At 45.1% G+C, this 72,089-nt stretch overlaps 1 protein-coding gene across 1 annotated transcript; it reads right to left on the minus strand.

The window, feature by feature from the left end:
* Window positions 1-1,924: 1,924 nt before the first annotated feature.
* DIPK2B (divergent protein kinase domain 2B) lies at window positions 1,925-43,950 on the minus strand. The gene is made up of 5 exons (XM_032426781.1): window positions 43,613-43,950; window positions 35,785-36,049; window positions 9,717-9,890; window positions 6,631-6,919; window positions 1,925-5,430 (listed from the first exon to the last, which is right to left on the minus strand). The coding sequence occupies exons 1-5, from the start codon at window positions 43,843-43,845 to the stop codon at window positions 5,090-5,092; spliced, it is 1,302 nt and encodes a 433-aa protein (XP_032282672.1). The 5' UTR covers window positions 43,846-43,950; the 3' UTR covers window positions 1,925-5,089.
* Between the last annotated feature and the right edge of the window lie 28,139 nt (window positions 43,951-72,089).

Below are 72,089 nucleotides of genomic sequence, written 5' to 3' on the forward strand. Positions count from 1 at the left end.
CATTACCCACAATATATTTACTTACCTGCTCAACACAAAATAATTTTGGAACAGCCAACCCACATCCCCATGGGAAAAATTTTACTAACTAGAGCACAATTTTTTGTGCATGGTTCTTTGTCTCCTTTCTCTTTCTTCTAAATCGAGGTGAAATTCACATAACACAAAATGAACCATTTTAAATTGTGTGCGTGGTTCTTTTTGTCTTTAGCCTTATACTGTTGTAGTCGAAATGCTTACTTTTCAAGTTACTTAGGCTAGTTCTTCGGTGTTGTTATCCTAGTCATGTGTAACACAGTTAGGTCCACTGGCTATGGTTTGTATTACATCTTAGTGCAACCCACATCCTGGGGGATCTTAATTATTTATTTGTGGGTTGTGTGAGGCATTCCCGTGGTTCTAAGAGTCAGATTTATACAAAAAGTTATACTCAGAGAAGGTTGACTCTCTCTTCGTCCCTACCTCCATTCCCATTCCTCCCTTCTTTCCACCCCATTCCCACCACCCCCTGTAGGTAACCAATCTCGTTAGCTTCTGGTTTATTCTCTCTCTCTATATATATCTATATATCTATATATCTATATATATCTGTGTGTGTATATGTATTATATAATATCTTATATATAATATATATTTTCATATAATATATATTTGTATCACAAGTGAGCTGATACATAAATGTTTGCTTATACTCTTTCTTTCTTACATGAAAGGTTGCATCCTCTAAATACTCTTGGTGCTTTGCTTTTATGTTGTTCTCGTTTAGCTGTGTATCTTGCAGATCTTTCCGTATCAGTTCATAGAGATCATCCGCATTCGTTTTCAAAGCTGCATGGCACTCCATGGTGTGGAGGTATCATGGTTTATTCAACTACTCTCCCATGTACGGGCACTTAGGTTGTTTCCAGTATTTTCGATTATAAGCAACACCACAATAAATAACTTTGACGTGCTGACTTTTGCAAGAGGGGCTGGTGCAGGATCTGACACCCTAGTGGGACGGGGTTGCTCTCTCTCCTTGTCTGCTCCTACAAAGAGCTACACGGGGCAGGCCACTTGAACTGGTTGCCCAGCTCCCCTTTGCTGGCCTGTTCCTCTCAGTTGCCTTTTGGAGGGTCATTATATCTGCAAATTCACCGCCCCCTGCCTGGGCGTTGACCCTCCCACATGTCTTGCAACTGCAACTGTTCTTAAACAGTGCCCTGAAGAGCTGCAGACAGACCAGGAGCACACCTGTGCACACGTGAGCCCAGCTGCACCAGTATACGCGGCCAACAGGCCTGGGGTGGGCAGAAAAGCCACATCTCCGCAGCCAGGCTTTCAACTGGCCAAGATGGCTTCCGCATTTCTCTTCAGTACTGAGCGCGGATGGACTTCCCAAGGCTCCCAACATTACCTGCTTGAGGAGAATTCCCTTCTGAGCCTGGGGGAGGGCTGAGCTGAGGAGGTGAGGACAGTGGCTGCCCAGCTGTCATTCATGATCAAGCCAGAGTCTGGTTAGCAGGAAGCCATAACAATGGCCCCAGTCAGACTGTCTACCAGCCTGCGGCATCCTGGCTTCCTTACGGGTCCTCTGGGCTGGAGCAGAGCCTTGGGGCTGGGATCAGGGGGCCTCCCAGAGCCTGCCACACTCTCCTTGGCTCTGTGAGGAGCCCTTTTGTGCTGGGAGACCCTCTGTTCTTGCCCTACATCTGCCTTCAGATACAGAATGCCTATATGTGCCAGGCTCTTGAGAGACACTGTATTATTGAAATAGGACAGTAACCCTGCGAGGGCAGAGCCTTTCCTCCCCATCTTATGCAGGCTCAGAGAGGTTAAACAACTTGCCCAAGGTTACCCAGGAACCAGCCGAATCATTACTTGAAACCAGCTCTGTCTGATTCCAGGGCTGTAGATCTTTCCCCAAAGAATACAAGTCGAGCAAAGTATTGATTTATTTAGCAAACTCTTTATCTTTTAACCCTAGAGGAAACTTTCAGGCTCACGGAATCACTGGCGGGCAGAAGTCAGATGCTACAGGAGAGGACTGGAAAAATGGTCACTTTGAATGAATCGCTTGAACCCGTTTCCTCCTTCGAAGAGTCGGACTTGCCCGCCAGGCTGTGGTTCTGCCCACGTCAGGCTGCGGCAGGTGGAATGCATTCTCGTAGCTCAGTTCCTTTGCCATGGTGGTTGTTCTGTATTTCATATATGGCCTCTGGTCCCACACCTAGTTCCCTTGGTGGTGGAGGTCAAAGGAGATGCCAGTGAACCCCAGGGACGTTCTCTGCCGAGGTGAACGGTTCATATTCTCAGGCACCCAGGGCCAGCTTCACGGGCACGCAAGCTCTGCAGTCTCATGGGGCCTGCGCTTGGTTTCATGCTCTGTTGTCTGGCCAGTCTTAATAACAGGAGGCCCCACTTTTTCATTTTGCATGAGGCCCCGCAAATTAGGGAGCTGGTCCTGCAGGCCAAAAAGGCAGTAGCTAAAAACTCTCAGGGAAGCCGCTCTGTCCTGCGTATGGCCGGCAACGTGTCTCCGTCTGTTTGGGTGGCTTTAACAAAATACCATAGACCCGGGGGCGGGGGGGCTGACAAGCAACAGACATTTATTTCTCACAGTTCTGGAGGGCTGGGAAGTCTGAGATCAAGGCGCTGGCAGGTTCTGTGTCTGGAGAGAGCCCTCTTGCTGGTGCATAGATGGCCATCTCCTTCCTGCGTCCTCATGTGGCAGGAGGGGCAAGGGGGCTCCGTGGGGTCTCTTTTAGAAGGGCACTGATCCCATCCATGAGGGTTCCATCCTCATGAGCCAATCACCTCCCCAAGGCCCCAGCACCTAATACCATCACACTGGGGGTTAGGATTTCTAGAGAGGAATTCTGGGGAGACACATGAGTCTAGAGAACATAGTATGTGACAAACGCCAAGCAAAAGGGCCTAAAGAGTGTACTGTTTTTCGAGCACCTGCTCTGTGCCCGGCCGGCTTGCTACGGAGAACACAAAGCGCCCTCACCACCGCCATCTGCCATCCGCCATCCGGAGGCTGCTCTCAGCCGGATGGGAGGGTGGGACACAGATCTCTCCGGAATACCCTTCGGATTAGCTTCACATGGGCACAGACCTATGGTTCAGGGGTACAGAGAGGGGATTCAAAAAGGGCTCCCTGGGGTCCGGGCTGTCAGGAAAAGCACTGGGTCAAGGTAGGACTCAGACAGGATCTTACATGATGTGTGGGACTTGGTAAGTGGAGAAATGGAACCGTCTGAACCTCAGCCCTGGGTACAGATGCACACGACCCACTCCCTCACGGTCGGGCCTGGCCTTTGAACCCATCACTGTAGACTGGACTTGGGGAATATTGCAGGTTGGGTCAATCCTCTCCCCTCCAGACCGAGCCAGAAGGCCACCGTCTCCAACACTCTCAGGCAGCCCAGGCCTGCCCTTCCAGAAGCTTGGCCTGCCATCCTCGCTATCATGGTTGCCCCGGGGATTAGTGCCTGGAGCTGTCAAAAGGCAAACCCCCCCAAGGCAAGCAATCTGGTGGACAATGAAATAAGACGTTTCTTGGCCCATCTTTAAATGTGAGTGAAGGGGCCAAAACTGGGTAGGACAGGGTGCGAATCAGCAGCCGAAGGGGAAGGCAAGAGGAGCATGGACCATCTCAACAAGTTGCTCTTCCTCCTGGGCCTCAGTTTCCCCGTCTGTATTATGATACCTATTAAGTCAGGCATTCTGACCTAAAGGTGGTGATTTAGAGGGAGACGAGAGGAGGCCGACTGGGAGGTCCCTAAGGGTAGAGGGCTGACAGGGAGGCTGGACAAAGGGTCAAAGAGCCCCCCACTAAGGCTTGAGGGGCCAGGGTAAGAATCCACATGGAAGCCCACATACCATGTGACTAAATATTTCAAAGGTATAAAGCAAACTAACACACTATTGAATAGAATACGTTCTGTTGGCTGACCTTGAAAAAATACTGTTGCAACGACCCATAAGGCCGAGTTCAAGAAAAATTCTCAGACTCCTTCGACTGCTACACTGGAGGCCGCAGTGAGGACAGAGCTGGCCTGGGGCCCCGGCTGTGGCTGGCGTGTCCTGCTCAGGCCTCCGGCTCCAGGGAGCAGAGCTGGCCGCCGGCCCTGCACTGTGCTCTCAACGCCATCTCTGCGGGGAGGCCAAGGTCACGCTTCCCACAGGCTCTTCCCTGCCAACGACTGAGGGCAGCAGGGCCCTGTGGAACCTTCCTTTAGATATAGCACCAATGCCACTCTTAGAATGCCTCTGCTGACCTTCTCTGCCTCACTTGGGCTCAGACTGGCAACACCGCCTTCTTCCCTCCTATGCAGCGATCTTCTTTAATACGATCCTTGCCCGAATGACCCTCGTCCTGACACCTGCTTCTCAGAGGTCCCGGATGAACACATTGGCCCCCCACCCACCGCTCATCTGTTCTCAGCCGGGTCTCCTTCTCACGCCACGAGGTGCCTCACAGGAGCACCTGGGACCCTAGGCACCCAGACTGTGCACCTGTCCATGCGTTTCCTTGGCCTGTCGTCTCCTCACTCCATGGCAGTGTGGGCAGCACGGCGGGAGGGCTAGTGCGAGCGCCCGGGGAGCAAGAAGGGGGCCCCTCATGTTTGAGCCTGACACGGTCCTGGCCAGGGGCCTCACCTTCCCCCTGCCTTCCCTCCATGTCAGCCTCCACCTCCACGGCTCTGTCCCATGTGTCCTGCCTGCGCATGTTTCCGGAACACTCTCTGTAACCACCTGCCCGTGTCCCTGGCCCTTCACATCCCTGTCTTCTTTCAGTAACTCAAGAGTCTGGTGGAGAACAGAGGACACTGAGGCTCAGCGAGATCCAGTGAGTGTCTGCGGTCGGGTCTTCTCCGGCCCAGCCCGGGGCTTCTCCGTGACGCTGTAGCCAGCAGGGGCAACCGTGCTGTGCGGCACGACTCCCCTCTGGTCGTCAGAGTGTTCCTTCGTTCCCGGGAAATGAAGGTGCCTCTCTCTGAATGTCCCAGGACGGAGCTGCTTCTTTCAACCTTGCAGCGACCCACCTGGGCAAGGGAGGACCAGGGACGTTGTCCCCGGAGGCCGGCAAGGCTCCAGCCGCTCAGAACTTATCATTATACTTGCAGTCTGGGTAGCGGTAGGCAAATCTGGGGTCACAGGTTCTCAGGGGCCTCAAGATGTCCTTCAGCCGGCTGGCGGCCCCGAGCACTTCGGGGTCGGGGTGGGCACCCTCCCCACACTGGGCAAGTGCCCTGTCTATCTCCTCCTGCACCGGGGAGGGGAACTTCCCCAGGAGGAGTCGAGGTAGCAGCTGCCGACACACGAGCACCAAGCTCTGCTTCTCCGGGATGGCGTAGCAGGAGGGCAGCTCGGCCTGGCAACCCGAAAGCAGGCAGCTGAAGATGTCTTTACTCTCTCCTGCCCCGGCGGCTGCCGGGCTGCCTAGAAGAGAGATGCACAATATTACACACCCTACGACCTGCGCTCCTTGCAGGGGAGTGGAGCGGGGCGGGAGTGGGGGGAGCGCCACTAATTAGAATGTTTAGTGTCCTAGCATCTCCTGTCACCAGGAGATTTAGAGCTTGGGGACACAGTGGTCCCTGCTGAGGACAACACGGGAGGGACTCTCTGTGCTATGGCAGGAGGAGGCCACGGCATGGAAAAATGCGCTGATCCCCGCCAGAGTTTGGGCTTCTAATTGTAGGGCTCACCCCCACACTGTGATTCTCCCGTTATTATTGTGGAAGGAGTGAATGCAGGAAATGCCTAGGACCCGTCTCATCCGCCCGTGTGGAGTACAACGTTGGGAGAAAGAGCAGGAAGAGCAGGTGATGAAGAATACGCATGCAGTGGGGGCCGGTGGGACTGCCCAGCACAGTGGTTTCCGTCGCCCCAATATTCTGCCATCAGCCTCATTTCTTCTGACTCGATTCTTCTTAAGAAAGGCAACTCAGGAAATGAGTCAGTGCGGTTTCACTGGTCAGTCTTCGGAGGCCTTCTCATATCAGCAAAATCAGAGATCAGAGAAGAAAAGCCTCCGTCCTGTGACTGGGCTCAGAAAATGTGGTCACCGCTCAGGACTGGGATGTTCAAAGAGTTCTAGAACGCTCGCTGAGCCTGTGCCGGCGGGGAGAAACCCGATTCACTCATATACCACATTTGATGCCATGCTCTTTCATTGGGAAAGTTTAGAAAAAGCAAAGGTGCCCAGATGGATGGCACCGTGGACCAGGGCATCAGCCGGATAGGGACGTTTCAGATAAAGGCTAGAAGTATCAGAGAGAGAGGCTCCGAGGAGGCGGATCCGGAGGTGCGGCCTGTGTGAAGGCGGGCAGGGCAGGCGGCCCGTGTGCCACACAGATGGCCTGGGACACCAGCAGCGCCCTGAGGGTGTAGGCGGGGCCGCGGGGCAGAAGGCCCCCGTGGACAAGGTCAAGTCCGGTTCCCCTTTGGAGAGGGAGTTGGAGCCCAGACTCAAAAGGAGAAGAGGGACATTTTACGAACTGGGGCTGCTCTTACGGTGACACACGGAGACCGGAACGGCCCCAGGGTGCGACCGCCTCCACCCCAGTCACCCCTCCCTGGCCCCTGTCACCCTGACTTCCCCTCTACCAGCTGCTCAGTGAGGCCCATGCTGGGTACCTTCCTGCTTGTCGATGACGCCCAAGGCGCTGGCATCCCGGATGAACAGATGCCCGTTGTTAAAGATGCCAAACGTGCCCGCGTCGACGTGGGTGAAGTAGAAGAAGTAGTTCAAGTCATTGCTCCTCAGGGACTCGAGGACACCGAGGAGCTGGTAGGCCAGGTCGGCCGCCTGGTCCGGGGCCGCGCCGTAGAAGTCCCGCAGCGGGCTGGTGCTGGTGCTGACCGCCAGTCGGCCGCAGGAGCCCAGGTACTTGGGCAGCGGCCAGCCCTCGGCGCCCGGGAAGATCTGCCGAGCGGGAAGGGGGAGGTATTCGAGGATGAGAGACAACAACTCGCCCCCGCCTCTCACCAGGAGCCTCCAGAGGGATGAGCCTCACCGGGCCCCCTCCGTCTCCGGATGCCTCGGCCGTGTGTCCCTCAGCCTATTCTGACCTCTTGGACCAGGGACCCCCCCACCCTTTCGTTCCATTGTCGATGGATGAAGGCATTCAGAAAAGTCAGTCCCTATGTCCATGCAGCGGATGCATTTCAACAGGTTCCCCAAGCGAGGGCCGATTTTCCATGGGCTTCCAGATTCAGGGGACTATGTTTATTTTAAGAGCTGAAGAGTCGAAAAAAATGCGACTCGTTTTTGGGATTTCACGGGCAGCCCTGCCTAGGAAGAGGCCATGGGGTGAAACAAGAGGGTCAAGTTCAGGCCGATGTAAAGGAAAATATTTTCAAAAATAGCAGTGCAGGCACACGTTCTGGGAAAGAACAAAAATCACGACAGTGGCCCTTGGTGGCTCGAGTCCGGGGAACCATGGTGCTGGCTCTGGGTGAATCTGCCTGGCCGGGGTAACTACCTACTCACAGATGCTGCACCTGCCCCCGCCCCCCGACTGACTGGAACCTTCTGACTGCTTAACACTGATCTCCGGAAGCACACAGCCCTGGTGGGTCTCCTTGGTGTCCTGGTAAGAGCACCACATTCGTGGATTTCTGAGATGAAAAAGGAAGGAGGGAATCCTGGCTGCTCTTTTCTTGACTATTTATTGAAGCAGCTGTATCTGGAATGGTGTTTCTTTAAACGAGGGAGAAATGACAGAAACTATAAATACCACTTTTTTTTTCTTCTTTTCCTTCTTTAAAAAAAAAAAAAAAGTTATCCCCCTCTCGGACAATTTTCTGTAGTCTTCTGTCCATTTTAACCCACCCGCTGGTTGTGAAGAACCTTTTCTTGCTTCCCCTGCCCACCCGGGACCTCTCCCACTAAGTGCTGTGGAGGGAGGTCCCGGGCCCCCTGGCGAAGTCTAACTACGCAGCTGCGGGGTCATCCTGGGGTTGGACAAGGGTGACAAGATCCAGGCTCTTCCCAGGTGGGGCCAGGGGTGGATGGAGGGACCTGGCCCAGGCCTCTCAGGAGTCCGCTGCCACCACTGAGGTTAGGATGCTGGGAAAAGGAGACCCCCAAGAGGGACAACCAGCAGTTCCTTCTCCTTCTCTAGGATTTAAAATGCCAATGTTACTAGGCAGGTTTTAGCATATGGACCTTGCAGTCAGACAGCTCTGGGTTTGGGTCCCATTGCTGACATTAGCTAAGTGACTGTGGTTAAGTCACCTCACATCTCTGAGCACCCCCTACCTCATCTGGAAAAGGGGACAATAATAATATTTCAGTGGGGTTGTGGAGTTGTGATGTAAAACATTCAACACAAAACCCTGTACACAGTAGGTGCTTAATAACTAAGAGCACCTCATTGATTATATATCAATATATATTAATTATTCATATATTAATAAATATGCATTAGACAGTAAGTTATATATTAATATATTAATAATTATATATCACATTATATTATGATTATTAATATATTATATTGTCTGTTATTATATAATCATATATAATTATATAAACTATATATAATATATAAACTATATAATATATTAATAATCATATAGATTATTAATAACCATATAGATTATTAATGTATTATCACATATGTTATATATGATAATATATTATATAATTATTATATATTATGCATTATATAATCTATATTATAATATATATAATATTATATAATTATATTAATAATATATTATATTAATCATATTAATCATATATAATGTATATGATTATTATAGAATATATGTCATATATTATATATATTATAACTTATATGATTATTATATATCATTTTATATATTATATATTACATATTATGCTATATATAATAATGATTATATATTAGTTATATATATAATTATATATAACAAATAATATATAATAATAAACATCATATAATTAGATGTATCATAAATAATAAATGAAATAATTATATATAAATATATTTATATCCATTAGTTAATATAGACTAAAATATGTAATATAACAATATAACAATGATTACTGATTATGTATAATTAATAACTATATATAATTATATTTAAAATTGAATTGACATGATGAAATTAATAATTATGTAATATTATGTGATAATAAACATTAAGTGTTTTTGTTGTGGCATCTTCCTTCTCTACTTGCACCTTCTCCCTCTCCTTTCCTTCTCTTTTCTTTCCCCTCCCTCTCCTTTCTCTCCTCCTTCCCTCATTCTTCTTCCTCCTTCTGCTCCTCCTCTCCCTCCTCTTTCTCCCTCCTCTCTCTAGCCCTCCTCCTTTTTCCGTTCCTTCCTCCCACTTCCTAGTTTCCTTTGTGCCCACACCGTGAGCGTCCTGACCCTTGGGATTTGGGGGAAATCGGTATGATTGGGCTCCACATGCTCTGCGGATGCTTGCTGACTTGCTAAGTGTCTGTCTCCACCTCTGGACTGGAAACTGCACGGAAATCGGGGCCACCATGACTGCCTCGTTGACCAGTGTATCCCCGGGTTCTAGTGCACCCTCATTTACTTGACCATTCCCCTACTGATGGGCATCTACCCTACTTCCATTTTTCTCTCCTTTCCAGGTATGACTGCAGGGCATATCTCCCGGTGGTGGCCCCAAGGCTCTGGGTAAAGGGGAAGAGAGCTCAACCCAGGGCTGGCCCCCTTGGAGCCCGACATGAAGCCCCTCCCTGGGCGGGGGTCACTGCATACCTGCAGGAGGATGGGATGAGCATTGACAGCCAGGGTGTAGAGCAGACGCAGCTTGTCGCGGTCAGTGAAGTGGTCCATGAAGATGCTGCCGGCGTCGGCCACCTCAGCATAGCGCCGGACCACACGGTCCAGGAGTCGCTGCGACGGGCAGCGCAGGAAGGGGCTGGGCAGGCCCTGCAGGGGGTGGGTGGGAGAGACCCCAGGAGGGGGGGGAAAGGTGCTGAGCTCTCGTGGAGAGCCATCAGGATGGGACATAAGCAGGCTCTGCTGGTGGGGGAGACACCAGGGTTGGGGGACAAGATGGGCCTTGTCGGGGAGAGACCCTAGGTCAGGAAGGGGGCGTCTGAACACTATTGGAGGGTGGGGTGTAAGGGGCTGTGCGGGCGCGGGCTGGGGTCCTGGGGAGAGACCCCGAGGGCCAAGGAGAACGGACTGAGCCATCCTAGGGGCAGGGCAGGCGGGCACTGGGCAGGTGGCACACCCCAGCACGCACTCAACACGTTGGAGCACCTGCATCTCCACCACCATCGCACCCCCACTCCGCCTCTCCACAGAGAGCCAGTCTCAGGCTGGATTAATCAGATCAGCCCTCTGCCAATGACCTTTAGATTCCTTCCACCATTTCATGACGATGTCACTGCAGTTGTGACACTAACACACCTGAGCGTCTTCCCATGTGCCACTTTGTTCTTTTTTTTTTTTTTTTTGTGGTGGTAGAGGTCATACTTGTGTCATTCCAGATTTTTTTTTAAGATTTTATTTACCCACCTGAGAGAGAGAGCGAGAGCGAGAGAGTGAGAGAGAGAGCACGACCAGTGGGAGGAAGGGCAGAGGGAGAGGGAGAAGCAGACCCCCTACTGAGCAGGGAGCCCGACGTGGGGCTCAATCCCGGGCCTCCAGAATCATGACCTGAGCCGAAGGCAGCCTCTCAACAGACTGAGCCACCCAAGTGCCCCTACTTTGTTCTTCTTGGGCTAAAATTGGGAGGCACGGACCTCTGTTTATTTTCCACGACCTTCCACCCCACCCCTGTACCTTTTTCTTCACATTGAACAAACACAATGAACCCAACCTATGAATAAAAGGAAACAAACAGTTAAAACTAGGGGCCTGGGGCCCAGTTGGCCAGAAATCAGCTCCGGGGCCACACCAAGCAGCTAGCTGTGTGACCTTGGACAAGTTCCTTACACGTCTCTCTGTACTATGGGTTACAGTGTAAGGAGAGGGTGCCGGTAACAGCACACTAAGAGATCGTGAGGATCAAAAAAAAAGCTAACAGGTGTAAAATACTAGAACAGTGCCTGGCCAGCAGTAAGCACTCAATAAATGCTATCTGCTCTTATTAAATGGAAAAAGTTTAAACTCGGGGCTCCTGGGTGGCTCATTTGGTTAAGTGTCTGCCTTCGGCTCAGGTCATGATCCCGGGGTCCTGGGATCGAGCCCCGCATCGGGCTCCCTGATCAGTGGGGAGCCTGCATTTCCCTCTCCCACTCACCCTGCTTGTGTTCCCTCTCTCGCTGTCTCTCTCTTTGTCAAATAAATAAATAAATCTTAAAAAAAGTTTAAATCATCGAACATTATATCAAAAACTAATGATGTACTATACCTTGGCTAATTGAATTTAAAAAAAAAGTTTAAACTCCCAGCACAGAGAATAGCGGTGATAGCCAATGATAGCAGTGATAGCAAGAGTCCGGCTTTGCGGGTAAGAGGATTTTCAAGTTCTAAGAGCCTGGCTTCCAAGATGAAAGATCGAGGGCAGAAAAGTGTGCCCCCAGGTGTCTGTAGATGGTGTTTGCAGGCTGCCTGCCTAGTGGAGGTGCTGACCGAGTGAGCCGTGGGGGTAGGTGGCGAGGGGCAGTCTCCAGAGCCCTGGACACCCGGGCACTTGGCAGGGCCAGCAGCCTGGAGCCCTCCCTCTCCCCAGCCAGAACCCAGGAGGGTTGGAAGCACCACTGGGAGCCGGGAGAAGTCTCGAGAGTCTTGGAGGTTGATGAGGGCATGGGCAGGCTCACAGGGTAGGATGCTCAACCATCCCTGTCTGCTTGGGACTGAGGGTTTCCTGGAACGTGGAGCTTTCAGAGCTAAAACTGGGAACCCGAGACAGTTGCTTGCTCACTCTACCACAGGGTCGCAGCTGGACTGTGGCTTCTGCTCCCAGACAAGGACCGGAACCGACTGGCAGAAGCCAGCGTGGATGCTTGTTGAACTACCATGATCTGGGTACCCAGTGAACCCCTGGGCTCCCCAGGGACGGAGGGGGCTGGTCCAAATCCTGAACTGACTGGGCATGATGAAATGTGACTGGGGTTACCCGACAGTGTTTAGATGCCACTTCCTACTGCCTGGGGGGGGTGGTGGGTGAGAGCACAGGAGTTGAGCTCAGGGAGAGAAAATTAAAGAACATTCCATGTTGGCACCTCTGAGTCTGTGAGTGTCCAATTCATGTGCACTCCAGCCTTCGGGAACGTGTATAGATGGGAGGAGAGGGGACAAACCCACCACATGCCAGGCAGCGGGCTGCGGATTTCCCATGTGATTTCTCATTTAATCCTCCCAGGCACCCACGAGGCAGGTGCCATTATGAGCCTCCTTTTGCAACCGAGGAATTGGAAGTCTGCCGATTGTAGGTAAGGGGTGGATTCAGGATTTGAACCTGGTGTGGACCGCATGTTTGCTCCCCTGCCCCTCCTCAACACCTCACCCCCTCCAACGCAATTCATATATTGAAACCCTAATCCCCAGTGCGATGGCATCAGGAGGTGGGGCCTTTGGGAATTAACTAGGCCAGGAGGGCAGAGCCCTCCTGATGGGATTAGTGCCCTTTTAAGAAGAGCCGTGAGAGCACCATGTGAGGATACAATGAGAAGGCAGCTGTCTGCAAACCCGGAAGAGAGCTTCCCCTGGGAGCCAATTGGCTGGCACCTTGATCTTGAACTTCCCAGCCTCCAGAAGTGTGAGAAATAGTCTTCTGTTCTTTAACCCACCTAGTCTATGGTACTCTGTTATAGTAGCCCGAGCCAAGATAGGACCCAGTTGTTTCGACTTCAATGTCCATGCAGTTTCCCCTGTAATAGGACCTGCCCCCAACCCCCCCCTCCCTCCAGCCCCATAAGCTACCCAGGTGGAGACCAGAGAAGATGATTTAAAGCTAGGAGAACATCTCTTTGCTTTTCTTTTTTCTCTTTTCTTTTTAAAGATTTTATTTATTTATTTGACAGAGAGAGAGAGAGAGACAGCACAAGCAGGGGGAGCAGCAGAGGGAGAGGGACTCCCCTCTGGCAGGGAACCCCATGCAGGCTTGATCCAAGGACCCCGGGATCACGACCCAAGCTGAAGGCAGACGCTTAACTGACTGAGCCACCCAGGCACCCCCATCTCTTTGCTTCTGATAGTCTTTCCAAGGCAGCCTGAAATTCCACCATTACAGATAATCGTTGGGGACTGGGGGAGGTAAGTAATCTCTTCTCTCCTGCGAGAGCCAGCTCTCAAGTGAAAAAACCTCTGGGAGAGGTAGGACACTAATTGGCCATAACGGCAGCAATAATAATAGGTGATCATTATTGAGAGCTTTCTATACGACAGGATGTTCTAAGCCCCTCACATGTAGTGTATTCTTTCATTTACTCCTTACAAGACCCTAGTGAGGGAGGTACTATTAATATTGATGAATTCAAACATTTCCTTGGACCTAAGAGTTCATTTTTTCCTTCTGATTCTAAAAGAAATGAAAACATGTCCATGGGCCCCTCCGAATCTTCTTGGAGGACAGTGACGTCCAGGCTGAGGCCTGAAGTGTGGGTAGAGTGAACCTGTAGAGAGGGTGGGAGAGGATTCTATGCAGAGGGAACACCTTGCATTACCTTGAGATAAGAAAGAATATGCTGGACTGCAAGTAGGTTAGTATCTTTGAAGGTGAAGTATCGCTAGTAACGGTTGACAGAAAAGAAGCCCAGATAGCAGGAACATCGGAGTCATTTTAAGGAATTTTAATTTTATCCAGAAGCGATGGGGAGCCACTGAAGGCCTTGAGCAGGGGAGGGATATACTCAGATATGCATTTTAGGGAAAAGATTCTGGGTGTAGCATGAAGTGTGGATTCAGAGGTGTCCAAGACTGCTATTTATGGACTCCTGGATGTTAGTGAGGCATACGGCTGCCCAGAATGAAGATTACATTCTCAGCTTCTTTTGCAGCTAAGTGTGGTAGTGTGACTAGGTACTGGTCAATGAAATATAAGTAGAAATTTCTGGGAAGGATCTTTTAAGGGAGAGGGTGTATCCTTCTTCATTCTTTTTTTTTTTTTCCCCTGGCTGGAATGTGGAAGTGATGGCTGGTGCTTAGGCAGCCATCTTGGATCAGGGCTTTGTAGAGGAGCAAAATGAAAGTAGCCCAGATCCCTGAGAATCACAGAGCCACTACATCAGCCCTGGATAGCTATGTATTAGTTTCTTTTATGTAAAAGAGAAGAATATTTTGATCTTGTTTAAGCCACTGTTATTTGGATTTTTTGTCATACGCAAATGAACCTAATCCTAAATATCACAGGAAGAAAGAGTGGAGGCAGGAAAGTCAGGAAGATGCAGGGCTCCAGGTGTGAGATGAGAGAATGAAAAGATTTGAAGATATTTGTTGGTGGTAGAATTTATAAACCTTGGTGACTGGCTGGATGGGGGAGGAGGGGCAAGAAAGAGGGAGGTGTCAGAGGAAGTACCACCAGAGGTATCATTTGCTAAGGTGGTTTTATTTTTTAAAAATTTTTTAAAGATTTTATTTATTTATTTGAGAGAGAGAGCAAGCACCAGCAAAGGGGGGGGGGGGGGTGGAAGGGCAGAGGGAGAGAGAGAAGCAGACTCCCTGCTGAGCAGGAAGCCCAACTCAGGGTTTGATCCCAGGACCCTGAGATCATGACCTGAGCTGAAGGCAGACGCTTAACCAACTGAGCCACCCAGATGCCCCATAAGGTGGTTTTAAAACATGTTCACAAAGTCTTTGACACTCCTCCCATCAAGGGGTGAAGTCTAATTCCCCTACCTGGAATATGGACTGGCCTTGGTGACTCAAGTCTAGTGACTGGCACACTTATAGGAGTGATGCTACATGACTTCTGAGCCTTGGCCATGAAAGGTGACTCAGCTTCTCCTTGGCTCTCTCCTGTCCCCAGCCACCATGCGGTAAGGAAGCCCAGGCCACATGGAGAGAAAACAAGATCCCCAGCCTTCACCCCAGGGGAGTGCCTAGCTGACAGCCAGCCCCGACTTGCCAGCCACGTGAATGAGCCATCTTGGAAATGGCTCCTCTTGTGCTGGATTGAGCCACGTCAGCAGATGCCACGTGGAGCTTGGTGAGCCTTCCCTTCTAAGCCCTGCCCAAATTGCATATTTATGAGCAAAACTGATGATTGTTGTTGTTTTAAGCCACCAAGTTTTGAAGTGGTTTGTTACACAGCAATGAGTAACTGATATATTTGCAGAGAAGATTCTGGGCCACCTCTTGAACTACAGCCAGAAAAGGCTTGAAAACTGTCTTGTACCCCAACTCCCTTTACAGTGGCGGCAGCTGCTGCTCAGAGTCCCCCTCAGAGAGTGGGGCTCCATCTAGTTCTGTTTAGTGTGTGCTGGCCACGCGCAAGCCCACAATTATATTGGCTAATGGCAAACAGAATTGGGAAATCAAACATTTTTCAATAAAATCAAGACTCATTCCAAAGCAAAATACAGCATTTTTGGGGATGCGCCACTGCTCCGGAGTTTCCAAATCACTCCTCCCTTCCACATACATGGGCCACAAGGCTAAATCAGCACCTTCCAATGAGAGGCAAAAGGACAACCAAACCTTGGTCCACTGTTGCCCTTCCCCTCCCATTCTTGCCTGGATTCCTCATCCTTCTCTTTCTGGTCTGGTGCCATCCCTTAGGGAACCAGCCAGCCTGTCAAAGTCTTCACAGTGTGGGGCTAGTGACTGGGCTTTTGCTCTGCTCTATGGTCACCTAACAGGGGCCTTCTGTGCAGCGGAGTACAGAGATTGATAGTCACACTTCTCTTCCACAATCCTTAATGTCTGTACATCAGTCAATAAAATTTACTGGGTATGTCCCTGTGATGGTGTTTCATGAGTTAACTATGGTGCCCAGTTATTCCATCAAACACCAATCCAGGGGTTGCCATGACAATATTCTGTAGATGCGGTTAACGTCTACAGTCAGTTGACTTAAAGGAAGGGAGATTGTCCTCGATAAAGTGGGTGGGCCTGATCCAATCAGTTGAAGGACCTTAAGAGCAAAATGAAGGTTTCCCTGAGGAAGAAATTCTGCCTGTGGATTGTAGCATCAGTTCCTGCCCAGGGGACTCGACTTACTGGCCCGCCCTGTGGATCTGGGACTTGCCAGCCCCCATAATTGCATCAGCCAATTCCTTGACATAAATCTGCTTATATGTATGCTTATGCTTAAGCATACATATGCTTATATGTATGTATATATATACACACATATAAAATATTATGTTATATATAATTATAGATTATACAAAATATTTATATCATATTAGTTAATAATACACATCACATTAATATTAATTAATAAATTATTAATATTGTATTTAATATATTAATATAATATATGATATGTTACACACACATTATACATGGGAACTAAAGGAAAACACTTGTTTATTGTGGAAATGACAGCAACCGAGATCAAAATCTAGGTTTGCTTTCACTTTTGAAGCTTCTAGTGAAATCGGACTACGCAAGATGTAACTTCCCTGATGAGTTGTTTGACCTTCGGTTGGCTTTTACCCACATTTTCAAGTGTGTTGGCTCAAAAAAACATCATCAGCCACCAAGAGTGTCCTCATGTAAAGGGTTCTTACCAGAACAGAAGCATCAGGGGTAAATTGTCTAGACAAACGATTTCATGACTCTGTTGGAGGTACTTAAGAAGTAGAAGAGCTATGCTTGTTATTCCTTTCTAGAAGCTAGAGATAAGAGAGTTCATCCATAGGCAGACCACAACTGAAAGTTATATGGATCTCCAGGCACCATGCCAGAAGTGCCCCAGCTCCTTCTCAAGTTCTATCCCATGGGTGAGATCTGCCCAGCCTGAGGGTTCCCACCGGAAGTGAAAGATGGCAGCAGGGGGACCATGTCTCAGTTGGGGTTTGACCGCCACCATGAGAGAATGTCGTGCACCCGCTGCCCATTCCCGGTGAATTCGGGACAACGGCATGGGGAGCTGCTTGCTGCAGAAGCCTCTGTAGTGATCGCTATTGGAAAACATGGTTGGCATGACATGGCTGGGGAAAGGAGAGTAACACTTGCTATAAGTTTTAACTGGGGGCACCTGAGTGGCTCAGTTGGTTAGGTGTCTGCCTTTGGCTTAGGTCATGATCCCGAAGTCCCAGGATCGAGCCCCACATCGGGTTCCCTGCTCAGCTGCTTCTCCCTCTGTCCCTCACCTTGCTCATGCTCTGTCTCTCTCTCTCAAATAAATAAATAAAATCTAAAAAATTTAAAAAATAAAAGTTTTAAATGTCAGGCCCCATGGCAAGCCTTTTCACGGACATTATCTTGACATACACAGGGACTCTGAGCCTTTACTTCTCTCTTGGCCTGGTGGCTATCTTAGAAATTTAGTGATTGCCTAAAAAAGGGCTTCAAAAATTTTTGGAAAATTGGGGCTCCTGGGTGGCTCAGTCAGTTAAGCATCTGCCTTCAGCTCAGGCTCAGGTCATGATCTCAGGATCCTGGGATCCAACCCCGTGTTGGGCTCCCTGCTCAGCGGGAAGTCTGCTTCTCCCTCTCCCTCTGCCCTTGCCCCTCCCCGCTTGTGCTCTCTCTCTCTCAAATAAATAAATAAATAAATAAATTCTTTTTAAAAATTTGTGGAAAATGCAATGACATTAATTTTCATAGCCCATGCTGGCTAATGCAAATGGTAGACTGTACCATCACACCATCTGGCAAAATGCTCCCATTTTCCAGATAAGCCATACTAAGGTAAGAACTAGGAAAGGGAAGTGACTTGTTAAAGATCATGATGCTTATTGATACCCAAGCCTGCTTTCATACCCAAATCTCAGTAGGACATCAGAAATGACATTGGTGATTTCAGAGTAGGGTAGCATGTCCTAAACTTGACCAACAAACGAAGGCTTCAGAGTGCTATAAAAATACAGAGCCCTAGGCCCCATCTAGAAATTCTGAATAGATAGGTCCAGTGAGGGCCTAGGGCTCTGCATTTTTGACAAGTGTCCTGGGTCGTTCTGTTATCAGGTAGGTGGGAGTGTGGGATGAGGGGACCAACTGTGTTTCAGTGTTCTTATCTTGGGAGCTTTGGAAGAAGTTCCAAGGCAGAGTTCTTTCTTTATTTGGGATACAGATAAAAACGATCTCGCACTCTTGATGGCAGAATGTGGACATCTGGTAGACAAGCACTTCCTTGTCACTCCTCAGATAGTTGGGACCTTTGCCCAGAAGGTTTTGGTTGATAAAAGCCCAAAGAGCTACCCTTCAAAGGGGGCTGTGCGCGCTGTAATAAGGGTGCTCTGGAAGCTCGAACAACCTTCAAAACCCAACTGAATCAATCTCTCAGGAGGGAATCGGATGCTTGGAGGAGGGATGGGTTGCTGAGCCCTGCAGTCCCATCTCAGACCTGCTCTGCTTTCCTCTTCCAGAGAACCAGGAGAGCCTGAGCTGGAGGAGGAATCGGGGGTGCCAGGGTGCCACGCTGCAGCTGGAAAGGCATCGAGTGTCCAAGGGCTGTATACTGACTCAGACTGGCCATTAGCCTCAAGCTGTAACCCAGGGCGACAGGACCAGAAGGAGAACTGGACTCCTAGATGCTTCCATTTTTTAAAAAAGATTTTGTTTATTTATTTAAGAGAGAGAGAGAGACAGAGACAAAGCACAAGCGGGGGGAACAACAGGCAGAGGGAGAGGGAGAAGCAGGCTCCCCACTTAGCAGGGAACCTGATGCGGGACTTGATCTCAGGACCCCGGGATCATGACCTGAGCTAAAGGCAGACGCTTAACCCACTGAGCCACCCAGGTGCCCCTAGATGCCTCTATTTTTATACTCCTTATGATGTTGGGTCAGGAAGTTACTAGGATTGCCCCTTTGGTTATTTTGGCCAGGAAACAGTGCCAGAAGTCACGCTGCTGAGTTGTCCATTTTCACACAGCAGAAAGACTAGAGAAGTTGTTTAGATTCTGTACTACTGCCTGTCCCACTATGTCTTTGAGAACTAAGTGCCGAGCCAGTTTACAAGCCTCACAGAACACGCATGCAAAAGGCTTGGCATGGCGAGAGGTGCGTGTTTTGCATTCGATAAATGGCACAAATCATTGTCACCATCGTTGTCCTCAGTATAAGCGTCATCACTGCCACATTATAGATGCACTTTCTAAACAGCCATGGTACTCTCCAGGCCCTATGTCCCTGTCTAGCTGAAGCCTCCCCTTCCATGGCCACATGCTTAGGCAAACAGGGTGAGGCCATCTTTGATGGGATTGGGGGTGCCTGGTGCGAATGGGGTATCAGTGAAGAGTTAAGCCAATTTTTCTGACTTCCTTTTGGAATTTAGATTTGGGATCCATCTGAGAAAGGGGGGAATGGGGCAGAGCTGTGGAAAGAAGCATGGGTGCCATGAGCCAGGGTGATTGGGAGCCCACGAGACACTGGCTGAAGTGCTAGATGCATGGCTGCTGGATGTGAGTTGCCTCAGGTCCCACGAGCTTCCAGACCCAGTTTTAGGCCAGGGATGGCCTTACCACAAACTCCTTTTCCAGAGAGTGGGTTCGCTGAATCTTTGCTCCTTGCCCCCGGGGAAGCCAAGCAGCCCACCAACCCAGAGAAAAGCGTCCTCACTGAGGCACGAGGGAAGGGCAATGGGTTTGGATTGGAATCTTGGCCCGACTGAGACTCAGTCTCCTTCTCTGTAAGAGGAGATTATGGCGCCTCTTCTACCTCACAGGAATGGCAGGAGGACTCAGGAAGACGGTGTGTGCCTTATAGCCATCCTAGCCCCAAGCTCATTTCCCATATTAATCGTCCCACCTGGGTCTGGATGACTTTGGGCTGTTTCCCAAAAGCAAATATGACTCGGAAGACAAAGATTTACCATGACTGAACATATCTGAACACTTGCTCTGATGGAAACAAATGTGTAGAAGAAAGAACACTAACTACTCTCAGGAAGAAAATCTAAGGCAAGAAAGATGGCTTTCCTTTTTAAAGATTGGAAGTCAGCGATTGGAGGTCATAAAGATGGCTAAAGGCACAGCTGGATTCAGGACTCTGACCTCTCTTTCCAAGGACATGGTCAACTGACCAGTGGAGAGCTTCACGTTGAAATGAGAATTAGTTTTCACTTCTCAGAATCTGTTCTTCTAAGGCTTTACAGAACATAAAAATAAGGCAAACTGACATTATTTCATGTTCACAAATTATGACACACATGCTAAAGACAGCAGATGTGCTAACTCATTTTACCCCCTTTTTAAAAATTAATTAATTTATTTACTTATTCCTCACCCCACCTTTTAAGATTTTATTTACTCATGAGTGAGAGAGAGAGCACGAGGGAGGGGTGGGAGGGCAGAGAGAGGGAGAAGCAGACTCCCCGCTGAGCAGGGAGCCCGATGCGGGGCTCGATCCCAGGACCCTGAGATCACGACCTGAGCCGAAGGCACACGCTTCACCGACTGAGCCACCCAGGCGCCCCCATTTATTTCCCCTTTTAACCTTTTCCAGGGTCACCACCGTCTTCCCCATCAGTGGATTAGGCCACAGACAGTGTCCGCACTGTCTATATAGAATGTCACCGGGGCACTTTTTTCCATGCACTGGGAGGAAGGAGGCTTCCAAAGTCAGCCATCCCGTGCACGTTCATTGTCAGACATTCAAACGATATGGAACTGTACGGTGTGAAAGTGACTAAGAGTTCCTGTTACCGCCCCCAGAGGCTACCATCGTTATATGTGGGGATGCAGTGATACCAGGAAAAAAAAAAAAAAAAAGATGGGAAGTCAGCTTTTCCAGCAAAAAGATTGCCCTGACTGGCTCAATTTGGAGGGCTGAGGGAAATCGCCAACAAATGAGTTTTTACTCTTAGTGAATTTACTGTTACCAAGCTCTCCTAGCACCCAGGGAGAAAAAAGAGAAAGTTCGAGTGCTAATAAACCTCTGAGTTGACTTTCTGGTTACACACCCGAACACCTTTTACATGATTTGGTTGTTAAATATGCTTGCGACTCAGGGTTTAGGTTAATTATGTATCAGTGTTAATCAGTGTGTCGTAATTAAGACAATGATGATTCACTGTACCGGTTGTTCTGGGTAATGAAGCCGAAAGTTACAGAATGTTTCCTCAAGCTGCATTGTATTCAAAACCAGGAAAACCTATTTGGTTTTTGTTATTATGAGAAATAGCTCACAGTTCTTTCCTACTCCAGTAGACAGAATCCCCCCCCCCCCCACTTTTACTGAGATGCTTTCTGATTGTTTTTCTCATCTGGAACCCGGACACCACACGAAGGTTCTTGGTTTGTTAACTTTTCGTTCTGCAAGTGCTGGCCGCCACAGCGACTATTGGAGAGAAACCGTTTGGATGATTCAAAAAGTTTAGACATCTAGGGGCGCCTGGGTGGCTCAAGTCAGTTAAGCGTCCGACTCTTGATCTCAGCTCAGGTCTTGATCTCAGGGGCGGGAGTTCAAGCCCCGCGCTGGGGTCCTCGCTGGGCGTGGAACCTACTTTAAAAATAAATAAATAAATAAATAATAAAAAGTTTTGACATCTAAAAATGTCCTCATCATTCTCAGTCACGTCCCTTTACAGGCACAGTGCATCCTCAGCCACTGTTACTGGCACTGGAGAAGGGAGGGAACTTGGTACAGTAGCTGGTGCCCTCATCATCCATGATACGGTGGATTTGTCATCGACCCCCTCCCCCCTTAGGAAGTTTCTCTCTGCTACTGTTTGCCTGGGCTTGTCAACTCTGGTTCCTTACAGGTCAGTCACTGATGGCGAGTTGGGCTTGGAAGAGTAGAAGCAGAGACCGAAAATGAGCCGAGAGCAGGTGCAGAATTTGGAGTTTGCTTTGGATCCCCTCCGAGTGGATAACCTCCCCGGGAAGGTTGTGTTGACGTGAACACAACATTCAATTGAAAAAACGAAACAGGTTTGGTGGCACGGGGCAGGGCGCGGGCTGCAGAATGTTTCCCTGGCACAGGACGGCCAGCCTCTGACAGAGCTCTGGTTTCCATGTAAAACAGGGCCTCCGACTCTGGGTGACATCCCGTCCTCGGGCAGGGATTCTGTTGGTTTTCTCTCCCCCGTAGTCCCGGGCCTCATGGGCAGGACCTGGGTGCCAGGCGTCCTCGCTTCCCCAGGAACCCTGGGCATCGTCTGGCCTGTAGTGGTTGCTGTACCCCTTGGATGTGCCCTACCCTGCCCTCCACTCCCCCCCCGCCCCCGGCTACTTTCTTCCCCAGCTGCTGTTGTGTGTGTATGGCCCTGCCTTACTTTTGCTACCCAGCCTCCCCGACCCCACTATGGACCCTTGTCCATGCACCCTACCTACTACTTTTTGACCCATTTGTGGAAAGATCCCCTGTCCTCAAGTCACTTGTCTTTTAGAAACGCAAATTCTCGGTCCCTGCGCCAGACCTGCTGCATCAGAACCTCCGGAGCTGGGGCCCAGCTATGCCTGTGTTAACGAGCCTTCCGGAAGATTCTGATGCAGACTCAAGGTTGAGAACCGCTGTCCTACAGAATGAACGTCAACACTTGCTGCCTCCCAGTCCTGCTGTTGCAATGCCACCCACTGCTGTGGACGCACACCGTGATCTTGGACTTGACACTTAACTACTTTCCCCATTCACACCTTATTCCGCATCTTTGCCCGGCACGAGTTTCTTTTATTCTCTGGAAGATCTGCCAGGGACATTTCCCCCAGCCCATCCTTCCCCTCCCAGGTCAGATCACAAGTCCTCTAAGCGGCTTTCCTGACCTAAGCAAGCCCTCATTTTCTTCCTTCTCCTGGAGTCTGGTCCTCAGGCCCCGTCGTGCCTCAGTTCTCACGTGCTCGTGGACAGGCACGCTGGACACCAACACTTCTGTAACCTCCTCAGCTCCCAGTCCTGGGTGGGCACCCGGGAGGTCCTTAGCAAGCACATCCTTGGTCACAGATAGATGGATGTGCCAGAGCGCACTTACTTTGGGTGTCTGCTCCAACCCCCAGCTCCTGGGAGGCTGAGCCAAGCGGCCGGTGGTGGGTCTGGGAACGGTAATGTCCTGTCACGTTGGGGAGGAGCAGGGAACATGACCACATAGGGAGATCCAGTTTGCCGAGAAGGTGATGGAGCAGACAACCAAAAGAAAACAGAGATGAGAAACAATGTGGCCCCGGAGGCAGAGATGGGTTGAGTAGGCGCCTTGGAACTTCCTAGTTTCCATGAGGTCCCGATGGATGTATTTCTGGCACAACGAACCCCCCCTTTTCACTTTAATTGTTCCGAGGTGGTTTCTGATCCCTGCAACTTCTGATCCCTGAATAAGTTACAAGCAATTGTTTCCTTTTAGAAGACGTGCGTCATTTGTGGTGTTGTAGGTAACCCCTGTCGCTGAATTCCCCACAGTGTCCCTCCTGGTATCTGTGGTGCAGAGGCTGTGGTCAGGCCTCCTCCTTTCCTTGCCTCCCTATGCTCCTTGCTGTCAAACCTTCGGCAGCCAGAGGCTCGCTCGGTGGCAGTCGTGGCCCCCTCTTCCATGGGTAGCCAATATCTTGGATGACCCTGCCTATGGGAGTGGTGGCTAGTTTCGTCCTCCCATTGGAGTCTCTCTTTCTCTCTTCCCTCTCATCCTCCATCTTCCCCCACTCTGGGGCCCCAGGCTTTGCCACTGTGGAATTTGTGAGCTGCTCAACGATTTTCCACTGTGGCAGATGAAATAATCTTTGTGGCAGGCAATTCAGCTGATAGTTGGGACGGACAGGGCAGCTGATGCAGACGAAAACACATTATTTCATGGTCTGTCATTTTGATTCAGGTATGCCAAGGCTGGTCATAATTCTCCACTGGGCCATTTCGTTTTATGGGCTGCTGGGTTCCCCACCCCCACCTTTCTTTTTAAATCAGAAGACAGGACGCCAAGTGCTTCTGACAACTCACTTGTGCGTGCAAGCTTGCAGAAACTTCTGTAGGAACTCAGTGGCTTCTGCTGTGCAAAGGTCCTGTGGTCCAGGAAGCTCAGACAGAACCCCGATTGTCAGGAAAAGCTTCCAACTAGCCTTGTGCTTGCTTGGGGGAGGGGCTGCCAGGCTTCTGCTTCTGTCGAGGTTGTACCAACCCTATCCCTCAGGGTTCAGTCAGAGAAGCAGAAACACTAGGTTGTTTTCTCTTCTTTTTTAAAAAACAGGGATTTGACCTCACACAACTGACCTCACCCCAGCAAGGGGAGCCAGTAGAGGGGACACTGTGTGTGAACTACAAAGTGGTCACGGTTTCCCTTCTGCCTTCCAAAACTCCCAGTGAAATCTTTCTGTAGCCCACTGGAAATGGAAACTAACAGGGAGGGGAATTCTGGGAAATTCCAGTCAGCCAGGCCAAGGTGACACGTTACAAAGCCACCCCAACATCTTGGTCTTTCTTTGTGTGTCTCATGGCGACTTTTCTCTTCATTAATACAAGCGAGAGTATGTGATACCATATTGTTACAGAAGAATGTGCAACATTCCATATATTGCATTTTCCATATATTTAAAGATTATTCTTATCATTTTTCAACTTATTCAACTTCTTCGACTTCTTTGTAATTAAGTTAATATGACTAGAAAAAAGACAAGAAGGAAGAACTCCAATGTGTTCACAGTGGTTGCCTCTGGGGGGTGGGTTCTAAGTGATTTCCCCCCCCACTTCCCTATGGATTTTAAAATATATATACTTTAAACATTTTTATAATGAATATATGTTACCTTGATGATTAAAAATAAAATTTAGGGGTGCCTGGGTGGCTCAGTTGGTGAAGCGTCTGCCCTCGGCTCAGGTCATGATCCCAGGGTCCTGGGATCAAGTTCCGCATCAGGCTCCCTGTTGAGCGGGGAGTCTGTTTCTCCCTCTGCCTCTCCCCTCACTCATGCATGGTCTCTATCTCTCTCAAATAAATAAATAAAAATCTTAAAAAAAATAAAATTTAAAAATTGAACGGGAAGGGAAAGACCTGGTTTTGGGGGGTGAGGAGGGTGGTGGCAGGTGGCCGGGCTGAGGATGTGTCTGGGAAAGCAGAGGTGGGGCCAAGGGATACAGGTGACAGGGCTCTCTGAAGCATGCCAGAAGTGGTGCCCTGCCCCCTTCCAATGGGCGGGGAAGTGCTGAGGGTGCTGTGTAGAAGGACTTGGTTGGAAGAGTTCCCTGTGCAAGAGGTGTAGGGAGAGGGAAGGGGATCTGTCACGGGGACCTCCTGTGGGAAAATATGCTCAGGCAATCTGATGGCCTCCAGGGCCGCAAGCACTTGAGGTATTAAGTTTAAACAGACAACTAAAAGGGGAGGCCGTAGATGATTGGCCACTGGGCCAAGGGCAGGACTTCAGGGAGGACGGAAAGATCAGATGGACCCAAGAACAATGAGTGTTAAGAACGGGGTGAGCCCCGTGACTGTTCACACATCACTCTAGCCATCTGGCCATATAAAAATCAGGTAGCTTCACATACAGAGTCCCTTAGACCCAGAACCCTAGGAAAGGACAGTCATTTTAGGCTGAAAAGAAGAAGCTGATCTCAAAATACTAGAAGGTAGCTATATCTGTTGGTTAAAGCAAAAAAGTCACTTATGTTTTCGGAACTCCCTTCCCTACCAAAAGCATACGTGTTATCCGCTGTCTTGTCCCCAGAACTGGAAAGTGCCGCTTGTAAACGAGCACCTGCTGAATCTCAAGGATGGTGTGCAGGTCTCCACCACATCCAGTGCCATTTTGGGGGCCCTAGATGCATGGTCACCCTGGACCACTGACCTTCCTGGAACCTCCTGGTAGGGAGGCACTGCGGACCCTAGGAGAAACAGTGATGGAAGGCCAATTGGTCTTTTGGTGTCTCACCTTCCCTTTGAAGTACAGTCCTCAAAAGTGCTTGGCCCAACTTATCAGGGGACCCCCTGGAGGAACCACTTTTTATTCTCCTGAGCAAGAGGCTCCCCATCAACTTCTCCCTTGCTGCCCTGGGTCAAAATGCCTTAGTTGTCTCTTTTCCAAGATAACGGTGTTGAGATCAAGCCTTGGAGAGTGTTAATGGATTACCATGTCACCATCCCTCCTCACTTGAATCCGTTAGACATTTCTGGTATCAAGAGTCCTATTCCAAAGAGTAGAAACCATGATACTGAGTCAAGCCAGTAAAGATGTTCTCTTGGGGAAAGTCAGGACTTTCGGAGACTCTGAAATCCCATGGCCTCTGGAGTTAGCCCAGGGAGTCAGCCCTGGTGGGGATTGAGAGTCACCTGGAAGCCATGAACAGTGAGTGGTGAATGATGTCCCATCCATTCGCTCATTCTATCACTCCTTCATCTCCCAAACATTTGTGAGGTGTCTACTCCATGGCAGACATGGATGAGGGAAGACATAGATGACTAAGAAGCAGTCCCTGCCCTCAAGCAGCACCCTGTCTGCTTTGGCAAAAGCCAAAAGAACGAAAACCAATGCCATGTATTCTGATCTGCTGTAAGTGTGTTATTAAGTCGGGTTCTCCTCCGACTCCCATGCTAGGCTTGGTTCCTTTTTTTAAATATTTAATAAATATTTTATTTATTTTTGTGTGAGAGAGAAAGGGAGAGAGAGAGAGAGAGCGAGTGAGCACATGAGCAGAGGGGAGGGACAGAGGGAGAAGCAGACTCCCCGCTGAGCAGGGAGCCCGGCATGGGACTCGATCCCAGGACCCCAGGATCACGACCTGAGCGGAAGGCAGACGCTTCACCGACTGAGCCACCCAGGCACCCCAGGTCCATGGTTCTTGAGAAAAAGAATACACATGAACCAAGCTCCATAGTCACACTATCTTTTGCCCTGAGGGCATTTTCCAAGCTGCCGTGCAGTCTTGCTGGGTAAAGAAAACAGTTTGGGGCTTCCAGAGTCGCTGGGATTTGGGGGTAGGGTCTTATCAAGGAGAAAGCCATAGAGAAGGAGCCCCCCAAATACGTGTAAAAGTTCCTGCCAGGTCTCTGGCCAACTCCTAAGCTGCATATGAGCAGGTGGGTCTCCAGGCATAGCACAGAACCACAGAAGGCTGTATCCCTGAACAGAGATTTCAGAGGCTGCATACTTCCGGCAAGATGGAGGCTGGAGTTTGAGCCAGACATCTTAGCACCCTGGGCTTTGAATTGGACCTCAGGAAGTCCACACTCCAGTAGTAAGGATCATGTCCTACCAGCAAGGACCATGTCCCAGGAGCAAGAGCAACACTGAAGAAGATCTACACGAACAAAGTCTAACCCCAGCCTCAACATGATTAAGGCAGTGATTCTCAACTGGGGGGGGCAATTTTGCTCCCTCCGAGTTGTTTTGCAACATCTGGAAACATTTTGGGTTGTCCCGACTGGATGTTGTGATGCTATTGGCATCTAGTGGGTGGGGGCCAAGGATGCTGCTAAACATCTTACGATGCACAGGACAGCGTCGCCTTCATCCTCCCAACAAAGAATAATCTGGCCCCAAATGTCCATAGCTCTGGGATTGAGAAACCCTGGATTTTGGTGATCTGGGAGCAATGTAATTGGCTGCTAGAACAAAAGTCAACAGTCTTTGAAAGAAGATAATATAAATCAGAACCTCTACAATGTATTATCCTTAAAACCCAGCATACAATAAAAAAATTGCCAAAAAATGTGAAGAAGCAAGAAAAACCAATTGGCAATCAAGAAAAAGGAAAACAACCAGCAGAAGCAGAAGGAGAAGCAGAGATAATCCAGAGTTAGCAAGTATGGAATTCAAAGCAACTATGATTAAGATTTTAAGAGAAAAGAGGAAAAGACAGACAAAATTGATAAAGAGGAGAGAATTTCAACAGAGAATTAGAATTTATTTAAAAAAACCCACATGACATTAGAAATACAAAATGCAATATCTGAAATTAAGAACTTATTGACTGGATTTGATACCAAACTGGGCACAGCAGGACATATGATTAGTGAGCTATATATGAGAGATAACTCATGGAAGCTTCTAGAAGTAAACAGGGGAATACTTTTATGACCATGGGATAATCAGGATGCTAAAAGCATTAACCTTAAAATAAGCAGTGAATAAATTGGACTACCTTGAAATGAAGAATTTCATTTCATCAAAGGATACTTATTAAGAGAGCAGAAAGGCCAGCTGTGGAGTGGGAGAAGATATTTGTAATACATATATCCAACAAAGAGCTCGTATTTTAGAATATAAATGTAAATTTCAGGAATCAGTAAGAAAGGCAGATGACCCAATAAAAAAGGGACAACTTAACCCCAGGGTTTTACAAAAGACGAAATCAAAACAGTCAAAAAATATGCGGAAAGGGTCTCTATATTATTAGTTATGAGAAAAATACAACTTCAAACCACACAATGAGATACTGCTAGACACCCACCAAGATGACAAAAATGAAAACTCACAATATCAAGTGTCGATGGAGATGTGGAACAATGGAACTCTCTCTTCCATTGCTTATAAGAGGAAATCAGTACAACCACTTTGGAAAACTGGTAGTATCTACTAAATGAGTCCCTATGTATGTGCCATCATCCAGCAGTTTTACTTCCATAAGTATACTCATGTTCACCAACTGACATATATAAGAATGTTTGTAGATAATGTTTTAAAATTCCAGATTTGGTAGGGTTCTTTTTTCTCCTCCTTTTTATTATTGTTAATGTCTGATGCTATTGCCTTTTATTTATTTTATTATTTTTTTAAAGATTTTATTTATTCATTTGAGAGACAGAGACAGAGAGAGCACAAGCACGGGGAGAGGCAGAGGGAGAAGCAGACTCGATCCCAGGACCCTGAGATCATGAGCTGAGCTGAAGGCAGACACTTAACCATCTGAGCCACCCAGGTGCCCCTGCTCTTGCCTTTTAATCAGAGAAAGTGGTCCATGTTATTTCTACTTTTTAAAATTTATTGAGAGGTTTTGTGGCCGAATAAACTGTTTTTAGAACACAACCAACTTATCAATTAGTTTCGTCATTAATTTTTTCGAGTGAATGTCTTTATAGATATCTGTTATAGGTTATATAGTTTCACCTCTGTTTACTTCATATTATGTGGACATATGTAGAGGCACAGCCAATTCTCAGGCCTCTGAGCCAAGCAAAAGAATTTGTTCCAGGGCGCCTGGGTGGCTCAGTTGGTTAAGCGACTGCCTTCGGCTCAGGTCATGATCCTGGAGTCCCGGGATCGAGTCCCACATCAGGCTCTCTGCTCGGCGGGGAGTCTGCTTCTCCCTCTAACCCTACCCCCTCTTGCACTCTCTCTCTCACTCTCTCTCTCTCTCAAATAAATAAATAAAATCTTTAAAAAAAAAAAAGAATTTGTTCCAGCATATATCAAAATAGGGGTATTGAGATAGCAGAGGAAGAAATCATGGCAAGAACAAAGGATGGCTTGATTTATTTAAGAACGGGTTTGGTTGGCTAACACCCAAGTTCAAGGAAAGCTGAGAGCCCCGTGAAGGCAGAGCCTGCAAAATCTTGATGTTTTTCCAGCCTTCAGTTTTGCCTTGACTGTGGACTGCCTCTATTCTGCTTTTGAGCTCTTTGGGAAAGGAACCCCTGGTGACTCATCTCACATCTACCTTCCCTGAGTCTTCTCTTGCCTCTCTTCGATTGCCCAACTTGTTTGTGTCAAGGTGGGGAACACCTTTCACTATCTTCTTTTCACTCATGAGGTCCATCAGGAGTAATTTAGGACTCAGTTGAGCAGACAGGCTGAGTGATCTGTTAGTCCCTTTTCTATGAGCCTATGATAAAATGGAGGCCTGGAAATGAATAGGTTAGTCTCTAGCCCATTCCAAATAACGTGGTGGCCACAAATGCCAAGGTGATGACGTCTCAGGGCTTGTAACTCTCAACAAATCCCATGATCCAAAGCCTTAGTTGTTTCAACTGTCAACAGTTCCGTGACTGGAAGGAGAAAGTGGGCCGGGTGGAGCTCAGATCCATGCCGTAATCTCTCCCCAGTTGGCTCCTGGAACTCCCATGGGCGACAAAAAAAGCACCATTGACTACTTCCCAAGGGTCATGGGGAGCAGGGTCTCATGACCACAGTGTACCTCGGAAGGGCCTCTGCTCTCCTGAGATGGGTCAGCCAGAGGGTGTGTGCTGATGTTCTGGGAATATTGACCTATGGTGGGACTGGCCAGGCACTTTTAGTAGCTTATATTTCCTTTTCCATTAATACTCATCATCTTTGACTCCCGTATGAGATCAGTACGAAAATGGTATGGCCACCGATCAGCTGTTTTTCTTTTTCTAGCACCAATCTGGTCATGTTATTTAAAAAAAAACAACAACAACAGCATATGTAACTTTTTGGAAGGGTCCTTGACCTGGTAGCCTGTGAGAGATTAAAATCTTTATGGTCTGAAAACTAGCTGCGACTCTAATACAAGATTTTCATCTTTATTCAAACACGTTATCATAACCCGTCTCGTATCACAGTGGGTCCCCGCCCCAGCGGAGCATCGTCTCCCAGAGTGCAGGGACCTTGTCTCGACACCCTTATCCCCTCCTAGGGCCTTGCCTAGGTCCAGCAAAGCCCTCTTAACCGTTTTTGAATTAACTTTAAGCAAAAATGAATTTTATTGTAGTATTTACCTCTAAAACCATATTCTGATTAAATGGTTAAGACGCATTTTGCTGAATTTGCTTACTGCCCCTAATTCTATCTCTTTAAACAACCAACCAAGACCGAGGAAGTAAAATCGCCCGCCATCCTTGTGTTGAACGAAGCTGCCTGAACACTATACTGTCATCTAGTGGGAGAAAAGGCTCGGCGGCCACGGAATCCGTTCCCACTGGCGGGGGGTGGAAACAGGGTCTGTGTTTAGAACAATGTCAGAAGCAGCCGGTAGTTGAGGGGATGGGAGGGGGACACAACGGGGGATATGTGTTTTCCTCCGATTAGCCACGCACTGCTGAGGGTGGTTGCCTCTTTGCACTTGGCATAATAGCAGAGGAAGCCTTCTTTGTGGTTTTTCGAACAGGCACGTCATGATAAACTGGGTGGTGTTCTTGGCTGTGGTTCTATCTGTGGGCTAGTAATTTAGGCTGTGGGATATTCCCATCAGAACAATGCAGTTTTTAGAAGGAGAAAAGTCACGGTTTTATTAGCATAAGTCACACACACACACACACACACACACACTCACTCTGCGTTGCTTCACCCTCTGGCTGCAGTGTACCGCCTGTGGCTCAAGAGAGTGTCCTTAATACAAAGCCGTGCTTGGCCCTGCAGGAGTGGGGAGCCACGGACTCCCCGGCTCAGCCTCTAATGGTGACCCCTGGGGCTTTTCATCCAAGTTGACTTTATTTATTCATAAGCAGAACTCACAATCGAGGTTCGGAGGGCCCTGCACCTGTCACATCCCCCCTGCCTTCAATTTTCTTTTATTTGTTTGATTGTTTCTCTTCTCTTCCTTGTCAGTTCTCTGAGCAAACCTGTGGGCTCCCTGCGGCCCCTTTTCCTTTCCCAAACACGCACCGGCATACACACACACAGATACACACTCTGGAGGGCCCTGGCCTAGATCCCGGTTGGAAAGTGGCTTTTGAGAAAATCAGGGAACACCCACTCAAGTCATGGTCGACAGAATTCCTGGGGCCGGCAGAGCTGTTCGGCCAAATCTGGGATGAATGGTCACTCTGAAACAGGCTGCTTGCTCAGATCATCGAGAAGGATTCTGGGGACACATCTGAATTTTGTGGGCAGGGGGAAGGATGCAGGGATGTTTTAGGAAGGTGTGAGATAGTCATGGGATGGACAAGTACGAGTATTACCATATCGGTTTTACACACAAATGGTTTCTTGGAGAGCTAACAGTGAAATGCTATTAGCTGTTAACATCCTGGCATGAATTAAATTATTGGATTAGCTGCCCATCACCTCTTGGGACTCCAAGGGAATGAAGTCACAGGATTGGTGAAGTTTCTATGGGGCTTATTCTTCCTTTTTGTTTTTAGTTGAGGTGAAATTCGCATAACATAAAGTGTACCATTCTCTCCATTTTAAGGTGTATAATTCAATGGCTTTTAGTATACTCACAAGGTTGTACAAATATCATCACTCTAACTCCAGAATTTTCCCATCACCCTCAAAAGACACCCTGTGCCCATGAAACATTCACTCCTAATTCTCCCCCTCAGCTCCTGGCAACCGCTAATCTGCTTTCTGTCTCTATGGATCTGCCCATTCTGGACATTTCCTATACATGGAATCCTCCAATATTTGTCCTTTTGCATCTGGCTTCTTTCTCTTAGTGTAATGTTTTGAAGGTTCATCCGTGTTGTAGCAGGTATCAGTCCTTGATTCTTTTTTATGGTCAAATAATATTCCATCGTGTGGCTATAACATGTTTCGTTTATTCATTCCTCAGTTGATGGATATGTGGGTTGTTTCCGCCTTTTGGCTCTTGTGATTAGTCCTGCTGTGAGCATTCACATACGAGTTTTTGTCTGAAGACTCATTTTCGACTGTCTTGGGCAAATGAGTGAGTTTCCTTCACCCCCACCTTTGGTGATGATGGATCCATTTTAAACCATCTGGGAGGTGAGTTTTGCTAAGAAGAAAAGTGTGGCAGTTTGGGTGCTGCCTGGATGGGGCCTGGGAGGAAAAGGGTGCAGAACACCTAGGGCATTCTGTGGGATCCTAAGGCGAAAGGGTCTCTGGAAAGGAGGACAGGAGAGGGAGGAGGTGGGGCCCAATGGGGTGCCAATAACCTTGAGCTCTGGTGGATGGAGGAAAAATGGGGTTTGTTCAGCATTTATAAAATGGCTGCTGATATTTTTCTGTTTTTTTTTTTATAAGGAAAGGAAAATAATCATGTAATATACATTGGTTAATTGAATTTAAATTTAAAAAAAGGAAAGGAAAAATCTCTGGTGGGTGGGGATGAAAAGACGAGTTAGCAGAGAAGTGAAAATGGGTGTGGCTTTGGATGTGTCTTAACGGGGTGTTGTTAATGGATGTGTTTTTGTCAGAAAGAAGGAAAGTTTGTTTGGCCACATGTTAAGGTGAGAGGACAAATTTGGTCGAGCAAATTTTAGCACAACACACTGAAGAAAGGGATCCTCTCAGTACAATAATGTTGCCATGTATTTCTATGGCGATGGACTTTTTCTAAAGCATATGTAAAGCTCATTAGGATGAATGAATCGGATAGAGAAGGCACTATTTGCTGCCCTTTGAGAAGGAAGAAATCAAGGGACGCCTGGGGGGCTCAGTCGGTTAAGCATCTGCTTTCGGCTCAGGTCATGATCTCTGGATCCTGAGATCGAGTCCCGCATCATCGGGCTCCCCCTTCAGCGGGGAGTCTGCTTCTGCCTCTCCCCTCTGTTCATGCTCTCTCTCTCTCTCTCAAATGAACAAATAAAATAATAATAAAAAAAAGAAATAGGAAATCAAGGCATGCAGCAGAGTACCTGCTGATAGTAGTCATTCATCAGGATTGTTAAATAATAAGTGAAGCAGAGTCATCTCAAGTCAAAGAATGTCAGAGCTGGGGGGCTCTTTGAGATCATCCACCAGGCCTCCCCTCAACCCGCTTTGGGAGGAGGAATGTGGGGGCAGAGTGGGGAAGTCCTGCGCTTAAATGCCACGTCACCTGGTTGGTGATTGAAGGACCCAAGTCAATAGTTTGTCCTCTGTTCCCTTACTGAGTGTCCTCATATCATCCACTATATTGCTTTGTGGTGGTTTGTGTTCTTACCTGTCCTCGCCGGGGGGCCACCTGCTCCTGGAGGTGGGGCTTGTGTCAGATTCATTTTCGTGTCCCCAAGATAAAGCACAGTGTTGAAGCCTATTGACCAGAGGCACGGGAAGCGGCAGCTCTTTGCTCTTCCTGGGTCTCTGCTCCTTCTCGTTTGGCCCCAGGTTTGAGTGGCAAAGCCAGGGCTCAGACAGTTTCCAGACTCCAGAGATCTTTTGTCTACACCACAGTGTCTACACTCATCATGGTAGGTGATACTAGATGTCCTGGGCGGGGTGCTTTGGACTTGCCGGGGTCGGGGTGGGGGCATGGGATAATCCCCACTGGATTGTTATTATGGAAATCTCTAGAAGCTGAGGGAAAGAGGGAGCTTTCCTTAGTTCATCGGTCTGGCCACTTTCCGTGGGATCTCAAGTGTATCCTGAGCACCTGGCTGTCCTTTGGTGTGTTGTGCAGGTCCCAAGTGGAGGTAAGTCTGGAAGCAGTGCCTTAGGAGAACTGTGTCCTTCGGCATGGAACCCGTCAATGATGGGGGCCGGAAGAGGTGACGGGATTTTCAAGGGGGTTCTGAAACGATTCCCTGTGGATCTTGTTTTGCTTTTCCTGGGGGACTTCCACTTGTTCCTGAGCACATAGTTGAGGCAAAGCGGGAAAGGTCTCACATTGGTCCTTCCTGTGGCTCAGTACTTGCTGTGGCCAGCCTGCAATTGGCAAGTGGCAGGTACCCAGGCCAGGGTGTGGAGGGTCTGTCTGCGAGTGCAGAAAGAGAGGCGCAGGGCGATTATACTGATGGTGTGGACCACGGTGGGGGCTTTGTTATCTGTCCTCTGTTGTCGGGTTCTGCTCAGTGTTGAGCAGCCCCGCACGGGGTTCTTCTCACCTGAGCCTCTGCTTGCTGTCTCCTGCACAAACTCCAAGACCCGGATGTTGGATCCCGCCACCTCCCTGGCCTGGGAATGGCTTGGCTTCCTCTGGGTCCTTCTCTCCCCACCCCACGGCAGTGAGATTCATAAAGTGTAGAGTACAAAAGGCTCCCATTGGGAAGCGCGATGTCAGATGGCAGCCATGTTTCCCACAGCTTGATTGCTCCTGATTGTAAAGCAGTGTCCACACAACCCAAGAGCAAAGCCACATGGTCTTGTGACACAGATGAGATATCCAGGGACCAGTGGTTCTTCTTTGCTTGGTGCCCCTCCTCTTGAAGAGGCCAAGGGAAGGTCTGAGTGCTTCAGAAGCCCCTCGAGCAGCCTCAGGTGTCCACGTGAAGGGGGCTTGTGGCCTGGGGAGTGCAAGAGGTGGCCTCGGCATCCCCCCAAGGGGGCCAGTTCGAGCCCTCCAGCCTTGTCATGGCAGGGAGGTTGGGGTGAGCCTCTTCTTTCCCATCTTGGCTGAAGGTGAGACACTCCTCAGTCCTCTGAGGGGGCATCTTCTGCCATCAGGGGCCCAGCAGGGTGTGTGGGGAGGTACAAGGTTGTGCTGGTTTGGGTGAGGAAGCAGGATCCCGGGGATGATAGTGCAGGAGGAGGGACCAAGGCAGGGTATGAGGGCGCCAGCAATGTGCTGAAGTCCCGGAGGTAGCCTACTGGGGGAAGTGAGTGGGAGCTCTCAGATGGGAAGAGGGAGCTGTATTATCAGAGCCTACTTCTGTCATGACTCAGGTTTGGTTCTTCTTTCTGGTGGGAAATGGACGAGGAAGCTGATGTCCAAAGTGGGCTCTCTGGATGGTGAAACAGGGTGTCTAGGAGAGCTTTCAAGAAAGGGCACAGTCTGGAAGTTGGCAAAGGTCCCCCGAGAAGCTTGTAGGTGAGCTAAACCCTGGCCGGGGGGAGGGTTGGTAAGGGTCATCCCATCAGTTCTTCAGACCAGAGGTAGCAGCCAGAAACTGTTTCCCAAATAGTTGCGGAGGGTCACATCAGCGAGAGTGGAGGATGCCAATGGGAAGGGTCACTATAACTAAACCTGTCTAGTTACCGTCTTGTCACAAGCCACTCTGCTTCGTGACATGGGTTTGGTCCCACTTCAGACCATGACTCCTTTTCCCCACATGGAGATGTGAGATGAGAGTAGATGCCTCCCTCCCGCTCGGCCCCTTGTCTCCTGCCTCACGACCAGCACACTCACCTGCACCAGGTCCGGTGTGAGGCGCTTGGCCTGCAGCCATTTCTGGAACCTCCTGGTTTTCCGCAGGACGCGCTCGATGCTGCAGGTCTTCGGGGCTGCTGCAGAGGCGCAGATTCTCCTGTCTGAGATGTCACTTTGCTGTTTGCTGACCAGCCTGGAGACCTCCACGGGGCGCCAGGTTTTGGAATCATCTGAGTAATTTGCAGGGTAAGAAGGCAAGTAGTCGGGAGGTAGTCCAAGGGGGGAGGCCAGCCAGCTGTCAAACCTGGAAGAAGAGCCCTTTTATTTATTTTTTAATATATTTTTCTAAAAATTTTAAAAATTTATTTATTAGAGAGAGAGAGAAAGAGAGAGAGCACAAGCAGGGGGAGCTGCAGGCAGTGGGAGAGGGAGAAACAAACTCCCTGCTGAGCAGGGAGCCCGACGCGGGGCTCCATCCCAGGACCCTGGGATCATGACCTGAGCCGAAGGCAGACGCTTCACCGACCGAGCCACCCAGGTGCCCCCAGAAGAGCCCTTTTAGGATCTGCTTGGAGCTGGAGGGATGAAGCGGGGGCCAAGGAGGGACTAGCTATATTGTCAGAGCCAGCAGAACCTGGGGACAGGGAGACAGGCGACAACATCCTGTCTGATCCATTTCTCCTCCTTTGACTGGGGCACTCCACTCTTCCTGCGAGAATACTACTTTTGTTTCCTCAAACTCAGGGATATAAATATGTGATGTCAGAAAAGGTGAGCTAGATACACGCCAGACACATGCTTTATCCTCTTCAGGCAGCTGACGCAGAAGGACTAGCCATGGCTTTTTGAACTTCTCCATGTAAAGACGGCAGCTTTACACATGCTGGTGCCTTAGATTCTCCTGATACCCCATCCCCACTTTACAGATGGGGAAACTGAGGCTTATAGAGCCTAAGGACCTCACCCAAGTTCAGACAGTACATTGCCAAGCAGACGTGCAGACCCAGGGCCATCTGTCAGCAGAGCCCATGATCTTTCCCCTTCCCAACACTGGTTCTAGAAACAGCCCACCCTCTGACTAATGGCTGGGTCTTGGAACCATAGTTGGTGAAGAGGCTTCTGGGCCTGCACTCAGAGGAGCACTACCTCTGCATATCCCACCCTTAGTGGCCCCATCAATTTTGCCTTCAATCCAAAGATTTAAGCCATCCGTACCAAGCAAGTCACAGGGAACAGTGGCTGGAAAATGGTCACCAAGTTCAAAGCCATCTGGGATCCAAGACGTGTGTAATGCCACACAAAAGCCTGGTTGGTCCTTAATCCTTCCCTAGGACCCCTTTGCTAGTTTCCTAGGCCCCACCTTGACCTTTTCTCTGGTCATTCTTCTGGCCACATGCCAACATTCCCATTAGGGGAGAATGTGAAATCTTCTTCTGATTTATGTAGGAAAAATTAGGAAGGTAACATTTACTTTCATGATTAATAAAATTAAGCTTCTGAGATGTGTTCTATATTTAATTCAAGTCAGAATCTGGAACTCATTATTGGGCATTATTGGACAGCCTCATGATCATGACTTTTGGGGGAATTAGCATTTTGATTGGCCCCAAACTCTACACTGCTTTGTTTTCTCACTTACATGACGCAGCTTCACCCTAAGAGACTGCAAGCTTCTCAAAGAAGGTGCTCCAGCAGAACCTGTTACTTAGCACCTTCCATAATGTAGTAGTGCCGTCCAAACTGCAGTGGAAGTAGGCCCAAAGAATTCTGTTCAAGAACATTGCCACAAATCTATTTAAAAAGGTGAAACATTGTGGGGCGCCTGGGTGGTTCAGTCAGTTAAACGTCTGCCTTTGTCTCAGGTCATGATCCCTGGGTCCTGGGATCGAGTCCCACATCGGGCTCCCTGCTCAGTGGGGAACCTGCTTCTCCCTCTCCCTCTGCCTCTCCTCAGCTCATGCTCTCTCCCTCAAATAAATAAATAAAATCTTGGGGCACCTGGGTGGCTCAGTCGGTTGAGCGTCTGCCTTCGACTCAGGTCATGATCCCGGGGTCCTGGGATCGAGCCCGGCATCGGGCTCCATGCTCAGCGGGGAGCCTGCTTCTCCCTCTCCCTCACTTGTGTTCCCTCTCTCGCTGTGTCTCTCTCTGTCAAATAAATAAATAAAATCTAAAAAAATAAAAAATGAAAAATAAAATAAAATCTTGAAAAAAAATAAAAATAAAAAATAAAAAAAATGAAACGTTGTAAACGAGCAGTGAATCAATTTCACCGGCATTTTCAGGACAACCATTGGGAATGGTCCTCCCCTCTAAGAGGATAAGGAAGGGCAGAGGGCCCCGAGGCAAGCCTGTCTGCTTGTTCCCTGCAGCTGCTCTTGCTCCTGAGGGTTCAACCCCCTGAAAGGCCTGTGACTGAGGATTTATGATAGGTGGTTCTCTTAGACATCGATCATAGCAACACGCATGTATGAAACACGTAAACACACCAGTCACTGTGCTAAATGCTTCGTGAGTAGTAATTCAGTTAAACCTGGCAGCAAACCTGCGAAGTCAGTACTGTTCTTAACCATGCAGATGAGGAAACTGAGGCACAAAGAAGTTAAGTAATTTGTCCAAAGTCGTACAACCAGAAATTGGAGGAAGCGGCATTCAAGGCCCCAGAGCTTGCAATCTCAAGTGCTTTGCCCTGGCCTGGTCCCCTGTCATCCTTTGTATGACTTTGTGGGAACAGATTGGTAGGTAACATTATTAGGGGTTGTATCTAGCAGTATCATAGTTTCAGAGCTGGGAGCAAGCAACAAGGTCATGTGGTCTAATCCAACCGAGCCCCTCAACATGGAGGACAGCGTGGTGGCGTGGGGCAGAGCGACAGTGTTGCAATGACAATAAAACACTTTCCTCTTGCATGCTCCTCATGCTTACAACCCGTCAAACACTAAGTCTGTAGACATGCCTTCCTAAATATTTCTTGCCTCCCTTTCCTTTTCTCCATCCCTCAGCTTTGCCCAGAACCCTTAAAACATCCAGCGTCTTCCCAAAAGCTCTTAGGACACAGCTCACACTACTTAGAGCACTTCACAGCTTTCTTTCTGGGCCCATCTCCTTCTACTCCCCCTACAACCTTGCTTTGTTCTCACCAAACCACTGATCATCCCTGGCTAAGCCACATCGTTTTGGGCCCCTGAGCCTCCACTCACCTGGTCATGTGCCCATCCCTTTGTCTGAGATACTTTCTTCCATTTTCCCAGTGCCACCACTATCTTCCCAATGGAGAGTAAACTCCTGCAGGGCTAGAACTGGGCTTCCTTCAACTTGGTCGCTCAGTGCCTAGCAGACGGCTGGGCGCCAAGTTAGTGCCCAATGCATTTTAGTTGGATGGATGGATGGATGGATGGATGGATGAATGGATGGATGGACGGGTATTTGGATGTATAGATGGATGATAAGTGAGTGGAGGGACACATGGAGGGCTGGCTGGCTGGCTGGCTGCAGAGGGATGGTTGGGTGGAACGATGCACAGATGGACGCCTGAATGAATGGGTAAATGGACAGATGGGCGCATGTGTGGATGACGGAACATGTACACGGATGCTTTTGCCATAAGCTCTGGGGCCCCGCAGCTCCCGAGACCTCTGAATTGATTCGAGGAAGTGAGTTAAAGCAATAATTGCTATCATCTTCCGAGATGAAAGAGACAGACAAGAGCAAGGGAGAAGAGAAGGCAAAAACAAGCCTAATGATTTACTTATTTTAAAAATACTGCGAGCCCTCCACTACTCAGTTAGAAGTTTTTAAACTTTCTTTAAGACTCTGGGAGTGGGGGGTAGGGATGTAAGGCCAAGTGAGTACAGTAAGGAAGGGGAGGGAAAGCAGGGAAAGCACCTGCCTTGGTGAGAGCCCAGGAATCTCTAGGAGCAATTCTGATCAGAAATACTCCTGCTAAGTCCTCCATCTCCACCTTTCTCCCCAACCTGATCTGCACATACATGAATCCTGATCAATCAGTTCCTGCTAGATCTCACCAGCTGGCGTGATTGCTTAGGATTTCACAGATAGGTATGTTTTCAGCAGGAAGACTATGTCAATCAGGTTTCCTCTTGTTTTCTGGCTTCCCTTAAGTTTTTTTTTCATTCAGGATTTGAAAGTCCAAACGGAACGCATGGGAAAACTGGTACTGAGAACATTGAAATGTTCAAAGGTTAACGGTTGGGTATGGGAAGCATTAGATTTATCATCAGCGTTCTTGCCAAAGAGAAGATAAGGAAAGATGACAGTCATCTACCAGTGACGTGTCTTCAGCTTCCCAGGCTCACTCTCTGCTGCCAAACAAACAAGTTTTTGTCCAGTTCTTACTGAGGCCCTGGCCTGGAATGCTAACGCTTGCCTGGTTATAGCATGTCAGCCAAACAGCTGAGAGTTCGGGGTGAGCTTTTTCCTAAGGTATTATCATAGTCATTTGCAAAAGTGAGAAAATATTTGGAGATGAACAAGACGAACAAACACTCTTAGAAAGAGAGGCAAAGGATATGAACTTGTAGACAATTTAGCAAACAAAAAAGGAATAGAAATGGTCAGTACTATATGTTGGCTAATTGAATTTAAATAAAAAAAGAAATAAATTAAAAAATAAATAAAAGAATTATACAAAGCCCCCCCCCCAAAAAAGAAAGAAAGAAATGGCCAGTAAGCCTGAAAAAAAGGCTCAACTCAGAAGACATACAAACTAAAAATAGTAGTAATATTAAATATTTGTGAGCATGCGAGAAATGAGCTCCATAGGTAGAAGTCTCCATTTGGAGATATATACATATATAAAGTCTCCTAAAAATGCGCTATATTTTGTGACCCAGAAATTTCCACTTCTGGGAATTTGTCATAGGAGTTTTTGATTGATGTGCACAAAAATCGAGCAGCAGGGATGTTCAACATAACACTGTTTATAATATTGAAAAGAGAAAAAAAACTAGTTGTCTCACAGCAGTGGATTAGTTAAATAAATTATGGTTGACTGATGCGGTTGAATACCACAAAGCCATTAAAAATCAAATTGTGGATGTATCATTTGCAAATATCTTCTCCCATTTGGTGGGTTTTTTTGTTTGTTTGTTTGTTTTGTTGATGGTTTCCTTTGCTATGTGAAGATTTTTTTTTTGGTGCAGTCCCAAGAGTTTAATTTTACTTTTGTTTTCCTTGCCAGAGGAGACATGTCTAGAAAAATGTTTCTATGGCTGACGTCGAAGAACAGTTAATAATGTGGAAAGGTGTTCCTGACATACTGTTAAACAAAAGTTTACAGAAAAGTGTACATAGTCTGATCACATTTTTGCTGAAAAAAATTTTAAATCCATACTTAGAAAAAAGGTGGCAAGGATATGTTAACTAAGGGGTGATCCCTCCGTGGAGGAATTATACATGATTTTCATTTTGTGCTTTCTTCAGTATTTCTTGAAAATTCTAAAATAAACAGATATTACTTTTAAAATAAGGAAACAGTTGCTTACGCTGTAAAGAACTATCAACAAGTCCGCGTCCCCAGACCCACTCACTGCCTCTCTCTGGGGCTTTGCGCTTGAAGAATGTGCATTCTCAACATGGAGAGCCCTAAACTCCAACCCACCCCACCTGATGCTTTCCCGCTTGTCTCTGCACACATCCCTTTCGGGCGCACATGGAACATAAATTCTGAGGGAGCTGAGGTAATATCCTGAACTTGAATGGAACACAAACCTATTTGGGGAAATGCTTCCTGAATTTGACCAATACCTGCCTGGTGAGAAAAACTTCATTTATTGCCAGTTGGCAAAGAGTCAACTGTACGATTCATATACTCTTGTTCAGTTACCTCGAGGAGGATGTGAACCTGGGACTCTCCTTCAGTTGAATCCCATAAAGGCCCTCCCTCCTGTCGGAAAATCTGTCTGTATTCTCCCCGCCTCCTTTCTCCGAGGAATCAGCCCCACTTTACTCATGTTCTTGGTCCTCTCCATCCCATTTCTTAGACGGGATGGAAATCTTGTGTTCGCTTTCAACATTTCCATCTTTACTTTCTGTCACACTGAGTTGGTCAACAAAATGACTTCTCTAGCTGAACCCACCCCCTGGCATCCTTCCTGCCCTGCTTTGTTCCCACTGACCTTTCTCCTGGACTAGGAGAACTGGTCTGGCTGCCCCTGCCAGCGTCAACCAGTCCATCCTGCACACTGCTTTCTTTTTGTAATTATTATTTTTTTTATTTTTTAAAAAATTATTTATTTATTTGAGAGAGAGAGCACGAGCAGGGTGGCAGGGGGAGGGGCAGAGGGAGAAGCTGGCTTCCTGCTGAGCAGGGAGCCGGATGCGGGGCCCGATCCCAGGACCCTGGGATCATGACCTGAGCCGAAGGCAGACGCACATTTCTTTCCAGGAGATCCTTCCAAAACACAAGTGTCATCTTGTCTCTACCCCACTAAACTCCTTCATCGTTGCCTGCAATAGAGCTTCCCCGGTTGGGAAGGTCTTTCAACTTTTCACCATTTGAAATGCCTTAAAAAAAAAGCCTAAGGGGGAAAGTCTACATCAATATGATATCTATCATCTCGCAAAAGTTCCACATTTTTGATTGATATTTTCTATTCATTATATTTGTTTAGTAACTTAGTTGAATAATCAAATGTCTTCGGTTAATACAGATTGGAAATCAAATTATTGTAAATTAATGTTGTTTTTTGGTCACTAAATTTTACATGCCTCAGATAGGTCCCTGGGGGAGGGCTGCAGAGAAAGGCCTATTACAAAGGGTCTTTAGTATCAAAGAGGTGGGGAACCGCTGGCCCACAGGAGAAGGTCCCAATTCCTTGGCATGGCATTCAAGGCCCCTGGCCCATCTGCCTCTTCCAATGGCCTCCTTCTGCCACGCCTCCACATAGGTCCCATGCTCCTGCCTCTAAGTGCTTCTCGCCTCTCCGGAGCCACACTCCGGGCCATTGCTTTAGCTTGTCCTTCTACCTTAAGCCCTTCTCCTAAATTTCAGCTCATCCTTTAAAGGCCTTGCTCTGAATGCCTTCTCCAGCCCCCATTTGGAATTAGTATTCCCCTCCTTGGAGCTCCCGGAGGTCCTGTACATTTCAGGCCACGTCTTATTATTGTTATTTGTAACATGGCTCCCTCCTCCTGAGCCCCTCAAGGGCAATGACCAAGAGTTACAGCGATGTCATTAGCCCCCCTTGCTGGGTCTTGGCTGTGGTCAAGACTCATTGACTATGTGCTGACAGGCGTGAACTCCAGAGTGTGATACCATCCTTGGTGAGATCCAAATGCATCACCATTTACTAAACTTGGGTTTTCCTCTGCATTGGAAAATTGGTTCCGAAACTTTGGAGCAAAGTGCCCTGGTTTAAATCCCAGATCTGCCACTTACTAGGGAGTGACCTTGGGCAAGTCATTTAATCTTGCTATGGTCACTCTCTGAGTAATGAGTGCAAAACATTAACATTCTGGGATGGTGATGCAGAGCAAATAAAAATAAGCTTTAAAAGGTTCGTCACATGATAGGCCTCCTATTAATTTTATTTCCCTCTTTTTATGAGAAATGAACTTGGTAAACTCAATAATCCCGGGCTACTCCATTCATAGAAAAGAACACTTTAAGCTCCCACTTCAAAAGAAAACTTTGGCTTTAGCATTTAGGGCTAGAATTCAGCTTCATACCTTACCCACCCCCCCAACCCCCCGCCCAACGTCAACCCATTGCTGCCATGATGACTTGACTTTGCTTCAGCTCCCACCCAGAAACTGCATCCTGACTCATTTTCAACAAACTCCTGGACATCATCACATGAAGGGAACAGGAGTTTGCCCCTCCGAGTTATCTAATGGAGATTCTGACCTTATTTCTTCTTTAAAGAACTTCTTGCAAATTGATGTCCCGATGCAGGCATTGCATTTATCAAGACCGAGGAAAGTCCTTCCAAAATTGTAGCTGGTTCTGCTTCGGGGCACCAGAGAAGGAGAGGGAGAAGCCAGCGAGGAAAGAGAACAGCTCAGGGCTGAGACCCACAGCAGCAGCACGGGCCGGCCTGGGCCGAGGCCGGCAGCCTTAGGCCCCAGCTGGGGCTCCATCTCCTGCTCAGGATTCCCCACTGCAGGCTTCAGCTGCCCACTCAGAGCTGCACAGAGGTGGGTCTTGGCAAAAGAGAGGGGGCTGGCTTCAGGGCGCTGACCCCATCCCAGCTTCCCCAATTTCTGTTTGAGGATGCTAAGGAGCTTGGGGCTAACAGGGCAGGGGAGGAGGTGAGGAAGTCCATGGAGGATGCTGATAACACCGTTTCCAGAGTTACTCTTCCTCTGTCTGGGGCGGCTGCCTCGGGCTGGGGAAGGGCTGACTGGCAGATTTTGGGAAGGACAATGGTCAGGGCTTCCCTGTGCGGTCCTTTCAACAAACACAGGATATCCTGGCTGGGCAGGAAAGGTCCATTCAGGATGTGTGTCCAACCTGGATTCCACCTGGGAGTTTCAAAGGATCCTGAAGGCCTCCACCCTCCACTGTTTGAGTTCTGGGCACATCTGTCCCTATGGATCACGCGTGCGCACACACACACACACACACACACTACACGCATCTCACACACACACACACACACACCAATTTCCCCCCCCTGCGGTGGATACTTAGGCCCCCCCCCCCCCTTGACTAGCCATCCCAGCCCCACTTTGATTCTATTTGGCTGTGAAATAACTCGAAGTCAGTCAGCTGGCCATTAAGTGGCGCATTTAACACTGATTTGAATGGCGAAAACTGTTGGCTGTTTTGGGAGTAGAAAAACTCAAGTTAGTCCATGTTTTAGCTCCTCTCGCAGATCTGAGCAGGCTGGGGAAAAAGTCTGGTGGCCTCTGATGTGACGAGGGAGCACCAGAAAGATTCTTCTGCCTGTACCCAGCTCTGTCTGTTCCTCTATCCCCCTCCCACCACCTGCCAGTCCCCCTTCCCTTCAGCACCCTGCCTCCTTTCTCCATGGCCAGCCTGACTTGGTGGCGTTTACTGTCCCACAACTGAATCCTCCTGACAGCAAGATAAGGCCCACAGAGTGGAGTGGAAGGGAGTGCTAATTTAGGGATGGAGAGGCTATATGAGGACCAAACCAGGGAAGGCAGACTTGGGATAGGAGAGGGGGGGAGAAGGCAGATAAGAGGGGGCCAGGGATGGTCTCAGGAGAATCAGGGAGTTTTGTTAAGGATTGGCAGGAAGAGCAGGCTAATGGCAGTTTTCCGATGGTTAAACATATGCTTATAAGCTCACAGTCTGTCCTCCTCAGGGAAATGTTCAGTTGTGTTTGTTTTGAATTCTGGAGTTGTGAGAGTTCTTTATATATTCTCGATACTGGTTCTGTGTTGGATATGTGGCTTGCAAATATTTTCTCCCGGGTGGTAACTTGTCTTTCATCTTCTAAACAGGGTCTTTCACAGAGTCAATGTTTTTAATTTTGATGAAGTCCACGTTGTCAATTTTTCCTTTTATGGATCATGCTTTTAGTGTCAAGTATAAGAACTCTTCACCTAGCCCTAGACCCCAAAGGCTTTTCTCCTAAGACTTCTTATAAAAGTTTTATAGTTTTAGACTTTCCATTTAAATCTATGACCCAGTTTGAATTAATTTTTGTGTAAGATGTGGTTAGGTCAAGCAAAGTTCATAGTGTTGCCAATGGATATCCAGTTGCTCCAGCACCATTTATTAAAAAGACTATCCTTCTTCCATCGAATTGCTCATGCACCTTTGTCAAAAATCAGTTGTCTGTAATTGTAGGCGTCTGTGTCTGGATTCTCAATTCCGTTCCATTGACCTATGTGTCTGTTCCTTTGTCGATGTCACACAATCTTGATTATTGTAGCTATAGACTGTGTCTTGAAATTGGGTAGACTGATAACTCCAACTTTCTTCTTTTTCAAAATTATTCTAGCTATTCTAGTTCACTTGCCTTTCTATATAAATTTTAGAATAATCTTGTCTATACCTACAAAAAAATTTTGCTGAAATTTTGATAGGGGTTGCGTTGAATCTGTATATCAATTTGGGGAGAATTGACATCTTTATTTTGTTGAGTCTTCAATTGCATAAACATGTTAGGTCTCTTTATTTATTTGGATCTTTTATTTCTTTCGTCAGCATTTGGTAGTTTTCAGCATCTAAGTCCTGTACATTTTTTTAGACTTACACTTAAGTATTTTATTTTTGAAGGAGCATTTGTAAATGGTGTCATGTTTTAAACTTTGGTGTCTACGGGTTCATTGCAAATATATAGAAATACAGTTGAGTTTTGTATGTTGATATTATATCCTGTGACCTTGTTGAAATGATTTATTAGTTCTAAGAGATTTTTTGTAGATTCCTTGGTATTTTTTGTTTTAAAGATTTTATTTATTTATCTGACAGAGAGACAGCGAGAGAGGGAACACAAGCAGGGGGAGTGGGAAAGGGAGAAGCAGGCCTCCCGCTGAGCAGGGAGCCCGATGCGGGGCTCGATCCCAGGACCCTGGGATCATGACCTGAGCCGAAGGCAGACGCTTAACGACTGAGCCATCCAGGCGCCTCTCCTTGGTAATTTCTATGTAGATTGTTATGTCATCCTGAAATAGGGAGTTTTATTTCTTCCTTTCATCAGTATTTTGTACATTCCAAGATCCGAGCCCTATAAATGGTATTATATTTTAGAATTTGTGTTCCACATGTTCACTGTGAGTTGTTTTTTTGTTTTTCTATTTTCAGTTTCACTGATTTCTGGTCTTAACTTTATTAGTTCTTTCCTTCTGCTGGCTTTGGATTTATTGTGCTCTTCTTTTTTTAGTTTCTTGAGATAGGATCTTAGATTATTTATTTGACGACTTTCCTCATTTTAATGGAAGCATTTTACATTATAAATTTATCTTTTGACACTATATTAGCTGTATCCCACAAAATTTGATATGTTGTATTTTTATTTGCATTCAGTTCAATGTACTTTAAAATTTTTCCATGAGACTTCTTCTCTGACCCATGAATTATTTCAATGTATGTTGTTTAGTTTCAAAGTGTTTGGACATTTTCCTGCTTTCTTTCTGTTAACTGATTTTTAGTTTGATTCCATTATGGTCCGAAAACACACTCTGTATGGTTTCAATTATTTTTTAGAGATTTTATTATTTATTTGAGAGAGAGAGAAAGAGAGAGAGAGAGAGCATGGGCAGGGGGAGGGGCAGAGGGAGAAGGACAAGCAGACTCCCGCTGAGCAGGGACCCCCACTCAGGGCTCATGTCCAGGACCCTGAGATCATGACCTGAGCCGAAGTCAGATGCTTAACCGACTGATCCACCCAGGCGTCCCTGGTTTCAATTTTTTATTTCAAATTTGTACAGGTTTGTTTATGGTCCAGGATATAGTCTGTCTTGGTGTATGTTTCAGCGAGCTCTTGGCAAAGAATGTGCATTTTCCTCTTGCTGGGCAGAGTGTTGTATAAATGTTGACTAGGTTTTGCTGGTTGACAGTGTTGTTGGTTCTTCTATATCTTTGCTGATTTTCTATCTAGTTGCTTATCAGTTGTGGATTGACTATAATTGTGGATTTTAAGAATTTTCTCTTTCAATTTTATCAGTTTTTGCTTCACATATTTTATAGCTGTCTTGTTTGGTGTACACATTTAAGATTACTATGTCTTTATGATGGATTGACCTTTTTATCACTATGGAATGTCCCTCTCTGTCCTTGATAATTTTCCTTGCCCTCAAGTCTACTTTATATGATTTTAATACAGCTATTCCCACTTTCTTTTGATTAATGTTTGTATGGTGTCTCTTTTTCCATCTTTTACTTCCAACCTAATTATACTGTTATATTGGAAATGTGTTTCTTGTAGACAGTATTGTTGGGCCAAGTTTTGTTTGTTTTATTTTTAATCCACACTGCCAATCCTTGTCTTTTAATTGGTATGTTTAGATCATTAACATTTAATGCAAAAATTGAAAAGTTAGGGCTTAAGTATGCCATTTAATGTTACTTTTATTTGCTCTCTCTGTTTTCTTTGTCCTACCACTGGAACATTTTAGAATTCCATTTGAGTTATCTATAGTGTTTTTTTTTTTTTAAAGATTTTATTTATTTATTTGAGAGAGAGAGCATGAGAAGGGAGAAGGTCAGAGGGAGAAGCAGACTCCCCGCCAAGCAGGGAGCCCGATGCGGGACTCGATCCCAGGACTCCGGGATCATGACCTGAGCCGAAGGCAGTTGCCCAACCACTGAGCTACCCAGGTGCCCCTATCTATAGTGTTTTTAAGCGTATTTCTTTGCATAGCTTTATTAGTGGTTGTTGCAGGTATTACATTATATATACACCACTTATCACAGTCTAGTGGTGTCAACAGCTTACCAGTTTAAGTGAAGTGTAGAAATCTTAACTCCCCTCACTTATAATTGTCTTAAATATTCCCTCTATATACATTTAGGGGCACACTAGATGGTGTTATAATTTTTGTTTAAAAAATCAAGCGTATTTTAGTCAACTCAAGAGGAAAAGGAAAGTATATTGTATTCACCCATATTGTTACTCTTTCCATTGCTCTTTCTTCCTTCTTGATGATACAAGATTTCTTCTTCTGTCATTTCCTTTCTGCTCAGAGAATTTCCTTCAGTTATTCTTTTAGAGTAAGTTTGCTAGTGACAGATTTCTTAGTTTTCCTTCATCTGAAAATATTTTATTTGCCCTCTGTTCTTGAAGGATATTTTCTGTGGATATAGAATTCTGAGCTGATGATTCTTTTCTTTTAGCACTTTAAACATGTTCCATTTCCTTTTGGCTCATATGGTTTCTAATAGAGAAATCCACTTTCACTCATTGTTCTTTGCCTATAGATTAGTCTCTGGCTGCTTTCAATGTTTTTTCTTTGCGTTTAGTTTTGAGAACTTTTGTCTACTAGAGTGGATTTCTTTGAGTTTATTCTGTTCGCAATTTACTCAACTTCTTGAATGTGTAGGTTTATGTCTTTGGTGAAATTTCAAAACTTTTCAGCCATTATTTATTCAAATACTTTTTCAACCCCTCCTTCTTTCTATTCTTCTACTGACAATCTGATGACATGTATGTTAGATCTTTTGTTGTATTTCCATAGGTCACTGAGGCCATGCTTATTACTTTTTTCCAGTATATTTTCTCTGTCGTCAGATTGGGTAATTTTTATCGATGTATCTTCAAGGTTACCAATTATTTTCTTTGTTCCCTCCATTCCATTAAGTCTTAATTTCCGTTAGTGTATTTTTCAGTTCTAAAGTTTCCATCTTGTTTTTTGTATCTTATTTCTTTTCTGGGACTTTCTATTTCTTTACTCAGTCTTTCTATTTTTTGAATTTGTGTCAGATATTTTAGTAGTGATCACCGAAGTATTTTTATGATGGCTGCTTTAAAATCTTTGTTAGATAATTTCAACATCTTTGTCATATTGGTGTTGGCATCTACTGATTGTCTTTTTTTTTCATTCAAGTTGAGCTTTTCCTAGTTTTTGGTATGATGAGTGATTTTCAATTGAAATCTGGACATTTTTGATATTATGTTATGAGATTCAAGATCTTATTTAAATATTCTGTTTTAGCTGACTTTCTGACATAGCATTGGAAAGGGACTAGTGGGGAGAGAGCCACCTCATTACTTCCAGAGGGAAGTTCAGGATCCCACTCAGCTATTGTCGACACCAGGGAAGGAGGGTCTCCTTTTTACTTCTGAGGAGCTCCTGATCTCCACTACGCCTCTGCTGAGTTCACCCTGGCTGGGACGTCATGAGTGCCCCATTATTACTCCCCACTGTGATCTCCAGTGATACTGCAGGGATGATGGCCTTGTTACCACTGGATGGTGGTAAAAGTCTTGACTCTCTACTAGGCCCTCTGATACACCCCTGTCAGGGAGACAAAGTGGGCACTTCATTACCACTGGGTGGGGATTGAAGTCCAGATTCCCCACATGGTCTCCACTCATGGTGGGGAGAGAGTGGGTATGTCTTGTTACTGCCTGGTGGGCATGAAAGTCTTGGCTCCCCACTTGGCCTTCTCTACATCACCCCAATGGAGGAGGGAATTTAGGGTGCCTTGTTATAGACTGGTGAGGGTGGAAATGTAGGTTCTCCTCTTGGCCTTGCTGGTGGGGGTAAGGTCACAGTTTTTTCTGTCTTTCTAGGCTGCCCTTTCCTAGTCCTTTGGATAGAGAGATATGGTTTTTGTTGGGGCTTTAAAAAAATCTCTGTCAGTTGGCCTTTCCAAGTTGCTGGCTTTTCTAGTACCAAGTCTTGAATGTATGAGGCAATAAGAAAACATGGGGAGCTCACAACCATGTCATTCCTCAGGTCTCAACTTCCTTAGCTCATGGGTCTTCTACTTTCCATTTTCCAGTTTGATTTACTTATGATGCCTAGAGTTTTTAGTTGTACTTAGTAGGAGTGATAGGGAAATGTACTTCTGTACATCTTTCTGGAAGCAGAAGTCCCTCACAGTCTTTTATAGCCTAATCTCAGTAGGGATGTTCCATCACTGTTGTTGCATTGTATTTGTTAGAAGCAAGTCATTAGGTCCAGCTCACACGTAAGAGGATTATTTGAGGGCATAGATATCAGGAAATGGAATCGTTGGGAGCCATTTTAGAAGGATGCCTACCACTCCAGAGCTACTCAAATTATGGCCTCCAGACCAGCAGCAACAACATGACCGAAAACTTGTTAGAAATGCAAATTCTCTGGCTCAAACCCAGACCCACTGAATCAGAAACTCTGAGAGTGGGGCCTAGCACTCTGTATTTTAACAAGCCCTGCAGGAGATTCTGATGTATTCTAAAGTTTGAGAACCATTTCTCTAAGTAATTTACTAAGATTTTTCACTGGTTTCTGCTTGATCACTTTAGGTAACAGAGAGCCACCTGCAAAACAACCCATTTTATTTTTTAGCTCCTAGTATTTTATTACATAAATAATCCATATTCATTGTGTTCAAATTAGATAATAGAAATAACCAAAAGAAAAAAAATCTGTCTTACCCCCACCAAAAGATAAGCACTGCTAAACTTGGTATATATTAATATTCCAGATTTTTAAAAAAGATACATATATTCACAAAAAAAAGACATCCATCCATCCATAAATCTAGAACCTGATTTTTTGAAACTTAACCAATTCTATTTTTGAATGATTCTAACAGAAAGTATGTCCTTGTGTTGAGCTCAAATTTGCCTCTTTATAATTTCCAATTAGTTTTTGCTTCAGTTTTGCCTCTCGAACTACAACTGACAAGTCCACTTGTTCTGCCACATAAGCCTTCAAATATGGGTAGCAAGTTACCATGTAACTCCTATCAAGCTAAATATATCCAGTTCTTTGCACATTTTCTCCTATCATAATGCTCCTAGAACATTTGCCATTGTGTGGTCCCTCTGACAATGTTCTTGCTCAGTGGCTCTCAAAGTGTGGCCCTAAAACAAGCTTTATCTGGGAACTTACTAGACATGCAAATTCTTGGGCCTCACCCTAGACCTACTGAGCAGAAACTCTGTGGTAGGGCCTGTAATCTGTGCTTTAACAAGTCTTCTGGGTGATTCTGATGCATGTTGAGAACCAATGATATACTTAATTGATCTCCATATTAAGGAGTAGATGTGATCTGGATTTCATTCATGCTGGGCATGATATATCTATTGATATATCAGAGATTATATTTTCTTTTTTTGGCAGCTGCATTTAATCCTCTTGGCTCATACAAACTTTCAGCAAACTAAAATACTCAGTTATTTTTCATATGAACTGTTTTGTCAGGTGCTCTTAGTCTATACTAGCATATGAATTAAAAAAAAAGCTTTAACTTGGGCTCTTGATAGTTTTACCTGTTTAATTGCAACTTGAGTTTTTCCTCCCCAGCTTTATTGGGATATAATTGATATATAACACTGCATAAATTTAAGGTATACAACACGTTGATTTTGATACACATACATTGAAAAAAGATCACCACAGTAGCAATAGTTAACATCTCCAACACATCACAAAATTATCTTTTCTTTTTTTGTGGTGAGGACATGTAAGATCTACTTTCTTAGCAACTTTCAAATATATAATACAGTATTGTTAACTATAAGCACCATGCTGTACATTAAATCCCAAGAACTTATCCATCTTATAACTGAAAGTTTGAACTCTTTAACCAACATCTCCCCATTTTCCCCACCCCCCAGTCCCTGGTAACTACCATTCTACTCTCTGTTTCTGAGTTTGGTTTTCTAGATTCCACATATAGGTGATGTCGTAGTGTTTGTCTTTATCTTTCTAACTAATTTCACTTAGCATAATGCACTCAAGTTTCTTCCATGTTGTCACAAATGGCAAGACTTCCTTCTTCCTCATGGCTGAGTAATATTCCATTGTATACACCACATCTTCTTCATCCATTCATCTGTTGATGGACACTTAGGTTGTTTCCATATCTTGGCTATAGTGAATAATCCTGCAATGACCGTGGAAGTGTAGCTATTTCTTTGAGATACTGATTTCATTTCCTTTGGATACAGGCCCAGAAAGTAGAATTTCTGAATCATATGGTAGTTTTATTTTTAATTTTTTGAGGAACTCCCAACACTGTTTTTCATAGTGGCTGTACCAGTTTACACCCCCACCAGCAAGGGTTCCCTTTTTTCCACATCCTCACCAACACTTGTTGTCTCTTATCTTTTTGGTGATGACCGTTCTAACAGATGTGTGATGATATCTCATTGTGGTTTTGATTTGCATTTTCCTGATGATGAGTAATGTCGAGCACCTTTTTGTGTACCTGCTTGCCATCTTTATGTTTTTTTTGGAAAAGTGTCTATTCAGATACTCTGCCCATTTTTTAATCAGATTTTGTTTTTTGCTACTGAGTTGTATGAGTTCTTTGTATATTTTGGATATTGACCCTTTATCAGATATAGGATTTGCAAATATTTTCTCCCATTCCATAGGTTGTCTTTTTATTTTATTAGTGGTTTCCTTTGCCGTGCTGAAGCTTTTTAGTTTGATGTAGTTCCACTTGTTTATTTTTGCTTTTGCTGCCTTGGCTTTTGGTATCAATCCAACAAATTATTGCCAACTGATCTAAAGGAGCTTACCACCTATGTTTTCTTCTAGGAGTTTTATGGTTTCAGGCTTATGCTCATGTCTTTAATCCATTTTGAGTTGATTTTTGTGTATGGTGTAAGAGAGTGGTCCATCTTCATGCTTTTGCGTGTGACTGTCCAGTTTTCTCAACACCATATATTGAAGAGACTGTCCTTTCCTCATTGCATATTCTTGGCTCTTTGTTGTAAATTAATTGACCTTATATGCATGGGGTTTATTTCTGGGCTCTTAATTCTCTTCTATTGGTCCATATGTCTATCTTTATGCCAGAACCATACTGTTTTGATGACTATAGCTTTGCAGTATAGTTTGAAATCAGGAAGTGTGATGCCTCCAGCTCTGTTTTTTCTCAGGATTGCTTTGGGCTATTTGTTTTTGTTTTGTTTTTTGGTTCCATACTAATACTAAGATTTTCTTTTAATTTTTGATGAAAAATGTCATGAGAATTTTGATAGAGATTACACTGAATCTATAGATGGCTTTGAGTAGCCCAGATATTTTAACAATATTAATTCTTCCAGTCCTTAAACATGGGATATCTTCCATTTATTTGTGTATTCTTCAGTATTTTTCAGAGAAAGTCTTACAGTTTTCAGCATACAGATCTTTTACTTCCTTGGTTAAATTTATTCTTTTTTAATTTCTTCTTTTTAAAAATTTTTAATTTAGATTCAATTTAATTAACATATACTGTATTAATTTCATTTTTGATACCACTGTGAATGGGGTTGTTTTCTTTATTTCTTTTTCAGATATTTCATTATTAGTGTATAGAAATACAACTGGTTTTTGTATGTTAATTTTGAATCTTGTAACTACTGAATTTGTTGATTAGTTCTAATGGTTTTTTTGTTGGAGTCTTTAGAATTTTCTATACATAAGATCATATCATCTGCAAACAAAGATAATTTTACTTTTTTTTCCACTTAGGATACTTTTATTTCTTTTTCTTGCCTGATTGCTCTGGCTAGGACTTCCAGTATTATGTTGAATAAGAGTGGTGAGAGTGAGTACCCTTGTGCTCTTCTTGATCTTAGAGGAAAAGCTTTCAAACTTTCACACTTGTTGAGTATGATGTTAGTTTGTCATATATGACCTTTATTATATTGAAGTATGTTCCTTCTATATCCAATTTTTTGAGCATTTTTATCAGGAAAAGATGCTGTATTTTGTCAAATGCTGGTTTTCTGCATCTATGGAGATGATCATGATTCTTATCTTTCATCTTTTAATGTTGTGTATGACATTATTGATCTGTGTATGTTGAAACATGCTTGCATCCGAGGGATAAATTCCACTTGATTGTGGTATATGACCCTTTCAGTGTGTTGTTAAATTTGGTTTGCTAATATTTTGCTGAGAGTTTTTGCATCCATATTCATTACGGATATTGGCCTGTAGTTTTCTTTTCTTGTAGTGCCCTTATCTGGCTTTGGATCAATCATGAGGACCTCATGAAATTAGTTTGGGAACATTTCTTTCTCTTTGATTTTTTGGAAGAGTATGAGAAGGATTGGTATTAATTCTTCTTGAAATGTTTGGTAGAATTCACCAGCAAAGCCATCTGCTCCTGAGTTTTCCTGTGTTGGGAGGTTATTGATTACTGATTCAATATCCTTACTTTTTATTGGTCTGTTCAGATTTTCTATTTCTTCCTGATCCAGTTTTGGTAGGTTGTACATTTCTAGGAATTTTTTTCTTTTCAGATTTTTATTTAAATTCTAGTTAGTTAACATACAGTGCAATATTGGTTTCAGGAGTAGAATTCAGTGATTCATCACTTACATACAACACCCAGTGCTCATCACAACAAGTGCCCTCTTTAATACCCATCAGCCATCTGGCCCATCCCCCACCCACCCACCTCCCTCCATCAACCCTTTGATCTCTCTCTTTAAGAGTCTCTTATGTTTTTGGTTTTGTTTTTTAAAGGTTTTATTTATTTATTCGACAGAGAGAAAGATAGAGCAGAAACACAAGCAAGGGGAGTGGGAGAGGGACAAGCAAGCTTCCCACTGAGCAGGGAGCCTGATGTGGGGCTTGATCCTAGGACCCTGGGATCATGACCTGAGCCGAAGGCAGACATTTAACAACTGAGCCACCCAGGCGCCCCATCTCTTATGTTTTTTTTAAGATTTTATTTTTTTTGAGAGAGAAAACAAACAAGAGCATGCGTGCATGTGAGAGAAAGCATGAGCAGGGGCTGGGGACAGAGAGAGATGGAGAAGCAGGCTCCCCACTGAGCAGGGAGCCTGACACGGGGCTCAATCCCAGGACCCCAGGATCATGACCTGAGCTGAAGGCAAATGCTTAACTGACTGAGCCACCCATGCTCCCCAGGAATCTCTTATGGTTTGTTTCCCTCTCTCTCTCGCTCTCTTTTTTCTTTTTGTTTCTAGGAATTTATCCATTTCTTCTAGGTTGTCCAAATTCTTCTGAGTTGGTGTGTAATTGTTCAAGGAAATCTCATGATCCTCTGTATATCTGTGCTATCAATGAAATGTCTCTTTTGTTTCTGATTTTATTTAAGTTTTCTCTCTTTTTTCTTATTTACTCTAGCTAAAGGTTTGTAAATTTTGTTTATTTTTTCAAAAACTCAGCTCTTAGTTTTGCTGATCTTGTTTATTGTCTAGTGTCTATTTCATTTATTTCTGCTCTGATATTTGTTGTTTCCTTCCTTTGCTAAATTAGAACTTGTTTGTTCTTCTTTTTTTCTAGTTCTTTGAGGTGCAAAGTTAGGTTACTTATTTGAGATCTTTGTTTTCTTAATATATGCGTTTATTGCTATAAAATTCCCCCTCATAATTGCTTTTGCAGTATCCCATAGGTTTTAGGGTGTTGTATTTCCATTTTTATTTATTTTGAAATATTTTTTTGATTTCCCTTTTGATTTCTTCTTGGACCCATTGGTTTTTCAGAAGTGTGTTGTTTAGTTTTTACATGCTTGTACATTTTCCAGCTTTCCTTTTGTTGTTGATTTATAGTTTTATACCATGTGCTTAAAGAAGATACTTGGTATGATTTCAACCGTCTTAAATTTGCCAAGACTTGTTTTGTGTCCTATTATGTGATTTATCTTAGAGAATGTTCCATGTGCAATTGAGAAGAACATGTATTCTGCTGCTGTTGAATAGAATGTTCTATAAATGTCTGTTAGGTCCATTTGGTCTGATGCATGGTTCAAGTCCAACATTTTCTTGTTGATTTTCTGTCTGTATAATCTAGCATTGCTAAAAGTGGGGCATTGAAGTCCCCTACAATTATTGTATTGTTGTCTATTTCTCCCTTCAGATCTGTTAGTATTTGCTTAATATATTTAGGTACTCAGATGTTGGGTGCATATATATTTATGATCATTATATCTTCTTGATGAATTAATCCCTCTATCATTATATAATAACTTTCTTTAGTTTCGTTACCATTTTCAACTTACAGTCTTTTGTCTGATGTAGGTAGAGCTACCTTGCTGTCTGTTTTCCTCATGCATGGAATTTCTTTTTCCATCCCTTCACTTTGTACCTATGTGTGTCCTTAAAGCTAAAGAGTCTCCTGTTGGCATCATATAGTTGATTCTTGTTGTTTTTTTCCCCATCCAGCCATTCTATTTCTTTCAATTAGAGAATTTAATCCCTTTATATTTAGAGTAATTATTTATAGGTTAGGAGTTACTACTTCTGTTTTATTCATGGTTTTTTGGATGCTTTGAAGTTTCCTTGTTCCTTTCTTCCCTTCTTGCTGCCATCCTTTGTGAATTTATGATTTTCCATAGTGGTATGCTTTGATTCTCCTCTCTTTATCTTTTGTGAATCTACTGTGTGTAGGTTTTTGCTTTGTGGTTATCATGAGTCTTGCGTAAAACATCTTATTGATATAACAGCCTATTTTATGCCAATAACAATTTGACTTTGATCACATTAAAAAACTCTACTCTTTTACTCCTTCCTTTTATGTTTTTAAAAAAGATTTATTTACTTATTTGAGAGAGAGTGAGAGTGGGGGAGGGGCAGAGGGAGAGGGAAAGAGAATCCTCAAGCAGACTCCCTGCTGAGGGTGGAAACCTACACAGGGCTTGGTCTCGAGACCCTGAGATCACAAGCTGAGCCAAAGTCAAGCGTGTGGCACTTAACCAACTGAACCACCCAGGCGCCCCTACTTTTATGTTTTTGATGTCATAATTTATCTCTTTTTATGTTATATATCCATTAACAATTACCATGGCTTTATTTTATTTATTTATTTATTTATTTATTTATTTATTTATTTATTTATTTTAAATTTTAGCCTGGTCTATCCCTACATGGCCCTGAGTCAGGGACTGATCCAAAGGAGTCTGGATGTCGAGTCACACAACACTCACTTGCACAGCTCACTCCTACCTTCAGGCATCAAGCCCTCCCAGCCTGCCAAACAGGGCCTGTCCTCACCCACCAGGCCATCATCCTGAGGCCTACAACTTTCTGCGTGCTGCCACTGGCCAGAAAGCCTGAATGATGGTCACCATGAGACCCCACATAGTCCTGAGGTCCTGGGGCCCACTTTACCTTAGCTACAGTTATTTTTAGTACTCTGTCCTTCAACTTTTATACTCAAGTTAAGTGGCTAATACACCATCATACTACAGCACTAGAATATTCTGAATTTGACTGCATATTTACCTTTACCAGTGTTTGTATATTTTCATAGCTGCAAAACCCACTAATAGCCTTTTGGGAGTTTCCTTTTAGGTTACAAGTTTATTTTCTCTTTCTGGTTTTAAAATTCTTTTTCTTTGATTTTTCAAAATTTGATTATAATATGTCTTGTAGAGGATTTTTTTGAATTTGTTTGGTGACATATGAGCTTCATTAACTTCCCCAGATTTGGGAAGTTCTTGGCCATTATTTCTTTAAATAAGCTTTTGGCCCCCACTCCCTCTCTTTTTCTCTGGAACTGCAATCATTTGCAAATTGCTTCTTTTGATGGTGTCCCATAGATCTGTTTTTCATTCTTTTTTCTTTGTTCTTCTCTGACTGGATAATTTCAAGCTTCCTGTCTTCCCTTTTTTTTTTTTTTTTAAAGACTTATTTATTTATTTTAGAGAAAGACAGAGAGAATGGGTGGAGGGGCATAAGGAGAGAGAGAGAGAGAATCTCAAGCATACTCCTCGCTGATCACAGAGCCCGATGCAGGGCTTGATCCCACAACCCTGAGATTATGACCTGAGCTGAAATCAAGAGTCGGATGCTTAACCGACTGAGCCACCCAGGTGCCCCTCAAGGTTCCTGTATTCTAACTTAAAGATTTTTTTCTTCTGCTTGATTCACTGTGTTGTTGATGCTCTCTAATGCATTCCCCCTCCATTTCATTTATTATGTTCTTCAGCTCTAGAATTTTTTTAATGATTTCTATCACTTTGTTAAACTTCTTGTTTTGTTCATGTATTGTTTTTCTTATTTGTTTGAGTTGTCATTCTGTGTTTTCTTGTACCTTAGTGAGTTTCCTTAATACAGCTATTTTGAATTCTTTAGTGGGTAAATTGCAGAGCTCCATGTCTTTGGGATGAATGACTGGAAGATTTTGTGATCCTTTGTTGGTGTAATGCTTCCTTGATTTTTGATGTTCCCTGAAGTTTTGCATCACTGTCTTCGCATTTGGAGTAGCAGGCATCTTCTCCAGTCTTTAATAACTGCTTTTGGGAGAGAAATATCTTCTGTCAGCCTTGCTAGGGATTCTGAAGCTTGTACAGATACACCTTCTCCACACTCCTTGCTCCCTCTTGTGGCAGAATTCTTAAACTGGTATGCCTTCTCTCCATCTTGCAAAGCACCAAAGAGAGTGCTAACAGCCTCACTTTTTTTCCCCCAAAAGTAATACTAAAGCTCAAGTTTGTGGTCTCTTCCTGGTCCACAGATTTGGGTCAGCTCTCTAGTCACCTGACAAACCTTGCTCTTGTCACTATCAGGAGCATGCACAGGCAGCCTGCCACAGGGTGAAGGTGTGTGGGGGTGAGGTTCAAGGAGTGCTGGTGGTGCCATGGCCAGTTGGAAAGATTTGAAGTTGAGGTGCCCTTAGTGGCTTATGGGCAGGCTTCTTGATGGAGTCCATCATGCAGTTAGTAGGATTTGCATCCTTTTAATACTCTCCAAGAGTCCTATCTGTTGCCTTCCCAGTCTCTTCCCACCTCTCAATAATTACAGCTCACTATTCAGTACTCTGTATGGGGTAAGAGTTAAAAGAGCCTCTTTGGCATTGTCTCACACAACTGGGCAATCTGGATGCTCACTCGCATGCTCTTATTTTCCCCTGTGGGAAAAATCATGGGCCGAGATCTTTCTTGGCCCTTGTTGTGTTGCCTCAGAAGAGGGATGATGCAGGTAAAGTCAAACTGTTCCTCTTACTCTCTTCAGTGCATCCAAACTTGTATTTTTTTTGCTCCAACAGTATGCTGGAACTTCTCAGCTGGAAACCTGGAGTTCCACAAAGGCTCTGTCATCTGTGGGTGATTGCCTAAGACAGTGTTTTCTAAGGGATCTTGGAATGTGGCCAAGAGGGCCTGGAGCTAGTCCAGAGCTCACCAAAGGGTCCACAACCAGGACTGAGGTCTGTATGCCTCTTGCCCATTCTGTGGGTGGGTGACACTTCTCCTGAGTCTGTTGGTGTATGGTGCTGGAATCCATAGCTCCCACAAAGGCACTTTTATCTGTGAGTGGATACCAAATTGTTGTTGAGGAGGGGGACATGAACAAGAAACTTCTTATTCAGGCATGGTGCTGATGTCACTCACTGTATCTTGGGCTTGGCTTCAGTTTCAGTCTTAGAGATATTTTGATTTGAGAGTTTGTTAATACCAATTTCTGTCATCTGCAATATTTGTAAGCATGTCTTTATCCACTGTGTTAATAAAAAGTATAAAAATGCTGAAGAAGGTGCAGAACTAACAACAGAGCCCTGGGCAAAGTGTTGGGAATGGTGTTCCCGGTTCAATGTGCTTTAGCAAAACATTTATGGTACTTACCATTACCTGAAGGCCTTATTTTAGGTCCCGCAAGTGGGCTCTGCAGTGGCAGAGCCAAGAGCCCCGGGGAAATTGCTCATGGCCAGTACAGCAGGGGGTTATTGCAGAGAGGACTTGACTCAGCTCCTGAGACATTGGGAAGAGCACTGATTAGGGATACCAACTGTCTCAGTATGCCTAGGACTTGGTTTAGCCCTGGCATACAAGGAAACCCCTTAATCTTGGGAAAACTTGGACGGTTGATCACTAGCACTGGTAGACCTCCCATATGAGGTGTATGACATGGGATCTCAGGTGTGCCATTTGGCTATTAGATTAGGGCACAACCTTTGGAGTTAGTGCGCATGAGAGACTCCTTAAGGCAGACCTGTAGATTACACACACACACGCACACATACACACCCACCCACCCACCCACCCACACACGAAGTTTTCTTTTTTTTTTAAACTTAACTTTAACATTTTCTCCTGTCATTAAATATTCTTCTTTGAGACCATTTATAAGTATTGCATTCCACTATATAGATGTAACATAATTTATTTAACAAAACCCTTATTTTTGACATTTTGGTTGCTGATGGATAAGATTTTGACAGCTGAAAATCCTAAAAATGATAAAAAACAATTTTTTTCTCATTTCCAAAATACCGTGAATTTTAAGAGCCACCATCAATTTAAATAGCAGCTTTTAAAGGAAAAAAAATATAAGAAACATTACATCAAGTATTCATTAAAAAGTGATCTAAATTATCCCTGTAATTTTTAATACATGCTACTTTCCTTTTTAGAATCATTATCAAATTCTGAATGTGTTTTTCACATTCAGAGTCTGAAGATTTTCCTGAATTGTTCTTCTCCTCAAGCATTCCAAGTGATCTGCTACTTTTCATAGTGTTCTCATGATTCTGGGTCTCTTTGGCACCTTTAACTTCATGACATGGCAAGTATAATAGGGAAGATTTTCAGTCTGTACATTTAGATGTGTAAGACATGTAACTTCACATTTTATGACTTAACTTGATTCCTGTTTTGAGCCCTCCATCCTGGATTGGTGGGAAACCTTAGCATGATTATTTCTTGAGTTCTTCTTTTCTCTTCTAGAATTTCGTTCTGGGAGATTTATTTAACATGCAGCCACTGGATGGGAATATTTGGTGCCAGTGTTTCCTTTCCATGTGGCCTGTCATGTCCAGTTCCAGTTGCTTCTCAATGCCTTCAAGCTCCACTTGGGACACATGCTTCAGCCTGCAAGGCTGCCCACCATGTACCTTTAGATATACCTCGAGTGCCGTTTCCTTTTTGGGGTTTCGCTGCTCCCTTTCTCCTGGGTTCCTAGTACTACCCAGAGGAGGAGCCTAGATCCCTTCCCTCTTAGGACTTGTTTATTTTCTAACCTGCCATATTCTCCTCCTGAGGTAATAAGAAAGGGACTAACTCTTTGCTTGAATTGAGGGGCAAGGGGCAGAAAGGGGAAAATACAGGGGTAACAAAGCACAGGTTACTGTCTCCAAATGTTTTTTTTCTGTCACACGAAGTATAGCAGGTTTGGTCTCCATGTACTATTTGGTTGGAAACTTAGTTTCATTTTTTCCCCCCTAATTGAGTTATTTGTCACTAGAAGTTAAAGAACTTCTCTTAAAACTCAAACAGACCCAGTGACAGATTTTCCAGAATCTGGCAGCAGCTCTTCATGATGTATGCTCTACCAAGGTAGAGATTTTTATCTGTTTTGCCTCAAGCATCCAGAGCAGTTTCTAGCATAGGCTACCTCATTTTGAGTAAAAATTAGGGGTCCAAAGCTAATGCGCAGTTGCAATAACAATTAGATGAATTGATCCCTTCTACACACTGCAAAATTCTCAGTTGCCCTTTCGTAACTTCTTTTTCAGTTCTGAGGCTGACAATTTCTTCTCATCTTGAATATAAGGTGCTTCCTAATTTCAGAAACACTGGACGATTTTAAAAATGCATAGCTCAGCACTGAAGAAATCTGCAAGGCAGCAGACAACCAGGAAGAAGCACAGTAAGGGCAGTACTTTGATTTGTCTGATCTTAGGGGTGGGACACATGGGCAAATGGTAGGAGGAGGGGCATAGATGAAGGAGCCTTGGCTAGCAGGTGAATGAATGGTTTGGAGTGTCAGGGAAGGTCAATGTGGGTGGCATGGGATGGATTAATATATGGAGAACACTTAGCAGGCCACGACATGGGGTTGGTTTGAAGGAATGGTGCCCAGGGCCAGGGACATGGCAGTAGGAATGAAAACAAAAGGATGAATGGAAGAGATAATAAGAAGCATAGTCTGCCTGACTTGGAAACTGAGTCAGTGAAAAGAATGACGGAGCAGCAAGAATCCGTGGACACTCAGAGCTTTCAAATCTGGGTGTCTAAGAAAATAGACTACTATTGACAGAAACTGGGAATGAGGAAGAGGAGTTACTGTGGGAAGAAGACAAAAAATCCTGGTTTTGGACCTTTGCATTTAAAATATTAGCTGCTAACATAGGTCTTATTAATTGATCTGGGTGGATATGATTGCTTTAAAATATCAGAATTTGCCCAACTAAACTATTGCTCGTACTTCTATCTCAATGATAAGGCTATAAGAACAATTTTGATAAATATCTTACTGAAATCCAGTTATACTATATCATCAGCATTCTGCTGGTGTGCCAGACTACTAATGCTAAAAATAGGAAGTGAGGTGAGCTATCATGGCATTTTCTTGGCGAACCCCTACTAGCTCCTAATGATCTCCATTGCCTCGATCCATAGTCCAGTCTAGACTTTGCAGAGGCCACCTTAAGAATCCACAGTGTCTGAACATCTTCAGTCTCCTGGCAGCTCCATGATCCAAGAGGCTACTCCATGATCCAAGAGGCTACTCCATATGTGGATCAACCATGAGGAGCACAGTTAGTTGATGTTTTCCAAATGTGTGCATTTCAGGAGCCATCTCAAGATCCATCTTTTGAGCTGAGGCCACGCTCTTCCTGGGCAGCCCCAGCCAATAGCTGGGGCCAATGGCAGAGGCAGTAAGGTCTGGGCATCTCTGCCCATTGAGGGATACCTTTAATGGGGAATCTTCATTCCAGAGCTCCCTGTTGCGTTGGCTGAGGCTTTGTCAGGTCTGCATCATGGTTGGAGGCTCTCCCTGCCCCAAACTGCTTCCTCTCTCCTTATCTTTCCCAAGCATCTTCTACCAATAAATCTCTTGCGCTCCTAACTGCACCTCTGAGTCTGTCTCCTGGAGGACCCCACTGATAGAAACATGATTTTTCTATGCTCTCCTGACATTGGTCCTGGGATGGAACATCTAAGTTTTGGGGGCAGGGGGTCAGAAATAATTTGTTTAACATGAAGTCTCAAGGAAAAGATCTCCAAATTCCTTTAGATTGCTCGAGCTTTAGTTCTTTCTCAACAATATTAGCCCTACTCTCTAATATTTGAAAATAGTTCCCCTTGATATAAAAGATGGCAACCCCATAGGGTTCAGCTTTCTCTCTGTCAGCACTATCTGCCTAAAGGGGTAGATCTGTTCTCTTGTGGTTCTTCTTTAGATGAGCATGGTTAAAAAATTGCCTCTGAGCATATTTATATTCCCTGGTTCTCTACTTTTTAATTTTCCTAACCAGGACTTCAAAATCACTAATAATACTTTACACTGTAGAGATGTCTGTATTTTTATAAAGCACGTTCACATTTATTATTCCACTAGATTCTTACAACAAACTTGTGAAGTAGGCTGCAAAGTTGTTAATAATAATTACAGATGGAGGAAACTGGGGTTTAGAGATATTTAATGGGCAACCAGTCACCCAGCTGGTACTACCAGACCTGAGGCTTGAACTCAGCTCTTCTGAAGCGTAACACAGTGCAGCATCCACCCTACCACACCACTTCTCAAGATGTGGTTTGAGCTTGTACTGGTGGTTTCAGTGAGTCTAACTTGTATCCCCAGATGCGCATAAGCGGTGTTGGGTTTTCAGAAGGTTTTCCATATGTTTTGGCAACACACACATGGCAAGATGGTATACTTCTGAATCGGCCATGTGGGACTAGCCTGTGTCCTGTCCACTCTACACAGCAGGGACTGCTGTGTGACCTACGGATACCTTTGAAGACCTGTATGTTGACATGAAATGTCAGCAACTTCAGATGTCCAGGACTCACCCGAGGAGAGCTTGCCAGCAACCAGGCTTCTTGGTACTGTTTCTCTTGCCTCTTAATTTTGTGTTATTTATCTCCTCATGATGCTGGTTTTGGTTTCTTTCTGCTTTCTTATTCTGGTTTCCCTTTCGGAATTTTTTCTCATCCTACAAAAAACCCCTACTTCCTTTCCAGTAAGTTAGCTTCTAGAAGATGTTCCTCAAACCCTGCCAGCTCTTCTGAAGCCAGGAGACCAGTTTGTACCTGCCTCATTCCCAATGCTGAGTGACTCAGGCAGGAAGGCAAACCTGGATATGCCCATCAGGCTGGGGGAAACCTTCTCGCATTGCCCATAACCTTTGTGTAGCAAGAGAAATGGTTACCTTTTATGGCTTCCTTGACAACTCTGCTCCAAACAGCTCATGAAGCTGCCTTTTTGGAAACACAGGTTGCTGCAGAATCCTGGCCGCCTTCTGCCCCTGTGTATGTCCGTTGATGCTGGACACGTGGTCCTTTCCCTGAGAGGAAGAAAGAGAAGAAAGAACACTTGAAGGACCCTAGGTTATATTTTTTCAAATACCATCTTTAAAAAAAACAGATATAGGGCACCTGGGTGGCTCAGTCGGGTAAGCGTCTGCCTTCGGCTCAGGTCATGATCCCAGGGTCCTGGGATCGAGCCCCGCATTGGGCTCCCGGCTCAGCAGGAAACCTGTTTCTCCCTCTCCCACTCCCCCTGCTTGTGTTCCTTCTCTTGCTGTCTCTCTCACTGTGTCAAATAAATAAATAAAATCTTAAAAAAATATATTTAAAAAAATATAAAAGCAATGCATCTTCTTTTATTTATTTGTCTGTTTTAGAAGAGAGCGGTGTGTGGGGGGGAGTGGGAAGGGCAGAGGGGGAGAGAGGATCCCAAGCAGGCTCCAAACCCAGCGTGGAGCCCGACACAGAACTTGACCTCAAGACCCTGAGATCATGATCTGAGCCAAAATCAAGAGTCTGACGCGTAACCGACTAAGCCACCCAGGCGCCCCACGATGTGTCTTCTTCTTCTTCTTCTTTTTTTTTTTTAAGATTTTATTTATTTTTTGACAGAGAGGTAGAGAGAGAGCACAAGTAGGCAGACAGGCAGGCAGAGGGAGAGGGAGAAGCAGGCTCTCCGCTGAGCAGGGAGCCGGACGTGGGGCTCGATCCCAGGACCTTGGGATCATGACCCCAGCCGAAGGCAGATGCTTAACCAACTGAACCCAAGCACCACACACAATGTATCTTCTTAATAGAAAACTTGGAAGATGCAAAAAAAATAAAGTAAATGTTAACAGTTCTGAGTATTAACATTAATATTTTTCAGTGCATTTATACCATACTTGCTTTTTCACTTAAAAATACACTGAAATAATTTTCTGTGTCATTACACAATTTTCTTAAAGGAGGATTTTCCATGGATATATAGTATGTGCCATAATTTATTGAACCAGTCCCTATTATTAAGATATCTGCTAAAAATTATCCACGATTTAATTTTTCAAGTGGCAAAGTTTCAAAACGAAACATTTTATTTTGGTTCCTGAGAGCTCTGGGAAGGTATATCAGGTAGGATTATCTTTAACTGCAAGTGACAGACTATTCCTACTGAAATTGGTCTAAATATTACAAAATCTATTATCTCATGTAAGAAGTCCAGAGATTCAGTGGGCTCTGGCTGCTCAAATGTGTTATTAAGGAGACAGGATCTTGCCATCTCTCCGCTTTGCATATTAGGTGAGTCAGTTTTCCCTTCAGGCTGGCTTCCTGGTCCTACATTGGTGGCTGCAATTCTGGGCATCACATTCTTACATGTCAACTTCTGGTGGAAGAATCGGGGATGTCTCTTTTTTTGGAGCAAAGAACTATTTCCCAGAATTCTCCCTTCAGATCTCATTGGCTAGAATTGGATCAAATCCTACCTCATTACTGGGAAGAGGACCGAGATTACCATGATTGGCTTGGCTCTATTTTTAGAGCTGTGTCTAGGAATACATTTTCTTGCAGGGTAGACAGCAAACAAAAGCAAGGCGTGATTGAGAAGGAAGAACGTGGTGCCAATAAATGCTGACTAGTGTCTTTGAACTAGTCTGGTTTGGGTTCCCCAGAAACTAGTCTGGTTTGGGTTCCCCAGAAACTAGTCTGGTTTGGGTTCCCCAGAAACAAACTCTGAAACAAGGATTTGAGTGCAAGTAGATTGTGATTAGCATAGCATGACATATAGAGATGTTGAAACGCTATGTCGTACACCTGAAATGAATGTAGCATTGTGTGTAAACAAAAAAATTTTAAAAAACAGAATGAAGGCTTTTATGGTTGCATAAGGGTGGTTTTTATTTCCATTGTGTTTAACTGCAAGGCTTTTTAGAGCTCTTGAGATGTCAAACTGTTCTATGAAATTCCAAGAGAAGAAAATAGTATGAAGTGTTTCCTATAATTTAAAAAGTTTCAAAAATTTTTAGTTTATTTAATCTAAAAAAACCCCAGTTTATCCATTTCTCCCACTCCCCACCTCTACCCCTTGCAACCACCTATCTGTTCTTTGTACCTATTAGCTTGGTTTCTTGTTGTTTTGTTTGTTCATTTTTTAAGATTCCATATGTAAGAGCGATCATACAGTATTTGTCTTTCTTTGTCTGACTTATTTCACTTACCATAATGCCCTTGAGGTCCATGCATGTTGTTGCCACTGGCAAGATCTCATTCTTTATTGTGGCTGAATAATATTCATATAGATAGATAGATAGATATAGATATAGATATAGATATTGTGATTATATATATATATCACAATTTCTTAATCCATTCATCCATCAATGGACAGACACTTGGGTTGTTTCCATATCTTGGCTATTGTAAATAATGCTGCAATGAACATGAGGGTGCAGATATCATTTCACATTAGTGTTTTTGTTTTCTTCAGATAAATGCCCAGAAGTGGAATTGCTGAATCATATGGTAGTTCTATTTTTAATTTTTTTCTATTTTTAATTTTTTGAGGAATCTCCATACTGTTTTTCTTATTGACTGCACCAATTTACATCCCCACCAACAGTGCACAAGGGTTCCCTTTTCTCCACATTCTTGCCAACACTTGTTATTTCTTGTCTTTTTGATACAGTCTTTCTGACAGGTGTGAGGTGGTGTCTCGTTGGGGTTTTGATTTGCATTTCCCTGATGATTAATGATGTTGAGCATCCTTTCATGTACCTGTTGGCCATCCAGATGTCTTCTTTGGAAAAATGTCTATTCAGATCCTCTGCCCATTTTTAATTGAATTGTTTGATTTTTTGCTATTGAGTTGTATGAGTTCTTGACATATTTTGGATATTGGCCCTTTATCAGATGTATGATTTGCAATTCTCTTCTCCCAGTCAGTAGGTTGCCTTTTCATTCTGTTGATTTTTTTTTTTCTGTGCAGAAGCTGTTTAGTGTGATATAGTCCCATTTGTTTATTTTTGCTTTTGGTGTCCGATTAAAAAATATCATCTCCAAGACCTATGTCACAAGGCTTACCATTTATGTTTTCTTCTAGGAGTTTTATGGTTTCAGGTCTTACATTTAAGTCTTTAATCCAATTTGAGTTTATTTTTGTGCCTGATGTAAGACAGTGGTCCAGTTCCATTCTTTTGCATGTGCCTGTCCAGTAGTCCCAGCACCATTTATTGAAGAGACTGTTTTTTCCCTATTGTATATTCTTGGCTCCTTTGTTGTAAATTAATTGACAATATATGGGTGGGTTTATTTGTGGTGCTCTCATTTCTGTTCCATTGTTTCCTACAATTTTTTGAACAAGGGACACTTTGTAGCAGAAACTTTCACAGGCTAGTGTTCCTCACCCACACTCCCCTTGGAAATGCTAATATGGTCTCTGCCTACCCAGTCTTCCTGTGAACCTCTTAGGTTGCCTGATTCATCTTGTAATAAGAAAAGCTCTGAATGGGGGAATTGAAGCCTGGGCTCCATTTTCTTTCCCAGTGGGACATGGTAATTACTGATGTCATAGAGTATGATTTTGCTTAGTTTTCCAGGAGTGGTTGAGGGTTTGTGTCAATCCAGCTATAGCTGCTTACTCTGCTTGTCTTGTGATCAAAACCAGATGACCTGCACCAGGCAAAATGTGAAATCAGATGAGCCACAGAGGTTATGTTCCAACCAGTGAAACAAACATCAACGGCCCCTGAGAGCCTGGGAATGGGGACAGTCCTTCCGGTTTCTTTTAAATTGTGTTTCCTCACTGTCTTCTCTTGGAAAAGCCTTCAGTGGTCTGCATTAGATCAATCAGTGTCATCTATTTGCAAGGCCCTTTGCTTGGCAAAGAGAGGAGTGCCAACAGACCAACTCCTTGCAAAGTTGCTAAGGTTGGTGGCAATGGGATCCTTAGCAGCAGACTGTCAGGCTCAGATAGGCCCTTGGTACTTTTTTTTTTCCCCAGAAATCTTCTCATTCCCCAAATATTTTCAAACTGCTGTTTCCTTTCCTTTCTTGTGACACAGTCAAAAGAGGCAGCTCTCGCTGTGGAGGAGCAAAGCTGGGTTCTGTGCCTTGACTCTTTGTTGGAAGAGAAAGAGTTGGAGTGAGGTAGGCTGCCTCAGCCAGCTCTCATAGGCCTGAACTACCAGATACACAAACTATGTGGGGATCCCCTGGCTAAGGGTTACACGTACGTGCTCCCAACATGGCTTATTATCACCTGTAGGTTTGGCCCAACTACAGTTTGTCATTGCAAAGAATTTTGTACCCTGTGGCCCTTCCATTAGTCATGGACCATAAACTTGGCAAAAATATTCCACAACATGACAGAGGGAGGTGTGGCATTTCATAAGGCAGCTGTAGCTTGATGTAAACCATCAGATCCCGTTGGTAATAAGGCCAAGTTCAGACATCCTTAGCTTGTTAAATCAGTGAGGGATGGAGAAGGAGAACTAAGTGGTTGTCTGGAAAGGGTGCTGCCTTCCGAGCCAAGAATGAATAGGCTTTTAAAGTATTTCCCAAAGCAGCTGTGGTCAGAGAGAGGGGAATATGTGTCTTTGAGAAAAAATGAGATGCTTTTCACCCTTCTTCAAACCCCCAGCTGTGATAAAACATGCAGGTAAGTTTAATCGAGGCATAACAATTTTTCGGAGTTACACTTGTCCAGAGATTGGCCGACTCCACCAATGAGGCCTTGGGTTTGGGAGGATGGAAAGCAGTGATGTCAATGGCATCTGGAGAGGGTCTGTGTTTTCTGTCCCTTTACCTCTACCTGCCTTCTAGGTGTTTATGAGACAGGATCAATCCTAGGCAACCTCCAGTCATCATTTGAAAATGTGGTTTTATTTTAATAAGTGCATTAAATGCACATGGCCTGTGTTGGTGAGATCCTAATAAAAAGCATACCACCTAGAGTGGGGTGGGGGGATGGCAGTAAATAGGAAAAAGCAAGTAAAAATCCCTCCAGGCTGGCCCCTCTCGAAATCACTGGAACTTTTAACTAAGGTCTTCCAAACTTGGCTGGTGGGTTTTCACATCTGACTCCTCTGGGCTGCGGTGGGGGGTGGGCCCTTCAGAGGCCCCCATGAAGACATTTAACAGTACTTTCCATAAGTGAGTAACACATTTTCCTGTCTCTGCTTTCCCTTCTACTCCACAACCCAGTGATGTCAGATTCTCCCTGCGAAGGTTTTATTGCCCCTCTTGGGGGTTCTCTTGGGCAAGATTTAAATAGTTCCAGATCAGCTGTCTCTCCAATGTGTGTCCACAAATTCTGGGAGTGTGGGCTACCCCCAACACAGCAAACTTTTCCCAGCTACCACATGTCTCTCCTGTGAGAGCTTTTTTGTCATGAATTGGACACCAGGCCATTGTGTCTCCCCCAAGTTCCAGGGACACATTTCAAACACTCTACATGGTCCTGTTGAAACCTTTCATAGGCTTGAGGTGAAGAACAGTCACCCCCAGCTTCTTCCGGGGAAATACTGAGAACACAGTTATCTCTAGAAAAACTAAAATCTGTCTAAAATCCTTCTTCTCTTAATCTCCAACAACTCAACTTTCCCGTGCCCTCGGTGAAGGTGAATCATTGAATTGGTTTTCAGAACCTATTTTGAAATCCCACAACTTGCTTTTTTTTTTTTTTATTGAGGTATAGTTGATACACAATGTTACATTAGTTTCAAGTGTACAGCATAGTGATTTGACAAGTTCTCACAACAGGCTTTGAGTGTGGTATCTCTCACCTTATGGTCTTGGATGAAATTTCCAGTCAACATCTTGCTCTCAGAGATTACTTTGAATTTAGGGACACATTTTCTACTTTAAAGTGGTCACAGTTTGCTGTCCCTGAGAAGCAGATGCTGAGACAGAGTCAGGAGGGCAGATGTTGCCCTGGGGAGTAGCTCCTGTGCAAGGGAGAGGAGGAAGCCGAACTGGGCACGGGACACCATCAAACTGTGACAAGACCTCTCTCAGCCCAGTGGAGAGCTCTGGGGGCAAAGATTGCCAGCTCCGGGAGGCTTGCATTGGGTGGAGATGGCAAGGCTTGTTACCACCGCCTGGCGCAGTCAGTTGCTGGGGGCAGCCCAAGAAGAATGTGCCTTCAGCTACCACCTCCTTACTCAGTCTTCAACTGGGAGCAATGACCGTCATACCCTGAGAAATGTATGACCGCAGCTTGAAAGCCAAGATGAACCCTGATGAAGGAAACTGGTGGAAGCTGTAAGTTAACCGCACTTTTCAGAAGTGGACAGCAAGTTCTTCCTTGAAGGGGGTCTAGGAGTACATCTCCGTGTCTGACACAAAATCTAGTCGATATACTCTGAGAACAAATATAGATCTTTTTAAAAAATTTTTTAATTAACATATAATGTATTATTTGTTTCAGGGGTACAGGTCTGTGATTCATCAGTCTTACACAATTCCCAGCGCTCACCATAGCACATAGCCTCCCCACTGTCCATCACCCAGCCACCCCACCCCTCCCACCCCCCTCCCCTCCAGCAAACCTCAGTTTGTTTCCTGAGATTAAGAGTCTCTTATGGTTTGTCTCCCTCTCTGGTTTCATCTTGTTTCATTTTTCCCTCCCTTCCCCTATGATCCTCTGTCTTGTTTCTCAAAATCCTCATATCAGTGAGATCATATGATACTTATCTTTCTCTGATTGACTTATTTCGCTTAGCATAATACCCTTTAGTTCCATCCACATCGTTGCAAATGGCAAGATTTCATTTCTTTGATGGCTGCATAATATTCCATTGTATATATGTACCACCTCTTCTTTATCCATTCATCTGTCGATGGACATCTTGGCTCTTTCCATAGTTTGGCTATTGTGGACATTGCTGCTATAAACATTGGGGTGCAGGTACCCCTTCGGATCACTACATTTGTATCTTTGGGGTAAATACCCAGTAGTGCAATTGCTGGGTCGCAGGGTAGCTCTCTTTCCAACTTTTTGAGGCACCTCCATACTGTTTTCCAGAGTGGCTGCACCAGCTTGCATTCCCACCAACAGTGTAGGAGGGTTCCCCTTTCTCCGCATCCTCGCCAACATCTGTCATTTCCTGACTTGTTAATTTTAACCATTCTGACTGGTGTGAGGTGGTATCTCATTGAGGTACAAATACAGATCTTTTGGAAATCTTTCTCTGTATTCCTGTCTCTCTCTCCCTATGTGAGGATGCTTCCCTATGAGCCCTATGTGGCTTGTTCTGTCACCTTCATTCAGATCTCTCCCATTCAGATCTCTCTCTGACACCCTCAGAGAGACTTCCTCTCGTCACTGTGTCTTAAATATCACCCCTTCTTCACTCTTTATTCCCTTACTTAAGTTTGTTTTCTCTACATTGTTCTTTCACTACCTACAATGATATTTATTTCATCATCATCCCTCTTCTTCAACACAGTTAGGCGAGGCAGGGATCTTGTCTGTTTTGTTCTTTAAATATCCTGGAACTACTACACTGTCATGCACCCCAATGTTTATGACAGCAATTTCCACAGTAGCCAAACTATGGTAAGAGCCTATATGTCCATCGACAGATGAATGGATATTGAACACACACTGATAGGTGTT

Source organism: Phoca vitulina, unplaced genomic scaffold (assembly GCF_004348235.1).
Source record: "Phoca vitulina isolate PV1807 unplaced genomic scaffold, GSC_HSeal_1.0 scaffold35, whole genome shotgun sequence".
Lineage (NCBI taxonomy): Eukaryota > Metazoa > Chordata > Mammalia > Carnivora > Phocidae > Phoca > Phoca vitulina.

Bases quoted from the DNA above. Each gene is read 5' to 3' on its own strand.
- DIPK2B (XM_032426781.1), bottom strand. From the start codon at position 43,845: ATGGAGCCCCAGCTGGGGCCTAAGGCTGCCGGCCTCGGCCCAGGCCGG. The intron at 36,050-43,612 runs GTCAGAATCTCC...CTCTTCTTCCAG, and splicing joins TTCTTTAAAGAAGAAATAAG to GTTTGACAGCTGGCTGGCCT. The intron at 5,431-6,630 runs GTACCCAGCATG...TCTCTCTTCTAG, and splicing joins CGTCATCGACAAGCAGGAAG to GCAGCCCGGCAGCCGCCGGG.